Raw genomic sequence first — 72,089 nt, 5'->3', positions numbered from 1 at the left:
TGTCATAATCTAATTACCTTGTTTCCTACCATCCAACACGAATCTACCGGGCGGCCGGGATCCGTTATCTCTTACCCAGCATCTTGGTTTGCAACGTCGTACTGACCCCCACAGTCATGTAGACACGAACGGTCGCTGTCAACAACCGTCGGTGCCATGACTCTCGTGGGACGCTGCTTCGGACTAAGGTTATGCTCTGATTTCGGTCGTGGGCTGCAGTGACCATCCGTCGTCGCTGTCATGGAGGTGGCAACCCTCTGTGAGCCCTAGCTCCCAGCTCCCGATCACGTGATGTCGGTCGACTAGGTCCTGTTGATACGTAGGCAGACTGTGCGGCACCATCCGGTCCCTATCGTACATAGGCCCCTCAAGCCCTAGGTAATGTAATTGTCGTGGGGTTTAGGGGCGGTCCGGTTGCTAGGGTGAGGTAGGGATACTGATCTGCGCGGAGGTTGGACTTACTCTAAGGTATTTGGGCGGGAAAAGACACGTGTCGCATTTTTGTGGGCCGTTACGTTTGGAAAACTGTAACGGCGCTCAATCTGGAGCGTTGGTCGTGTAAATTTGAACTATGGGCCGTTTCCGGATTCTGCCTCTCAGCAAGAAGTTTATTCCGCCACATGAGTTTCGCTTTCCATTTGTTGTTTTATAAAATCATTACTTGTAATTTAGGTATGTTTTTTAGGGAAAGAACGTTGATTGGATCCAATGATTTAGGCGTTGTTGGTGTTGTTTTGTCAATTGAATTCTCTCCTACTTGTTGCACTCTCACGGTCAAAATTAGAGCTTCTTAGCAGAATAGTTTGAGAAATATAAATATCTTGACAGGTTAAAATGAATTTGTATTATAACATATTTTGAAAGTTCTCACCTATTAGTTTAAACTAATTTGAATTTATAGAGAAACTTGTTTTACTTTATTTTTTGTAAGTAGGGAAATTATAACAAGTTTCCATTTCTCCATTACTTTATCATTCTCATATTGTCCCTTCAGTTTCTTTGTTTTTTCCTTTGCCTTGCCATCCTTACTATTGGGAGCACAGGGTTTTTCACGTTCAAGCATTACAACAGTCTTCTCAATAATAGGATTGTCATCTTCACCGTCAATAGGTGAGATTTAAAACTCATTTTTCTTCAGCAAGGTGTCTCCTAAATTCAAAGAGTTGTTAATGTTCAGCTTCTGTGTCCTCTCTTTAACTGACAATCCAGTTTGGACAATGTCACTTGTTTTAGATGTTCCGATTCTTAGTTCAGGGAGAGTTGTAGTCTTGCTTTTATCATGATTCACAATAGCAGAAATCTTTCTGATATCAGTCTCCAATGGAAGTTCAAGACATTGAAGACATTATAACTAAGTGGGCTTCTTTTATTTTAAGTGTTAGTAAATTGTAGAAACTTGACTACAATGTAGTGTAGATTGATGTTATATTTGGATTTAGTAAATGGTTTTATTTACAAATTATGTATTAAATATTATTACACAATTTTATGTTTGAAATGAATTTCATTATGTTAGTTTAATTGAATATGTTCATTTGATGTTATATTGATTATAAATTGATTGATGAGATTAATACAGAAAATTAATTGTAAATCGAATGGATATGCCAAATGTAATAATGAATATTTTTTTATATAAAACAAGTTTTTATGATAGGTGAACAATGTATGTAATAAAAAATTATTTCTAAAAAGTATATTATGATAGGTGAACAATTACTTATCATAATATTATGATAGGTGAAAGAATCATCGTCATAAAACGCTACATATTATGATGGGTAAATTCGCTATATTATGACTGATAAGTGAAAATTTGTCATAATAGGTGACAAAAAGTTCGTCATAATACACTGGACCTATTATGATGGACTTTTCTGTCCGTCATAAAATGCACATGACCTATTATGATGCCAAGAACTATGATGTCAAATTATTCGTCATAACAGGTCCTTTTTACCCGTCATAAAAAGCGTTTTTTCCACTAGTGAACCAGACATCTATATTATTTTTAAAGAAAAAGAAGGGAAGAATTGAAGTAGAAAAGCCTTTTTGAAGGATCAATTTTGAAAGCAATTTTTTACTTCAAACTTATCCTTCTTGATTGAGAATATTGATAGCATATGGCATGCTAAGCACATATTTTTTTAGACTTAATATGAGAGATCTAATGCAGGTTTAATAAGTTATTTTTAAAATGATTTTGGAATTTATTAATAGCAATTTGTATTTGAGAGGTTCAAATATAACTTTTGGAAAAAAAAAAGTTCTCATGAACAACCATAACATGTAATGATGAACTAACATAATCAAGTCATATAAATATACATAATTATTAAACAACAATTTAGAATAAAATTTTCGAATAGTATATATCATCATACACCTACACACATCTTCACATGACATCACAACAAATCATTAATACCTGCACTATCATAATTCAAATTCACCAGCATATAATCATACAATTATTTCGTCAAAGTAACCAACTCACACCCAAACTCACTTGGTCATTCACCAACTCCTTCCCTAATTTGCTTGAAAACATTCACTATATATTGACTCATCGTCAATCATATACAACATAAGGTCAAGTGTCACCTCCCATCACTCTTTTAAAGAGCTTCACCAGGCCGGTACACTTTACCAAACTATTACACCACGACATTTTCCACCACTCTCTAGAAGGCTTCGTAGGTAAGTACACTACTTCCCATAACTCTCTTAGAGCTTCATCGGACAAGTATACACTGTTCACCACCCTCTTGGTGCTTCATTGTACAAGTATACACCCCCACCACTTTACCCTCAAAGAGCTTCATCGGGCAAGTACCAGTGCTACTCCCACCACTATTCCAAGAGCTTCACCAAGCACTACAACATAAACCCAATTCTGCAAGAAATAAATAGTATCATACTCACACAATCAAACGACAAACTAGTATATACTAAACATTCACAAAACCATAATAAAGCAATTATCAAAATAATGACAAGTTAACCAGACCACCCAAAATAGTCAATCATGTACTAAAGTCAGCACCCTTTTTCTATAAGGAAAACCAAACCTATAAAATACTATATACCTACCTAAGTTAACTAAAATAAGAAATATGAAAATATATACTATATACACCCCTTTTTCTAATAACTAACTCCAAATCCATTAAAATGAAATAAATTCAATATATTCCTAGAGGGTGGTTGTTGCATGAGGAAGATAGTGAAAATATGTGATGGAACGTGAAATCGCGAGGCAGTAGAGGTTGTTCCGATGGTCATGGCAGTTGCTGCGATGAGAAGACAAAGTGGCGAGATGGTGGAGATGAAGGTTTGGTTAGGGTGGTGGTTCTGTTGTGGATGGATGGTGGCAGTGCAAGACTGATGTTTCTGTGGCGACCTTGTGGTAGTCCGGCGAGGATGGTGGTGGCTTTGGGTAGTAGTCACGGCAGCGTTGCTAGGGTTTGGTGGCGGCAGAGTGGTTGATAGCTAGGGTTTCTGTCTAGAGAGAAATTAGAGTTTCTGGAGGTAGGAGGCAAAGATGATGTGGCAGGGGATGTGACAAATCTAAGTGAGGTGGCAACATGTGTTTGAGTGATACATAGAGTTTAGGATTGTCACATGGCATGATCTGGTAGAGTCTATTTTAGGAGGGGTGTGTATAGGAAAATTTAGAAGGTGTATTCAAAATAAGGTTATTATTGGGCTTAGTGTTGGGCCTGGTTTAGAAAAAAGTGGTGAATCTTTGTAAAAACAGGGGTCCATTCAGCCCATTTTCTTGAATAAACTAATTTTAATTTTGGGTCTCATTTTTGCATTTACTGACCAATAAAGCTTCAATTTCAGCTGCACAAATAAATATAAAAATACTCAAGAATAATTTATGTAACTAAAAATCACTTTTTAAATTCCTTTTATTCTCAAACCCAATAAATCCATTTGTCACAAATTCTCTTCAAATCAACCTTTTTAAACATAAATGTTTTATCAAAATTTTGAATTTTAAAGCATAAATATGCACTCATCACTTGTTCTTTAATCATCTTTTATTGTTTCTTCTTTCTCTTTCATTCTTGAATTGCTAAATCTTTTTCCTTGAAATCTAATATAACTACGTTAAATTCTTGTATATTTTGATTATATATTTATATATATATATATATATATATATATATATATATATATATATATATATATATATATATATATATAATAAATCATGTTTGAATGTATTAAGAACTACCTTGTGTTTCTAATTTGTGCTTAACCTTACTTCTTTAAAATCAAGTAGACTTACAATTTATGAACTAGGTACTAAACACATTTCAAGTATAAAAAATTGTGTAAGCCAATATTCAAATTAAAAAAATTTAAATCCAAACAAAAACTATATTAAACCTCAAATTACACAACAAAATCCAAAATAACATCAATTATCTTCATCAATAATATTTCGCCTCATTTATAATGTATTTTGTTCTTCAAATTCTTTTATTCTAAAGTTTCGTCCTCATTTACATTTTAAAAGTAGATTAACATGTTATTAAGTTTGTAAATATTTGTTGGAAATGGTGAACTTGCATCCAGTAGTCTAAGTCAACGATTAATTAATTTACCACAAAATTTTGTATAGCTTCTAGAATGATAAAATTCCTATAAAATAGTTTACAATATAATGTGTTCCTTTTGAGGGTGCATCTATAAGTGAAGATGCAACTTGCACTTTATTTATTACTTTATTACTACAATGTTAGACTTTTTGGACCCACAAAAATAAATGCTACGTTGTATTATGCTAAGAACATAGCAATTAGGTTGCTTGATGAAGAAGAGAAAAATATTTCGAAGCATTTTTAATCTCTACTTTTCCATTATCTTGATGTAAAAGTAATTGATTGTGTGGTTAGGTATTAATGTCACATGATTGGTGTACCAATTTGTCTTTCTCAGGATTTAGAATCTAAACTTCCCTTTTTTCCATCTCATGAAAGCAACTTCATTAACAATCTGGTTTCCTTCTTCTGTGTTACTTTTTTCACTTCAACCATCATATACAACGTTGTCTTTTCTTTCTTTTCTTTTCTGTGTCTCAAATTATGATTCATGAATGCATGAACATGTTATTAGGGTAATAAGTTAATTACTTATTCAATTTCCACTTTCTATACATTGTGTTGCTCCTTCCTTTTTTTGTCTTCATCGTTTCTGTCATTTCATAGCAAAATTTCACCCATTTGTTAGGTTAAACTCAACTTCTATCGGCTTATATTTAATTAATTTAATGAAAACGACATAAATCGATCCAACTAAAAAAGTTATTCAATAACCAAAATAATTAGTTACTATTGTTTTTTAAATTAAAAATTATTAGTATTTAAAATAATTTTTATATGATAAATTAAAAAATATAGTTGATTTATAAATTAGAGTCCAATTTCTAACATTATATAAAAAAAATTATTATTTATTATTGATTTTTAATTTTAAATTAAAACTAATTTAGATGTAAAATTTATTGTACCTTAACACTACGGTAGGATTCTTATAAAAATAAATAGATAAATAAATTCTTAGGTCACAATTTTGACGAGAAGTCAACTTTTTTCAAATTCAAGGAAATTAAACTTAAATAATATCAGTTATGAAAATTGAAATAAACTATATTTTTTTATTTTATTTTCTGTGACATCAGTTGTTTCACACATGAAAATTTATGAAATGATAAAATATGTCATTAAATGATCTCATTGATATGGGAAGTTTTGTACTAATATATGACACAAAGTTTTCATCACTATTAATTAATGATTATTTAATATATTAATTAAGTAAAATATAAATGCTTTTAATTATTAGCTTCTCAATCAATGTCATGATTAACATTTTCAATAACGTATTAAATATAAATGGATGGTTTCTCTTTAAACTAATCTCGTCGTACCAGTAACATAGTCAAAATAGAAAATAAAAACAGAGCACGAAAAAATGGAACAGTGTAAAATTTACTGAGTTGTGTGTTTATATGTACCGACAACGAAACTTGTGATCTGATAAACAAATCCAAGACAACCTCATCTAATCTAAGCCCCGAAACTACATTGCAATTTCACATATTTTGTTCGTTAGTTTCTCTCTCTCTCTCTCTCTTCTGTCTGTGACATCAGTCACCCCATTCTGAACTCTGAAACTCAACCTTATTGTTTCTTCTCTTGCATCTTAGCTGTTTCAGGGCATCAAAGTTTCTCTCTTTTAGCCAATATGGTAACTGCAGATGAGAGGGTCGTCGCTGTGATCATGGTTGGAGGACCCACTAAAGGTATTCCCTTCTATTCCATTCATTCATTCACACAATTTTTATTCATTCAATGCCACTTCACCATTTCACTATTCACTGATTTCAATTTCTCGTCTTAGTTTCTTAAGTTCAGACCACACACATTGGTTTTTCAAGTTGTATTAAATGTTTGCTTGGCCAAGCTATTACAAATTGATTTTGAAGTTAAGTGATTTGTGTTGGCTCTTTTCGCTATAAAACCAAGTTGGTAGTTCAGTTAAAAGTTTTAATCCAACCCAAAACTTTCTGGACCTTGAATCAATTCCTTGATGTGAAACTGAACTTCTTGAGATTTACTTAAAATCATTATAACTGGTATTATAATGTGGTTTTGGAGAACGATTCATTTATTTGTCCTTGATTATGATTCCATAGTTTTCGTTATGTTTGCATGTACAGGTACTAGATTTCGGCCACTGTCATTCAACGTACCCAAGCCACTGTTTCCATTAGCAGGACAACCAATGGTTCATCATCCTATTTCTGCTTGTAAAAGGGTACATACTATACACAATTGTAAATATTTTAAACTAATAATAATCATAAATGATGTTTATCTTTTAGTTATGTATAATCTGCCAAGTACCTAACTGTTATTTGTGTCCCAGATTCCTAATTTGGCTCAGATTTATCTGATTGGTTTCTACGAGGAACGTGAATTTGCCTTATATGTATCTTCTATCTCAAATGAGCTTAAAATCCCTGTTAGGTTTGTTGTCTTTTTCTTTCTATGCATCTCTTGTAACCTTTAATTTTTTTTAAAGACAAGATTGGTCTCTTATGTCATTTTCTTTTCTGTAATATTAGATACTTGAAGGAAGACAGACCACATGGTTCGGCTGGTGGCCTTTATCACTTTAGAGATCTGATCATGGAAGATGATCCGGTTTTTATCTTTATCTATGACTTTGTCCATTCTTGATTTTATCTTACATGTGTGTGTGTTCAGAAAGTGTCTATTTCACTTATTTTAATGTCTTATGACTAGTGCTTGTGTTACACGTTTTAATAGTCTTGACCATGTTGTATGGCAGTCACATATCTTCTTGCTGAACTGTGATGTATGCTGCAGTTTTCCACTGCCAGAAATGCTTGGTAATTTCTGTGTTGATGTACACTATTTTCTTCTACTTGCAACTGTTTGATGCTTTAGTTTCTTTGCAGAAGAATGACTTTTAGCTTACTTGATATATTTTAACTGTTATAATATGGCTGTGGCAACAATTAATTGTTTCTTTTTCGTTCACCTATGTCTACAGATGCTCACAAAAGATATGGTGGGATGGGAACAATACTAGTTGTGAAGGTTGGAGAATAAACACACAAAAGAGTATCATACACTGTACTTTTATCATTGTTTTTGTTGATTAGCCTCTTATATTTTTTATTTCTTCCTCCTTTTGAAGGTTTCTGCAGAATCAGCTAGCGAATTTGGGGAATTAGTTGCTGATCCAACAACTAATGAACTATTGCATTATACAGAGAAACCTGAAACCTTTGTATGTTGATCATGTTCTTATGCCTTGGACTGCTGAAATAAAATTTGAAAATTTTCCTCTCCTCCACACTTTTTTTTACTTTCTTACACTACCACCTTACTTGAATGCAGGTAAGTGATCGTATAAACTGTGGTGTGTACATATTTACACCAGATATCTTTACAGCCATAGAGGGGGTTTCTACTCAGCGCAAAGACAGAGGTCAGCTAAATATTTTAAGATGAACCATATGGATTATTTTACATAAAAAGGAAAAACTTCACCTTTAATTTCAAAATGTAAAATTCTTCATTTCATTTTATTTGTTCTGGCCATACAGAATTGGAAATACTGCAGTTTGTCCTCGTGTGTATTAACTGGCTTTACTTGCAGCTAACCTAAGACGTGTTTCCAGCTTTGAAGCAATGCAGCCAGACCCAAGGTTTGTACGTATGAAAAGTCCAAAGATTTAGCATCAGCTAGAAAATTTCATGCAATGAGCTCAAACAGGATCCATGCAGTTTGCTTATTTAAGTAGTTACATTAGCAATCAGATGTCATTCTTTTCCAATTTGCTTATTTTATACAATGTATGATACTCTTAACCTTTACATACAATTAAGTACTAACATTTATTGAAGCTGACAAATAGTTGTTGAATCGCTGATTAATAGTAATCAGTTCACTATGAGGCTTTTATAATTCTTGTTTGCATACCTAGGATACATGCTGCTTTTCCTGCATCTGAAGTTCTTATTTCAAAGCCAGAGTTATATTATGCACACTATGCACAGTTTACAATCACTGTAACATCTGATTCTGAATAGTTCTTCTTCAGGATTCTTCCAGCAAATTATGTCAGATTGGATCAAGATATCCTCTCACCTCTTGCGGGGAAGAAACAGTTATATATTTATGAAACCAATGACTTTTGGGAACAAATCAAAACTCCAGGGTAAGCCTGCATATTATGTTACACATTCTCATAATTTCTTCCATGGTGATTACCATAAATGTTGACTTAATTCTTGCAGGATGTCCATAAAATGTTCTAGCTTGTATCTTGCCCAATTTCGCCACACATCTCCCCATCTACTAGCAAATGGAGATGGTACTAAGAAAGCCGGCATCACTGGTGATGTTTATATTCACCCGTCAGCAAAAGTGCATCCATCTGCTAAGGTGAAGAATATTCAACTGTTTTCCCTTGATAAGTAATCAGAGGCTTTCACTATCTTCTCAGTTTCTCTGTTTCAGCCATGATAGACATGATGGTTTTTAAATTTTTAACAGTTTAAGGATATTACTTTTCCTTCTGATGCATGATAGACTTAATTTTCCCATCGGTTTGTGTTCATATTATAATTTATTTACAAATTGTATAACTTTGCCCTTTGGATTGGAGTCATGAACATACACTTTTTTTTTGAATTCACATCATGTAGTCCCCACCCAAATGAAAAAAAGAACATGAGAAGAAGATCTAGATGACATGAAGAAACATACTGATATGAAAAATAACTAGTGTAAATTTTATTGAACAGATTGGTCCAAGTGTATCAATATCTGCAAATGCTCGTATTGGAGCCGGTGCAAGGCTAAAAAATTGTATCATCCTTGATGATGTAGAGATCAAGGCAGGTGTACAGTTAATTGGTTTGAATTGCATAAGTGTTTTTGGAACTCAAAATTTTCATATTTCATCTTACAGGAAAATGCTGTTGTTAGTCATGCAATTGTTGGATGGAAATCCTCTATTGGATTATGGGCACGTGTCCAGGCAAGTTAGAAAATTCTTTCTACATATCTATAGCTCTCAAAATGGCTCAGAAACACTTATAATGATGCCTTCTCATCTAGTTAACAAGGAAGAAGATATTCCCATTATATAATGTTATCTTGTGCTTACATTTTCATTTTCTAACTTTACACTGAATTTCCCTTTTTTGGGTCACAATTTGTTTGCTAAATTGGATATACTGAATCAGGCTAGTGGAGATTACAATGCAAAGCTTGGGGTAACTATACTTGGTACCTCTCTTAACTTTGTCTCTTTTTCTTAGGCTCTATTTGTTGTTTATTTATGGCTATGTAAAGGTAAAGTTAAATTACCAACTGTGGAATTCATGTTCCATTGCTTTGAGCAGGTGAATCTGTAACAGTTGAGGATGAGGTGGTGGTTTTTAATAGCATTGTTCTGCCACATAAGACCCTAAATGTGGGTGTTCAAGATGAAATTCTTTTATAGAACTTCTATGGCTTCCATTGCTGGCTTCTTTTTTCCCTTGTGATTGTATTTGCAGTTACTTTTGCTTAATTTAATATCTAGTTCGGAAACTGATCAAAGGATATCATCCATTTTGTTACAAAATTGTAATATATTCATTGTTGTATACGCACACTTTAATGTTGCTATTTTAATAAGGACAATGACATTTTCTGAAAGATCATTTTATTCTTAGAGTAGGTTGTCAGATAGTTGTTTTTGGTGGCAAAAGTGTGTAGTGTGGTATAAATATATACTCTATTGTGCAAAAGTTTCAAGGGTCATATATGACACCATCATTATCGCCAATATTAACTTAAGAAGCAGAAAACAGCATTCCATGCCAGAAGTGAATCAAACTGTTAACTGAAAAGTGAAAAAATAAGAAATGTTTTAATGTACTTTAATTTTCAATTTTGTTTTTGTTTAAAACTAAACTAAAATGCAAGCATACTTACGTAAGAAAAATCTTTGAAATTTTTAAATTTTAAAAAGTTATTAATTATTTAAGTGGCAAACTAATAGTTTTGGACCAGAACCCATATGAATTAGACAGACATAAGACTTGAACATGTAAATATATAGGGGGCCTCTTCCTACACTGCAAGTTTTCTTCTTGCGTCCCCAAATTTTACTGTCATCTCCATTTTAACCCTACATATTATATATTATATATTATATATTATATATTAAATAATTAGGTAAACATTATTTACTGTTGTTACCGCCCCTCGTAACATTATTTACTACCATTGTAAATGTGTAACATTATTTACTCCCCCATTGCACACCCCTAAGTAATTTCTTCTTTCTTTACCAAACGGACTTTCCTTATTCACCACACAAAGTTCGTGGTTGCTTGAAGTTAGAGTTTCTACCCTAACCACTTGAAGCTTGTTAGAGGTGATCTAGGTGGGTAGGAAAAGAGGGTTGGACCTACAAATTGTTTGAAATTCAAGTATGGTTTTCATCTGAAGTAGTTTCGATTGTATGGAGTTTTTCAACTTGGATGAGTTACGACCACATAACAGGATTTCGTAATTTAATTTGTCTATGGGTTTCAAAATCCAATTTTTGAAATTGTTTATCGAATTTCAAAATCCAATTTTATTTCCTACGACAAAATGGATTATGAAACCCGTTAACAATCAAACAATTATATAATGCATGATATACTCACAACCAATCACTAAAAGAGGTTCTAAATCTAAATTGCAACAGTTAATAATGTTGCTAAAATATGATAAATACATTCATTGTAGTAATGCATTGTTGATTTGTTAGGGATGGATGAAAAGTTTTGCCCCCTTATCCGACATGATTTGTTTAAAGAATTTGGTCAGTGACGTGATGCATATGGATGATTATTAGTAAGTTATAGTCAAGTAGAGGAACTGAGGAAGTCTTCACTAGTAGATTCACAATCAAGGGTACTTTCTCTTATACCAAACACTTTACTTAGTATGTCATACATTTTTTTCCATAACGATTTGTTTCATTAACTACAGGCTACCATGGACAAGTAGATGACTATACCAGACATGAGTTATGTTATTTCTAATCGATATAATGTCATCAGTTTGTTTGTCATTGGTTCAAATTATTATGATCTTGCCACTACCTTCTGCACCACCTTCCGATTTTAAACAACATCGGTTGATTAGTATATGACATGTTCATGGTTCTCATTTTATGCAGATAAAGTGATTAGTTTTTTTACATTATATAGCATTTTCATTTACTAATATTATCTTTACAGTATCACCTACAAGAAGGTTGTCCTATACCGTTGATGATACCATATCATCTAACAATTGTTACCCCGAGGCTCGAGTGTGCTCATCCTTTTATGTTAGTAGGATGCAAACATTTGTAGAGATGATAGGGTCAATAGTAGATATATAGACCTGCAGTGTGAATGATATTTGGATTATGTAACTTAATTTTACAAAGGAAAATATATTTCTGTCAAACATCAATTACAAATATTAATACGAAGTTCAAAACACCATAAAACATGATAAACACATTTCTAATACATGCAAACATCTATCCAAATGTAAACGGACGTCGGCCTCATACATTATGATCTTATCTATTGTAGAGGGCATGTTCTTCATATGCCTCACAAGCTATCTGTAACGCCTCGTGAGTCGGTGATGGCATACCTTCTAACCATGGCCAAGCATATTCAATAGAGTTGGAGTCATTTGTGGAAGATAAGCCTAAACTCTCTTTGGCAATCATGGAGCTTTTTGTAGAGTAGAATAAATTAGGCCTTGTATTTTGGGCCAAGTAGCTTAGGATTTATTTTAGGTCCTATATTTTGAGCCAAATAGTCTAGGATTTATTTTAGACCTTGTATTTTTGTAGAAAGTAGTTTAGGATTTAGTTTGGGCCAAATAGTGTAAGATTTTTGGACCACTTGGATCAACAAAGCTCAAGGCCCATTGTTAACCCAAAGTGGATGTCCATAAGCTTAGGTTGACCATGTGATCAAAGTTTTTAACCTAGCTTGGCGAACAAATGTGTGAGACATCCTACCAATGTGAGTGTAACGATGTGTCATGCTATCATTTGGTGAATGGTAGAGGAGAAGAAGAATGATACTATAAGAAGTCAGTGTGGACTTTTGGGTTATAGAACACCTTTCATATCCAAATTTGGATGACTCTGTAAGACCCAGAGAAAATAGGGTTTTTGGAATAAAGTTTTGTTAAGACTTGAGTATGTTTCTTTTAAGAGTTTATATGTCTACTAAGGTGTTGTGTGTGATTATCTTTGTTAGAACATAAATATGATATTTCTTTAATGTTATTAATAAAGTGCAACACATGATTAGTAGGTTAGTACTTGAGTTATTTGTGTGTGTGTGTGTGTGTGTGATATTATTAATGTGATGTGTTGGCTTGTTAAAGGAAGGATGCTTTAGGATTAAATAGGTGTGAGTTCAATTTTAGGAAAAAAAAGGAGTTAAGGGAAACCTTAGTTATATTTATTATTTTGCATAGGGGAAAAATGGTCATTTACCCTTTCTTAATTAGGTTTAGAAATTAAAATATGGGGTGTAGAAAGAAAAGGATTACAAATTAAATAATCTGAAAATTTAATAATCTGAAAATTTAATAAAAAGATATTATGTAAATCTTTTACAAGATTTAGTTATTATTTTTAAAAATTAGTTGAAAGAAAATATAAGATATAATTTTGGTGGGTTTAGATATTTAAAAGATATACTATTATTATTAGATAATGTAGATATTTAAAATAATATATAGAGATACTATTATATATAATTAGATATTATGGCTAGATAATAATAATATATATTATTGATAGACTCATTATAATAAATTAGAATAAAATGTATTATTATAAGTGAGAAAATATTAGAGATAGAGTTGGGTTGATTTATAAATATAAAATATAGAGAAAGGAGTGGTTTTGTGTTTAGAAACCCTAGAAACTCTATATCAAAGAGAGAAAACAGAGGAAGAAAGGAGATTGGCGTTTTGGGATTGTTAGATATATTATCTTTATTTTATATTTATCTTTTATCTTTATCTTTTATCTTTTAGTTAGTTTGTTATTATTTCTTATTTGTATTTTGGGCTTAGCCCATATTTCTTCTATTATAAATAGAGAACCCTATGTGTATATTTAACACAAGGGAAATTAATCCCAAATATAGTTTTCATCATATTTAACATGGTATTAGAGCCTAAGGTTCTTTTGAGGAAAAAGTTTTTGGTGCATCTACCACTACATCTGCCACTGCTGGCGTCGACGTCATATATCGCTGCCGGCGGCGCCGTTGCCTACCATTGTTGTCTATCGTTGCCACTATCAGAGATTAAGTTTCGACTGACTATCACACAGTTTTTATCATCTTGGCCATGTGACTATCATGCCATTAACGACGCCTTCATCGGAGTTCCTTTAAAAGTTATGGATTTGCTCCCTTTTTCGTCGTGCATTGTGGCATGTTTGGTAGCTATTCAAAGCATCGAGGTTGCTCATTTTCCTTTTTCAGGTGCCTTGATTGGAGAATCTTTGATTTTTATAGTTTCTCTCTCCTGTTCATCCATGGCTTCTTCGGCTATTGTCTCTTCTGAGCTCTCTTTTCACCATTGCATTTGACCCGTCCATATATGTTTTTTTCATGGAAAAGATGGTTTGTTGTTAGTTTATTTATAGTCGTGGTGGCACTCTAACAATTACCTCTTTATCCACTGGTGGCATTCTTCAAGGGCGATTTGCAAGAAGAGATTTACATGGAACAACCTCCCAAATTTGTTGCTCATGGAGAGTCTTTTGGGTTGGTATTCCGTCTCCTATGTCGTCTTGCAAATCATTAGCAATTTGGTGTCTCTCGAGTGCAGAAGTAGATATTTTTACTAAGTCTTTATGGATTACTTTAGTAACAAGCTTGGTACATACGATTTGTATGCACCAGCTTCAGGGGAGTGTTAGATATATTATCTTTATTTTATATTTATCTTTTATCTTTATCTTTTATCTTTTAGTTAGTTTGTTATTATTTCTTATTTGTATTTTAGACTTAGCCCATATTTCTTCTATTATAAATAGAGAACCCTGTGTGTGTATTTAACACAAAAGAAATTAATCCCAAATATAGTTTTCATCATATTTAATCGGGATAATAAGAGAGAGAGCGACAAGAAACTCTTACTGCAAAGGAAGATTGGTGATGGGTGTTTTAGGATTGTGGATAAAACCTTAGGATTGGCCAAGGGGTGGGGAAGCTTACCTTGTTTGTTTGTTGTTGTATGTTATATGTTCTTGATTATCTTGATTGATAATCCTTGTTTTGATGTATGCGTACATGATTATGATTATGATTATTTATGGTTTTTGTTGGGTAAGGATTTGTGTATGCATGGGTATAGGGTTTATGTAATATTTGTGATGGGTTTTCCCTATGAATGTATGTATGGTTTGTTGGGATATCCCAATAGAGGGTTTTAATGCTAAGGAGGAACAAAGTTATGAAGCTTAGAGGTTTTCCATGCAAATATATGTTGTAAGGGTGTTATGATAATCATATAAAATGTATTTGGGTTTATTGGGGTATAATATGTCGATGATTGGATTTGGATGATTCAAGTGATGTATTATATGTGTTTGACTATGTTTAATGGGTATGTGATATTTGAATGCATGTATGATGTATTAAATATGTTTCCATGTGATCTAGGGTTGATGTATGTATGTTTAAATGCTTGAATCATGTCTAGGATGTGTTTCAATTCGGCAATAATCGATTATCATTAGTTATAATAGATTATTTGTTCATCAATGTTGAGTATGGTTGCGGGAATAATCGATTATACCTTCCTACGTGATGTTTCTAGGTAAATTTCATTGAGATAATCGATTATCTTAGGTGATAATCGATTATCCCAATACATTTTTTGTGAAAAAATGGCAAACTTGATGAAGAATGGACATGAACCAAGTTTGTGAAGCTGTGGAACGTAATGATAATCAGATATTGATGTTAATGGTTATGTTTAGGGTGGAAGATGGAATGCACAAGAGTGTGTGTGGTTAATGAGCATGAAGCATGGGAGATTAGTCTATTTGTTGTACCTAGTAAATCCTAGTTCTATCTGCAAATAAGTGCTCCTTTTGGCATTGGTTGTTGAAAAGGGAGGGATATCCCATTTGGCATTAGTTGTTGAGAAAAGGGTGACTCTCTTTGGCATTGGTTGTTGAAAAAAGTATTGTTTTCTTTGGAAAATAGTTGTAGAAAAGAGAATGGTGTTCGAGTGTTGGATCTTCTTTCGTGAGGGGGATAGATGTTCTGCCTTATGTGATAAAGGAACAGGTTCGAAGTCAAAAGAATGATGACTCGAGTGTATTTGTATGGGGAAGCTACAGATTAGGTTGTATGAGCAACTACAGTTGGTAAGGTATGGTACAAGAGTGTGATTGAGTCTTGTCAAGATGGAGTTCATGGTTTGATGATGCTCATGGTGTGGTTCATGATTGGGATAATCATGTTGATGGTGTACCTATGATGATGATCATGGTATTGAGGATACTATGCTATGTTGATAGTGGTGTTACTATACCAGTTATAGTAAGTAGTTAGCATAGGTGCTAATGAGTGAATAGACCAAAGGTTTGTGTGTGAGATATTGGTGATGACATCAAGGGTTGAGATCAAGGATCAAGGATAAATGATCGAGTAATTCATTATGATTAAATTGTTTATCTTAGAGGATTAGGAATTATATTTTTATTACTTCTATGTATGGGGTGTTTGATTATTATTGATATAATTAGAAGGTATGTTTCTTGTTGTGTGTTTGATCATGGTTGATATAATCAAAAGGTATATATCTTGTTGAGTGTTTGATTATGGTTTATGTAATTAGTATTTATCTATCTTGTTGTTGTGATTGTTTTATTTGTAGCTTAACCCATACATGTTCGTGTTTGTGAATGAAATTATCAGCGATGATCGTATAATTTGTTATATGTGAACCGATGATATTGCAGATGTTCCAAAAGCATTATAGATTCGTGACATGACAGAAACGATTTGAGTGTCTTTAAAAACTTCTTTTGACATTGACTTTTGAAACAAAGTAATAATAGTTGTTTTATTTCTTTAGTCATTGTATTTACTTTTGGAATAATATAATTGAATAAGACTTTTCAAACTATTATATTTTGAATAAATTATACATATTAAAAGATTGAGATTTTTAAAAAATATGTTTTCACATTATGATAAAATATGTTACATACTCAATTAAAACAAAAATATCAGGGTTCTATTATATTTCCAGTGACACAATTTTAAAATTACAGGTTGTATGGAGGTGCAAGAAAAAAAAAAAGATTTTGCAGGAAGAAACCCCCCTGGTTCAATGTATTCAGTTTATGTTGATCTATAACGTTTGGCTTGAGCTGCTACATCTATTTGTATTTCAGCATGGATATTTAATTTAAGTAAATAAGTGAAAATATAAAGAAACAAGCAAAATTTAACAAATACTAAAAAAGAAAAGAGAATAGTAATTTACATATGGACATTTTAGTTTTAAGTAAATGTGTAAAAAAAGTGCAATTATTAAATTTAATAATTGAAAATATAAATTGATAGTTTATGGAATGATATTCACTTTGTATATTATAATTAATTAATAAACAACAAATGAAATAAAAAAAAAAACAATTGATCATAAACAAGGAAATCAACACGCTAACAGATGAAAAACTAAATTCTTTAATGGACATTTCTTTTTCAGAAAGCTGCAATAAATTTAATAACTTTAAAAATTATTTAATACACGGAAAGCATGGATTCCATTTTGAGAAAACTACGACAATTTGACTAACTTTAGTCATTTAATACATGGAGAACATGGATTCTTGAGAAAGCTACAATCTTTTACTACCTTCGGACACGTCAATTATAAGGTTTTGGTTGGCTTTTTCTCAGCAACTTCAGAGTACCATGATTTCCACGCATCCATGTAATGAGAGAATAGATCTCTCAAAGCTGCATCACAAGAAACACATACATCAAATAAATTTTATTTTCAAAAGAAGGTTCATTGAAATGGAAAGTAGAAATCTACCAATTGTTGTAACCCAATTCCATAATACTATAGAAAATCAAAGACATTTATACTTTTACATCAAAACTTTAACTTATTTGATTGAATTGTCTCCTGAACATCTTTTGACTAGCTTCAATCACAACATAATGTAAAAATCTCAACCGGACCGACCATATTTCAACTCAGCCTGAACCTGAACATATTTAAATTTGATTATGGCTTGATGAGTATGTTAAACTTTACCTCGAACAAAGCATCTCAATTTAAACTTGGTCAAGTCATATTCAACCCGCTTGTGATGAAAGGCATAATCAATAAGAACCGAAGCATCACATTTTCAATTCAGTCTACACCAAGACATATTTGGTTCAATCTCAGTCAATAATTTAAAATCAAACCGATTAAAAAATCATATTTGATCTTATATTCAATCATTAATTGAATTGCATGGGATATGGATATGGACTCAATTTTTATCCATGTACACATCTATTTATATTTAATGCGTACTACACATCTCCAAACTGAACATTAAGCAATCAATGGGCTTTCCATATAACATTAAAAAAGGCAAATCATTAGGAATGATCATAAAGTTGATAGATTCATTAAGAATGTTAGTGGTAGGGCGTTAGAATCTTATTACAAGTTATAAGACTTCCTAAATTAAGAGTACGAGATTTTAATGTAGAGTTTAAAAGGTCTCAGACTCTTCAACTACACCCACCTTTTGTAGTGTAATTTGTAGGCTTTATCAATTTAATTGTTAGAAAGAAATGAACTAAACCAAATCAGTTGCATGCTAATTTTTCTTCCCTATAAAATACTAATCAGTAGGTATATATCATTCAAGGCGAGAACATGGAATACAGGGTGAATTCTTGTGGAATTATGCTGTCAGTTAAGATGCAAGAAATTATGCTGTTCCTACTAATTTACCATCAAAACTGTGAAGAAAACTGAAGAGATAATAAAAAGAACAAGACTGGCATTTCTTTATTGATAATACTTGAATACAATGCAAACCCTGCATAACAAACCTATTTAAGAGATTATACTTTAGTTCTATCCTACATATATCTGATTGAATCATTGGGCACCCTGCCTAATATATCCATCCCCTTCCAAAATGATTCTCACTGTAACTAACTCATCCTCCCCAACCTATCAATGCCCCTCTAAGTTGATGTTGACCATCGAACAACCAACCATAGTAATCGAACTCCTATCATTACAGAGAACATGCCCTGCTCTTCACTTTCAGTCTATTGGAACTCAGGCACCTACCTACTTGCAAGTTGCAAACATCTACCCACTGCATACCACACATGTTGACCCTCTAAAAAGAATTATAAATAGGGTTGCCTATAAGGTAAACGTGCAAACTAAAACAAATATTTAATTTTTTCATTCTTTTCCACAAAAAGGCTTTTAATTAACAAAGCCAATAAATGAACTTGTTAAATATAAATCATTCTAAATTTCCATCTACCAACTTGAATTTTGACATCAAAGGGACAGAAAATATTTTAGATTTTTTTTCTTATAAACATAGTACATATATAAAAATTAGTTTCCATTTCAGAAGGTTAAGCAGGGTACTGGTGCAATTATGATTTGTAATTCAGCAATATGCAAGTAGATTTACTCAACATTCGGAGAAACAAGAGAACATGATTTCAGAAGAAACTAAATAATGTAGTCAAGTTGCAGTCTTTGTTTCGCATTAGCTAATAAAATTGTAACTTTACACTTAGTAAGTAACATTTACAGTCATAATTCAAACAGAAGACAGTAGAGTCTACTATTTTTTTGCCGTAACAAATGAAGGATAAATTTACATCTAGTACAACTGTTCTTATGCAGATATATACCAAAGAAAATTCCATATCTATTAAGCAGGGGAGGATTACCTAGATACCTTGGTTTTGATACTGAGGACGATGAACCTGTGCGAGGCTGTCCCAGTCATGCACCTGATTCCCGCTACTATTTTCAGAGGTTCCGACTTTGGGCACATAAGCTGGAGCGAAAGGACCAAACTGATAGCTCTTTGATGTTTGTTTTGCATCTTTTTCAAAGTTGCTTCTGTCGGGCTGTACTCTGTAACTGATATTTTCTTGTTGATTTTGCATTTTACAGGTGTGGCCATCCAAGAGAAAATCAGTTTTGCTCCTTTTAAAACTTGTGTTTGTGATGTCAGTTCCAAATTTTCTTTTCCCTGGCTCATTGAAATTTGAATTGTGAGCTAAGTCAACTGATTCACTCCATGCTTTACCTCTCCAACCCAACCACCTAAATGCTGGTTTTCTTGTATTTGTTGTATGGGTCTGCATCCATAGCAAACTCATCTTAAGACTACCGTAATTCATTTGAATACAGAAAGCTGCAGAGCCAACTCCTTTTGTAAGATTCTAAGAGGAAATTTAAAGTGAACCAAGGAGAATATCACCTTCTCGATTAGGTTCATGGAGGATAACACATTTGCAATATCATATAGGCGCCTGACTTTAGCTGAAAGGACAGTATCATACAAGTAAAAACTGAGAAAGTTAAATTCTTCCTTTGTCAATCCATGATGAACAAGCATAAGGATGTAAATGGAAGAGTTTACATCTTAGGACATACAATTAGGTAAGTGTTTGAGAAATAGGTAATCAAATCGGGATTCAAATAACAAGTCGCCAAGCTATTTTTTAAAAGACTGAAATATTACTTTAATATATCATACAGATCACATATAGTTTTCAATGTAAACAATTTCAATTAAAAATAAATACAGCAATTTAAGCAGAAAACTATAATTTTCATTTATAGTTTATTATATCCATAATACAATAGAAACGAAAATAAACATTTATGAATAAAAGTAAACAAATGGATTAAATTAGATAAGACCCTCTAGAATCTTTTTATCTGAACTTATCTAGTTTCAAAATCTGTTTCTTCTAAAATAAAAAAAAAATAAAAAAAAAAAAAAAAATCATGCTTCTATAACATACCTTAATTGAATTGCATATAATGATAAAAAAATTTATTCTTATTATATCCATTTATATTCATTTATAGACAATTTAGATATACATATATATGTAGATACGCATATAAAATACTATAAACAATTTTTTCTACAGAAACTTTTTAACTGGAATGTCATATAAAATAACACTATTAGATATATCTGAGTTTATGATAACCTTAGTTTAGAAGAATGGAAACAAAACGACTAAATAACTGTATGGATTACTTGCATTGAATGAGTGAGTGGCAAATAAAGTAGTGAAATAACAAAATAAGATAAGTTTACAAGTGTTTTTTCAATTCCTTTTCATTTAAAAATTTAAACTGGCGTAACTTTTAAATATTTTTCACGAAACTAGGAGAAAAAATATAAATTGTTGAATTGTATCAACGATAATAACTTAAGAGATTCATTTATGATACAATTAAATTGTATCAATTATTAATCTTAGATTCTCATAACTATAGAAAACTTAAAAGATTAACTTATGATCTGTCCATGAACAGTCTTTGACTTATTTTGATAAATTTTTCAAAATAACTCATGAAAATGACTTGCTATCTATATAAAAGAAAAATACTAGCACCATTCTCTAAGACGCACATCTAAACACACTCGTTTCTAATAACTGAAACTTACTAAACATCACTAAATTTTGTCTCACTTTTTTCTATTAAGTCTTATACATGCTTTGTAGTTCGAATAAATTTTAACCAGTAATAGAATGTGTTAGAAAGTGTATTGACAGCCCTCCTACACATAAAAATAGTTTACACATTAATACTATAAGCACTTTGTTCTAGAAGTACTTAATTAAGATATTTACCAAGGCATACCAGAGTTTAGTATCACTTACTCCTCATTATTGATGTATTAGCATTTCCAAGCAACAGCTTTGCAGCTTCGTCAAGGGAGATCATTTCGATCTGAAAAGTATGTTGTTAAAAATGTCAACATATATCAACATGTTATAAATTTAGAATATTCGAGAAACATTACATAAATTAGCGACACTTACACTAGAGCAGATAAAAAGCTTAACAAAATTCTGAGTAAGCAATGCCAGAGACTTTTCCCTTCTGTTTTCTGCAATGGCAAATACCACAACAGCCTTTAGGTTTCATATTTCAAAGAAAATAAATACCAATAACATACTACCTGAATTGCTTAACCAAACCACACCCGTTTAAAGTCCACACGATTATGATAAAGATTGAAGGTATATTATAAGTGGTAAAGCATCCTTGCCATCAACAAATAAAACAGCTACGCCAAAATAACGTAGTCTCCTATTTAGGGATTGAGTTACGTGTTTATTTGAAAGAATGTTGGCAAAATTAATTTGATCGAAACTATTTTGGTTAAAATTAATATTAAAGTGATATGATTTATGCTTGGATTTTTGCATCCAAAAAACTGGTAATAAAATTCAATATAACTTTTTTATCAAACACAAAAACTACGTAAATTTGATACAACTCAGAATTAATTTTAAGGTCAATTAAATACTTACTGTGAAACTAAACATCTAAACATGTACCTAAAATCACATTAACTGATTAACGTGATTCTGAAGAAATCAACATGAAACCAAAAACGCACGATTCGACCTTGGAATCCATTTCTGTTCATAAAAATGAGGCAGTACATTAAAAACTTTTGGCAACTCTTTTTATTTGTTAGAGAAAAACCTTATTAATAACCAACAATAATGTTAAGAAATCTCCTCAGCTCCCATGTCGAACGTCACAAAATAATCACCTATTTTCTCTGTTCAATACCTCTTCTGTTATTTTTCTTCAAAAAAACTCAAATTGAGTATTTCTACTCTGACAGTCATATGATTGGTCACTTATCAGCTTGATGATCCACTATAGCTTTGGAAAAAGTGGATCGATCTCAGTCATTCTTCTGATTCAATGTTCAACAGTTTTAATATATAAATCGAGGGGGAAAGATTGAATGAAAACCAGAAAGGTGGGATTACTAAGTGAACAGGGTGCAGTTCCTTATTAAACCTTGGAGCATCCACTTCCTGAGACAACATGCCACAGACTTGTAGTATTTTTCACAATAACATTCCCAATGGCAAATAAATATTTATAACATATTTATTGAAGTGAAATTTAAAAACCAACGCAGCCAATGATTTTTAAATCAGCAAAATATTCGGAAACAAAAAGAAAAAAAAAATAAAAATACCGTTCTTAGAGGATAGACCAAGAGCGGTGGAATCAGGAATTTCCTTGTCATTCTGACTTTCAGTATTGACAATGGGAGAAGTTTCCTCCTCATCCTCATCATCAGACACCTAAACCAACAACAACAATTAAACACTAAATTAACAATTAACGCGCAAAACTACGAAATAAAATCCTAAAATGAAAACACCAAAGGCAATTCTCTCACTTTCGCGCTGTCATTGGAGTCATCAAAAGACCCAGGATTCTCTTTCAAACCATCTTCCTACAAAAACCTAAAATAAACATCAAATCTTAAACGCCAATAGTCCAACACATTCATTTAATTTCGGAAGAAAAACAACCTTGAGTTCTTGCAAAGCCTCGGGAATCGCAGAAAAGCCTTTCCAGGTATACTGATTCTTAGCTTTTCTGGCCAGCACCTGAAATATAAAAACCAATAATTTAAAAAAAGAAAACATAAAGCAAGCAGAAAACCTTGTAAGCGATCGAATACAAACCCCGACGCTCTCTAGGACGTTGACGATGTCGTAGATCCGGCGTCTCTCAACACCTAATCGCGATGCGGCGTCATCGAGACCAATTAAGCGGACGCCATCTCTGTTGTATAGCCTGAGAAAACTGCAAGATGAAGAAGCGCGTGAGAAGTAAAGGATGAAATTGAATTGGAAAGAAGCGATTGAGAGAGATAGTGAGAAAGAGACTTGGTGCACAATAAGCCGAGTGATTTCTGCTTTCGGCTATAGGTGTGGTGGGTTGAGGAGGTAGACATGGAATTGTAGGAGCATCGACCAGGATGGATGGGTTAGGGTAGACTGTGGAGAGAGAAGAAGAACAAGTGTTGGGACGGCGGGATAATAGTGTTTAAAAAGCGGGAATCAACCACAAGACCCCACATTGTTTTTTTCCTCCTTATATATCAACCAGAACTACATCCTATTATATTTAACTAAGTTTTAAATTTTAAAAACTTATGTTACTTTTTGCGTGATTAGGTTTCTGTACAACACAAGCGTGTTGCGGTGTCATCAATCATGTCTAGCGCCCGAATCATTTTTATCTATACAAAAATATGTGCTTTTTTTACTCAAATATTTATATATCATATTTTAATTTATTTATATTTATTACTTATTACGACACATAAATTTAAATTATATATTCTCAATTAACATTATTATTTATATAGTTCTCAGATATTAATTATAATTTTAAGATTTTATATAGTTATTAGATAAATAAAATATAAGTTATATTATTCAATTAACATGTCTTTTTTTATAATTTTCATAATTTGCAAAAAGAATAACTTACAAATCAATTTTTTGAAAATTATAAGTAATTTTAATGAAAAATTGTCACTCAAACACAACTTTTCCTTTATCTTATTCATTATTTTCTATATAGAGTCAAGAACATAAAAAAATATATATATTACTTGAACTTGATTCTTTATTATTCTATTATTACTATTAATATTTGACTTCTATTATAATTATCTTCTTAGTAATAATTATTAATTATATCATAATTATTATGTCAATTAATATTGTGTAGTAAAAACTGTTATAACTATTTTATTGTCATTATTTTAATATTTTGATTGGTTACAAGTCTTATTATTTATTTATTATTATTATTTGAAAAAATAATATCTATGACATGATTAAAATGAAAAATTTAGCTATAAAAATAATTATCAATATTACTTATGTTGAAAAGAGAGAAAAATATTTTAACCGTTTTGAAAAAAAAATATTAACCAGCTAAAAACCGTCACAAAATTTGTTTCTTTTATAATCTTTTATTATATCTTAACAATTAAAATACTCACAAATTATTTAAAATGTTTTTTAAAATTTTAATTTTTAATTATTATTCATTAATTTTGTAATATCTTATTTAATAATATAAAGCATTCTAAATTCTTATAGTGCACAAAGAGATAAAATGTACAAAAGATTAATACAATTATTCATTGTAATAATATATCAATATAAAGTATATACAAAACAACCTAAACTAACAGAGTCATTCAAAACTAAAGAGTTCTTATATTTAACATCTAAGATAAAAATAAAATGTTTATATTTCAATCTTCACCTTCCATCAAAGGCATTTCAGATTCTACTTCATCATTTACTAATATCATCACGAGGTGATCATTGTAAAAAATAAACAACATAAAAAAAATAATTTAGGACAAGCTAGTGTTCAAGAGGAATTTCATAAAATAATATCATCATATGCAATATTAGTCCAACATGTATAATTTACTACAATCATGAAAACATACGTACAGTTGATTTTAGACTCAATTATTCGGATACATGTTTTGACATACGTATTCAATGCAAGTATACACTCGTAGTAGTATCTATAATTTGCGAACAATAGAAACATTATCAGGACACACCCTTAGAACCATTGATCAATAAAGAGTCTTACAGAAGACTCAAAAGTCACATGCAAGCTTAGATAGCTCACATGCATGGGAAAATGCATAAACTGAGGAGAAGAATAGAAATCAACTTACTTTTTTGCAAAAACTGATCGATTGAAGTAGAAAACAACACCTCAAGGATCACTCAAACAATATCTAATCTTCAAACATATGAACAGTGAGCCATAATTCTTAGAGAGAGAGTATAGAGCTCTTTGAGAAAGAGTTTTAGAGATATGGTATATTTTTATGTTATGAAACTCGTTAATAGAATTTGTATTTTTACGTTGAAGTTTTAATATTAAAATAATCGAATCTCATTATTAAAACACGTTAACACCTCTAAGACACTATCTTCTAAGCTCTTACGAATTTTATAATAAATAATTAAATTATTTATATTATTTAGAATTAGTTTTTGATTTGATAAAAACAATATTAATAATTAATTTTTCATTTAGCCTAAACATAATAATCTTTATCAGATTTGAAGATACAACATGCGCCTAAACCCAACCAAGTACACGTTTGGCGACAAAACATGGAAGTTTCTCGAATTCATACTAACCGCCCAGGGCATAGAATCCAATCGAAACAAGTATGCGATAATCCTCAACATGAGAAGCTCCCATAATCTCAAGGAAGTATGGAGGCTAATCGATTGGCCTAGCTCACTTTCTATATCTTTACCTAGGTTGGCTGAAAAAATAAAGTCGATTTTGAATGTCGTGAAGAAGAGAAAAAAACAAAATGTATGTATACGTGTGCGTATATACAAACTTCTACCATGTTCTCACGTATATATAAGTATCAGCATGTACTGTTTGAACGAAAGGAACACGAACTTATGTGTATTTTCAACCATTCAAACATAACACAATGGTTTTGTAGTTGTTTTCTTACTAATATTTTAGTTTGTCCATTATAAGTATGAATATAATTCTATATTATTTAAATATATAATAAATAAAAATATTTTCAATTGCATAAATTGTATTATAATTAAAACGTACAATAAGTACTTGAATTTTCTTAGTCCATAATGAAAAGTCGTAGAGTCCAACAAAAGAGAAAGCAAGAAAACAAATATGCAGCCATAGGAAGGAGAAAAAGAAGATTCATAGAGAAAAGAACTGAAAACTTCTTTATTTATTAAAGGAAAGAAACTAATTCAATTGATTAACACTATAAGAGTATTTGCTATACAAGAACATATATAAATAAACAAAAACAAAAACAAAAGAGCACGTAGGACAGAACACTAAAAACAACACAAAATCAAAAGAACACGTAGCTTCCAGTCTCCTCAAGTTGAGAATAAATGTTTTTCATTCCTAGCTCGGAGAGATAAACTTTTTACAAATAAGGAGGTAAAAGCTTGACAAATATATCAACAATATGTAGCAAGGATGAGATGGGGATAAGCTTACGGAAGCCATGTGCAACTTTTTCTAAACAATGTGAATGTGAATCTCAATGTATTTGGTATGTTCATGAAGACTTTATTAAAAATAATTTAACTGACAAGACTAATTGTCACAATGTAACAATGTTGGTTGTCAAAAGACATTTTAAATTGATAAATCCTTGACATGAGTTTTCAGTTATAAATCTTTATGACAAACATAAAGATGAATTGTTTTGTTTAAGATTATTAAGATATGTTGAGATCAATGTTAACGGTTTTCTATATACAAGAATAATATATAATAAAAGTGAAAGCTCTTAAGCTTCACTAGATTCAAGAGACTTAGTTTAGGTAAGACAAATTAATTTAAATTCTTATAAGTTTCATGTACTAATTAATATGGTAGTAAAAATGTTGTGAATAAGTTGTTTAAGAAATTTTGGTATCTAATTAATTATTAAATATTGAGTCGAGTTGTTGAAGAGGATTGCCATGTTGATTATCAAATATGAAGAGTGATTTGATACCTATGAAACATACTTTAATTGTGTAATTAGTGAATTGAATTGAGATAACCATTGAGTCAAACTAGTTGGGTGATAAGTCTTAAAACCACTATTTTCTTTTTGATCCGAGAAACCATTTAAAAAATTAAGTTGGAACTAATGAAACTCTGATATATTTATGAGATTTATGAAATTATGCAAACTCATTCCACGAGCCATCCACTCATTGAAAAAAAAATTCATGTTTTCAAAATCCAAAACTTACTAGCTAGAATTCATTGGGCAAGTCGAAACCTAATGAACAAAGCAAAACTTTGTGAGCCTTTTCAATAATACATCGCCCAGTGAACAAAATTCATTTTATTAAAAACAATAAAGCTCATGATGGTCTGGTAGTTGAGTGATTTTGATTTAATGAGCAAATTTATTTTGTTGTCTGTACTAGGTCCTTGGGTGAGTAAATCTCTCATTAAGCAAAATTTGATAAAAATCGAAAGAACTCAAAAGAGATTGGTTATTTGGCAAGTTAGGATTTATTGGATAAGTATACCTTCAAAGGTAACTCATTGACCAAATTAGGATGCTCGCTAAGTGAATCTTTATTTTTAAAAACCTATAGCTTTGTCTCGCTAGACAGGTGTGGATATTGTTAAAAACTCAAACTGCAAGAATATTTCCTGAGGCGTGTAGTGTCAAAAACTCAAACCGCAAAAATTTCCTGAGGCGTGTAGTGACAGTGTCCTTAAGAACTTATCCGCGGTGTATTGCGCAAGTTCTCAGGATACAATAGGAACTTTCCAGAATATTTCTAAGGATTTCAAGGATCTCAGAAAAGAGTATAAATTAAACCCAGAATAATTTTAGAAGAGGAAAAGAAGAAAGGAGAATGAGAAAAGACCGCTTTTAGTGTGTTTTGGAATAAGGAAATAGCTCTCTAGTTATAGAGATAGGAAAGAATAAAATAAATTAAAACCAATCAATGATTTTAACGCTACAAAATTAATTAACATTGAAAATTTTGAATGTTGACATACTATCGCTTAACAACGTATCTTTTGTAATAATCTAACATTATTACAACATATTCTTGCTAAGCAAGAGGAGAAGATTTTGAGTAAAAAAATAGTGTTTTTTTTAAGATCTTAGCAATGTATGTATGATTTATGATGTGTGAGGCAAAGTATAGTTAACCATAATCGTGGTTTTTGTGAGGATGTATGTGTAACTGATAGAGTTATAATTTATTGTTTGTCTGTGTGTTTATGACTAGGTAAAACTAGATGATTAACCATAATATGTATAAGTGTGTATATGATTGAATAAAGTTAGAGTCTTGGCCATAATTTATTTTTGGTGTATATGTGGTTGAGTAGAGCCAACGAGTAATATCCATAATTTATTAGTGTGTATTGATGTGGTTTTGAATTATGTGAATGCAGTTATTTCTAAAGAAAAAAAAATATCTTAAAAGGTTGTGCATGAAATGGTTATTTAACAAGATATTATCTTGATTATATTAATGTTGCTTTCACGTATAAGAAAACATTAGAGTGAGAATTGATGAATTTTCCTAAACCTAATGTAAAAAACAATTATATCTAATATATTGTAAGAGATTTCTCTTCTCATATAAAAAAGGATTTAGGTTCTAGAAGTAACTCAATAAGAATGATTGGTATAATAATATGACAAGTACAAAAATTTCCAAGTCTGTTTAATATAAGTTATTAAATACACGAATTTCAGAAAGTATAATAAAATATCTATGGGCATGTGAATTTAAATAGTTATGATGTGACTTTAAATAGTTATCATGAGATGCAAGTACATCTATTAGTGTGTATAGTCACTTGTTTTTTAATGAACTTATAAGAATATGTGTTTGCATAAATTATGTTAATTACAATTCTTTTATCTTGTTCAAAATTCCAACGTATCCTATTATATGGCTTGTGTTTGTCTAAATTTGTTACACGAATGCAGAAGATACTTTAAAAAGATGTTCTTAGCAGTGATAGACGGTTAAGTGTCAGAGAAAGCCTTTTCTTTCGTTTTTGGGTTGTGATAGACATATATTTTTATTTGTATATGTATATATGTATATTTGATTTCTCTTAAAAAGATGTTAACTTCTATTTTGACAATTTTAATCTATGAGGAACGTAAATGTTGAGAAGATTATTTAAGGACACAATTACCGTATTGATTTTAAAACCAGAATCTCAAAACTTATTCCAATCAAAAACATTGCTAGAAACTAATATTCTTCAACAGCACATACTCCCTAAACACTGTCCAAAGATTTATTAATTTTACTACGCATTTCCTTGACATATAATAGATTCACATGCTGATTCAACAAGAAAAACAATCAGGATTATGAAGATACAATGCAAAACATAATAAACTCAACGAGTAGAGCAACAATTAAAAACACAAGGCCTAATTTTAAAGGACTGATTAAGGTGTTAATAGATAGAAACCCACGAGCCTGGGGTGTGTTTGCAAACCCGTTCAACAAGAGCAATTTGTGGCTCCCACGTTATGTGCCTAGGAAAGGGAATACTATGCCCTATTTTATTTTCAAAACCAGTTTCACCCCATACTTCAGCAGCAAAAGTTAGACACCATTATGGCAATAAAAGGACAGCAAACATTAATGCATCGAAACCAATATCATTATTCTCAAGCACAGCAAACTCACTGTACGGCCAGAGAAAGCAATCACATTTTTTTGTCTAATGCATGATATAGAACTGTCTTTAACATAATAGAATTCACATCTCACGTTAAACTTTGTTTATTCAAAGCAACTTAGTTGCGACTTGGGTCAGCAAAGAAGCTGTTGAGGGAGGGCATAATCTCTGGAGATCTGTTGCGCACATACTTCCTCAGGGAATGCTCGGTATACTTCTCTCCCTCGGCAAAGTTCTCCAACACTCCGGCCTTCCTTCCCTCCTTGTTCACCCTAAATAAATTACAAGAACAAAACAACCATCCATTATTAATAAGTGAAACACTGATACCGATTGATTAAATTAACTAACAGAAACAACTCTTATGGTGATGAATGATTCAGTGCATGATAAAAATTAATTGACTTTTCTAACAGAGGCTGTTCATTCAAGCTTTCCATTGGGATTGATTCCACTTATTTCAAAAATAATTAATACACAGTTTGATCTTTGAAAACGATAGCGTATTTATTCTGTCCCCAAAAGTGTCCATGTGTTACAACATGTGCAAAATTAAGTCCTAAAATCACATTTAGTCCTTTGAATCCTTTAATCACAAATATATAACCACCACGTGAATAAAGTGTAAGCAAAATTAACACATTAACAGAGCAACATGCACAGCATATTTACACTTTCGAGAGCTAATTAGTCTATGAGAATGCTAAACAAGACTGAGTAATCCGGGACTAAATTGTATATACCACCACTTACAAAGACAAAATATATATAGTGACACTTTCAAGGACCAAATTGCATATTAACTATTTAAAACATAATTAAAAAAAGTACTTATTTCCCAAAACATTCTAAACTGATTGAATCGAGTCAAGAATCATCCTGATTCTTCAGCTTATATTTGACAAGACTAGTCAAAGGAAGAAAATTTATCTATAATCATCACCTTCCCTCCTGTCCTGTTTTTCATCTTTCCCTCACCCTTTTATCTTTATGGAAAGTGATATTTTGAAAACCCTTTAAAATATAAGCACATAAAATATTTTAAAAACTAAACAGTTCACAAACTATCCCAAATCACAAATAATTCAGACGATCCCATCCAAACTAGAAAAAACCCTAACTACATAAGATTAAATTCAATAATTTTAAGGCCAATATGTAATCCCAGTCCATGATTTTGGTCTTCGCAATGTTTTCTCCGATTTAAGTCTACGTATCCTAACAAGACCACAATTTTATGTCAGGTCCAGGATTTAATCAGACCAAAACAAAACAAATAAAACATCTGCAAAATTGAGCATTGAACCAAAATTAAAAACCTGAAACTAAAACCGCAAAAAAAAATGACACTAAAAATAGAAGGACCAAATCGCATAACAGGAAAAAAATATATATATAATTTATCCTAAATTGAAAGACCAAAACCTATAACTGAAAGAAAAGAAATCAATTTAAAAACAGAAAGAAATTGAGATAGACCTGACTTCAGGGTTGATCAAGATATTACGAGCCAGTTGAAACCCACAGATCCCAATAGCAGCACCAACAGCGGCGAACAGCGGATACACCTGAAAAGAAACATCAAATCGGTGAAACCCTAAAACTAAAATAGTGGAATAAAATCGCCCCATGATGGATCAGAACGCACCTCGGGTCTGAGCCAGCGATTGGCCATGGATAGTTTCGGAGTTGAATCCTGAAAAGGGGAAGATAGAGAAGGAGAGAGAGAGAGAGAGAGAGAGAGGGCGCTGAGATAGACAGAAAGAGAAGAGTGAAAAGTGTGATAGAGAGACTTTATTATCAGGATTGGCGTGCTTAAAATATAGAGTAATTCCAAGGAGTGAAGATGCAACCCTAGTGGTGGTTTTATAAGTTACAACTTGCAAGGGTAGAAAAGGAATTCCAGTTATGCGTGTGCACGCAACTCGATACTCTGCCATCTAACAGCCAGTCATGAGACGCCAGCTCAACATTGAGTTTCTTTTGAATATAAAAGTGAAATTTATAACATAGAATGATATGGTCGTGAAGAATATTAGGTGGTTGGATTTGCACTCCTTGTGCTAGATCGTTTTAACATATTTGAAGAGATTTTTGCGACAGAAAAAAATAATATAGGATGGGTAGAATTCAACGCTTAAATAGAAATTCAGGTTGATTTTCTTTACATGTAACAAAAATTATTAAATTATCAATGATATTTGTGAAATGAGAATCGAATTTATGATAACAAAATCGATTACATTATTATTATTATTATTATTATTATTATTATTATTATTATTGTTATTATTATTATTATTATTATATTTATTATTATTATTATTATTATTATTATTATTATTAATAAAGTGGATGAGAGTGATGAAGAAAGAATGACAAATGATGATGATGGGTTCAGGATGGAGAATGAAACGGTGGTACATGATTGTAGAAATATTAATCTTGTATTGGATAAGTGGAGTAGAATAAAAAAAACGATGAGGAGAATAAGAAATGTTGATGAAGGGTCATTTATATTAATGAAGAAGTTGGAGACCATGACATAAATGAATAATACAAAACTAATTAATTGTCTTCTGATGTAGATAGTGATGACGATGTGAGTTTGAATAAGGAGAAGTTTCCAAAGTATAGAGTAGATGATATGATAAGACCTTTAAATTTAAATTGAGGATGGAGTTTCATTCATTGAAAGATTTTAAGACCGTGCTAATGGAGCATGGCGTTTAAATGGAAAAGAAGTTCAATTTGTCAAGAATGATCATAAGAGAGTTGGGGATGTGTGTAAAAAAAATGTGGTTTTTTAAGTATGGCTAGCAAGGTAGTAAACAACCATACATTTAGGGTGAAGACTCTGGTTGGGCGTAAAAAATGTGGAATGGTTTTTGGAAACAAAAGTGCAAGCAGTGTATTGCACAAGTATTGGTAGGCATATTTATAAATGTGGGTAACATGACAATGAACCAAATCATTGATGAAATTAAGAAGTCATGTAGTGTTGGAATAACTCTCTAGAAAGCTGGGAAAACAAAGCAACTTGAAATGGATTCTTTAATATGGAGATGGAGAATGACAATATGGTCGTCTATATGATTATGTGACTAAATTATTAAGAGTTAAGGCTGGAACCAACCTTCCAGATTAAGGTCAATCAACCCCAACCCACTTTGCCACAAAGGTTTGAGTCATTTTACATGTGTTTAAAGGGCTGTAAAGAGGGTTTCTTAGGTAGTTGTAGACCCTTCATTGGAGTATATGGTTGTCATCTAAAGACAAGATATGGTGGTCAATTGTTAGTGGCAGTGGGCAGAGACCCTAATGACCTTTCCACTAGCTTTTGTTGTGGTCGAAAATGAATGTAAAGACACATGGAGCTGGTTTTTAACATTATTGATGGCTGATATTTGGGACATAGATTATCAACGCTGGGTATTTATTTCGAATGAACAAAATATTAATTTTCAAGTTTTATTACCTAATTTAATTCCATATAATTTTGATTATTTAACAAAAGGTTAATCTTCTTTGTAGGGATTAATGATAATGTTCGACGAGATTTTGAATAGGGAGGAGCACAAATTTTGTTTAAGGCATTTGTACAACAATTACAAGAAGAAATTTGGTGGAGGAGTTATCATTAGAGACCTTATAATGATGGCTAAGAAGGAAACATTTTATCAGAAATGAAAAAAAAATGGGTGAGTTGAAGAATATTAATATTGATGCTTATAATTGGTTACTTTCAATTCCAACAAAATCTTGGTGTAAACATGCATTCAGTAGTTATCTTGTAACATCCCATTTTTTTTATTACGTCACAAGTTAATAACAGGTCATTTTGCTCTAAGCAAAAAAACTTACAGGAACATCCCTATAAATTTTATATTGGGAAATAAATCTTAGTCCATAACATCCAAATAAAAAAAAACATTTATTACAAACTTGTAACATCAAACTCAATAAATCAAATAAGTTGAAAATGTTTGAAAGAAAAACAAAATAAATCTTTCCCAGTTTCTCCCCAATTAATTGCCGCTCTAGTCATCAACCAGAACATCTGTAATAACGTTTGCTCCCGTGTAACAACACGAGTTATACAATCATCGCATTCACATACACAAACAATAAGGGTGAGCTACCATATTCATCATGTAATAAAATATCAACATAAGTTGGTAGTCATCAAAGTAATATTATAACATAGCACATTCAATCAAGTATCCACCACAACACAACCAATCCAATAAGGCACACGTTGTTCCCTAGTATTCTATCGTACGAAACCTGTTCACCAAAACAGGACACCTGCTCACCAAAACAGGACAGTCGAACCTTGTCTCTTCTACCGTTTCTTATAGACGAAGAGCAAAGAACATACAAAGTACTCAACAGGATACAATGTACATGTTATTGCAATATAAAAAAAAAATTCATCACATGAACTCGTACTAGATAATAAAGCTCGGAATCACAGTTAACAGCATAACCAACCTTCATTGTCAATCTGTTCTAAAAATTTCCTACCGCAACAACCAATAGAAATTCATGAACAAGTTTCCCAATTTTCGAAACCACAATTCTAAAACAACCAAGACATAACAGCTCCAAAACGGATAAAAATAAACCATTTATATATCCAATATCAAAACTCACGTCATGCCCAATGCGTAGTATTCAATGCACAATACGAAGATGATAACATATATACATTATGCAAAATGTACCTAATATACCAAAAAACTTTACGCTTCACGGATTCATAAAAAAAATCTCCGTACATTTGAAACTTATATATATATATATATATATATATATATATATATATATATATATATATATTTATATATCACTTTTCCTATCATCAACCAATCATAACCCATAAAAATATTATATATTTTCTCTCCAATTTATCCAACTTACACCTTTATTTCAATTCATAAGATTCTATTTACCTCAGGAAGATTCTTAAAAAAATCTACAATAAAACTACAATAGTAAACTTTATCTACTATATATTTAGTGCCACAAAATCTTTATCAGATTTAGCTTGTGTTCGTTTGGGCTGATTTACTGTATGCGAGAATCAGCGAGGATGGATTTGCGTTGATTTGTTGTGTTCGCATGCGCTGATTTGCGAAGAAAGAAAAGAGGGGAAAAGGAGGGATTTGTGAGATTGTCCACTTTTTAGCATCTCGCAGTTTTGCAAAGATTTGCGATGATTTATAATGAAAAGTCCTGTATGCCCCTCTAGCAGTTGTGGAGAGTAGCAACTGTGGAGATCTTCGTGAGGTAATGTTTCTCGCACACATTTATCTCGTTGTTGCAGGTTGAAGACGTGCGGTTCTAGTGAAGACGAAGAGAGGGCATGAGGAAGAAGGCGATTGATGATGACGACGCAAGCGGATGAAGAAGACGAAGGTTGAAGCAGATGTATTCAGATCGAGTTAAAAGCGTATCCGGATAAGGTTTTCATGAATTTGCGAAGCAAGCGTATACGGATATAGGTTTCGCGTATCTGGATCCACGTTTTCCATGATTTTTCAAAGGAAGGGTATCCAAATACAGGTTTTGCGTATCCGGATCTAGGAGACGTTTTTCTTCGTATCCAGTTCTTTGGATGACAGCTCTGTCTTCTTTCCAATTGTAGTCAATCGTTCGCCATAACTTCTTTCCTTGCTCCATCGCAACAAGTGGGTTAGCAGAAGTGTGTCAAGCTTCGTGCATGGGTGATGTGATTATCATCTTCCTTCGTCGCTGTCAAATGTGTAGATCCCCCATGGTGGCTTCGGGTTGAGGAGAATGCCAGCATAGAGACCCAGACAGAAAGTGCAGTGGAGAAAGGGAGGAGGGAAAGGAGGGAGATGTCTGCCATGGAGAAGAAGACGAAGGTTTGTTCGGTGCTGTATTCGGTTGCAGCCATCGTATTCGATTCCAAGCTTCTTCATTTCCCAAGCACAGTATTCGGTTCCAGCGTTGGAGCATTTCCAAGCTTCGAAGCTTCATGGTGAAAATACAACTTGCTTGCTGACATGAAGCTCTTCAATGACAGAAAATCAACATGATAATAGCTCTTCAATGCTATTATTAATTAATATTTCATTTATTAGAATTAAGTGAATAATTAATTAAAGAAATAAAATATATAATAACTAAATACATGATTTTATTTTTACTTAATTAAATATCCTATTAATAACAATAATTAAATATCACATAATTATTTATTTTACTTAAATACAATATTATTTTATTTTCAAAATTATTTTTTATATTTTTTCTCTCTTATAAAGAAAATTATTTCAATTTACTAAATAGCTAAACTTATTAAAAAATATTTCAATTTATTAAATTTTTTAAATTTTAAAAATTATTTTTTATTTTTTTTTTCTTTATAAACATTTTTACATTTAAATATAACATTAACAATTACCATTTTATATTACTTTAATAACTAGGGACATTTTGGTAATCTTCAATGTCTACCAATTAAACAAATTTTTTAAATCTGTCACATCAATCAAATCCTACACTAAACTTTATTTCCAAATCCACTCCCAATTACCCACAAATCCACTAAAAAAACAACAAAAAATTACACTTAAATCCATTCAAATCATCTCTTGCAAATCATCTCCCTCAAATCCCTACAAACGAACACAACCTTAAGGTTATAATCACGAAAAAGGTAAGCACTAACTTTATTTCTATAAAAACTCAAATTATACAACAAGATTATCATCATATCCTCCTGACACAATTTATTCTCCCTTACATGTCATTTATTTATTTATTTTATGTAAGAGCCTACAATTTATGTACTGCTTCTACACTATCCCACAGTCAAATTGGATTATTTAATACCCACAACCTCTTGCCCACACTCTCCAAGGTTTAGAAACTATAAAGTAGTATGTAAATTACCTAATATACCTAATATATGTTTACACCACCTTAAACACCCATATTATTCTTCCAATTGTTTGTTCTTGTTCCCTACGGATAACATAGCTCTTGACCCTCCTACAATAGCTTTCTACTGCTTCTATCCTAATTTAAAAGACCAGCTAAACAATGTTTTACCCTACGTCGTTCTCAGTTTTCATCAAACCACATCTACCCATTAGTTGTTATCCTTTCAAAACCACACTAACTGATTTAAATCGTCTAGAAACCTCTAGGTATAAACTAAGCCTCTAGAAATCCCAACACCCTCATTCCTGCTCCAACCAAAAACATAAACCCATCTTTTACTTTAGTCATAATTAATATATAAAACTCCAATTCCTTTACCCTTGTCCTGCATAATACCACGTCTTCCCGCAAAAACTTTCGTTCATGCACCCAGAGAACCAGATAATCCTCACACTGCATTGCTTATAGTAATGTATTTAACACATACCAATTATTCCTACCATCTAAAACTCCAACCTCTATAATCATCATACAACCCAACGCCACAATATCAACTTTAAGTATATCTTAACTCGTGACCGTGGAACCATAGTATAGAGATAGCTTATGAAACATAAAAAAAAAAATATATTATGAAAGTACCACCTCATTGGTGAAACCACATACAACCCAAGAATCTCACAATATAATCACATGCATCATGATCAATCAATACATCAAGGAGTTAGCTTCCCTTACCTTAGATAAATCCTAGCTTTCTTTCTTTGCCCAAGGTTCTCAACCCGAGTTAACTTCTTGCCTCCAAGCAAAACTCCAAAACACTCTTTTGATTTTTCCAGTCAGTATCTCACAGTGCGTACACCACTTTTTCTATCTCCTTTCCAAGTTTGTATCCCATCTTTGCAATTTCCCAGAGCCCCCTCTACCTTAAAAACCCACAAATCCAATAACTCCTATTTAATCGCACCTTGTTGCCTTTCTTTTCGGGAAAGTTATTCAAAACTGACCTTTGATATTTTATTTATGTTGTTACCCAAATTTTAAAATGAGTTACGTGGTCCCACGATGAATATTTAAAATATAACAGCCAAACAAACAATTTTTAACTTAAGCTCCATAGTAAAGTTTCGATTTTTCCATTGAAATAAAGACACAAAATCTTAACCATTATACTACAAATTTTCATTTAATTAGTACACACAAAAACATATATGAAATACAAACCACACTATATACATTAAACAGTAAATTAATAAAAAAAAATATTAATTTATTTATTCAGCAAAATTAGAGCACAAAATCATTAACTCCATAAGGAGCTATCATTAATGGGGCTACAAACATGACTTTCCCTTGATCTTAAAGATAGACCAAAATACAATATTATATTTATGCTCTAAAAGTTTTAGGGTCTTACATATCCTAGATGTGATGTTTTGATCAATAATTTGTTTCAGTCATTTAATAGTACAATACTGGCAAGAGACAAACCCATCATTATTATGATGGAAAGGATTAGGTCAAACATTATGAGTACGTTTGCAACACTAAGAGAAAAAGTAAAGACATATCCGGGAAGTGTTATGCTTAAACCAAGAAAAAGGCTTGATAGGAAAGTTGAAAAAAGTGGGAATTGGATAATTGTGTGGGCATGAAATGCAAGGTTTAAGGTCATTCATAGGTTTACAATGGACAAGTTTGTAGTTGACCTAAGTAACCATACATGTAGTTGTTACTTTTGGGATTTAGTGGGAATACCTTGCAGACATGTTGTGGTTGCCATTCATTATAAATTAGAGAACCCTGAAGATTATGTTCATCCACATTACAAGAAACATGCTTATGAAAGTTGTTATGGGTCTTAAATTATCCAATCAATGGACAATAAATGTGATCTAGAAGTAATTATGCAGCACTACATCCACCCACTTATAAAAGACACCCAGGAGGCCTAAAAAGCTAAGAAGAAGGAAAGTCGATCAATATGTTAGTCATACAAAGTTGTCAAAGAAAAATATTGTTATGAATTGTAGCAACTGTAATCAATATGGACATAATGTTAGAAACTGTAGAAAGGGAAAGAAAACCAGAAAGGTACAACTTAGTATTGTGTTATTTTCAACTTTTGTTAATTGCACAATGTTGAATTTAATTACTTACTCCATTGACAAACCACAAATGCAAGTGCGAGTGGAGGGAGATTTGCATCAACAACAAAAGCAGGAAGAAGATCCACTGTTGCACCAAGTAACGAAGGGGGTAGAACAACAACAAGAACATCTACAAAAGGCATGATTGCACAAGTTTTAGGGTCTCTAATACCAACACACCTTTTGGCCAAGCCATGCGATATATTTAATGTTTTTTTGTAGTTAATGTGACCCATTTAGGGAACAACTTAGCAGTGGGTACAATTATTGTGGACCTCTTTTGTCATGTAGTACCACATGTATAGTTTAGTAAAGTTTATTTAATTTAATTTCATAGGGACCACTTGAATGATGTATCTATATTTATTGTTTTTAATAGTAAGGGACCACTTTTTTTATTTCTCAGCGCTTAACTTATGTCTCATGCTTTGATCTTTGTTTATTTCTCACCTTACTTATGAATGATTGTTGCATAGTTTATTGTTTGATAATGAAGTTTTAGTTTCAAATATGTCTTTTGTTTTCTTGCATTATTTTGAGCCAAACAAGTTCATTTGTGATAACTAAGGTGTTGAATTGGTCATAAGTGGTTAAGTATAGCTAAAACAAGATTTCACTTTCAAAATCACCAATATGTGCTTTATTTTGTGTAAGTTGTACCACTTTTTGGGAGGTTTTGGTGGTCAAAATTTGTTCTAGCACTTAGGTATCACTCCTGACCATTGCAACAAGTTTAAAACTACTAATTTAATATACATTTTCATGTTGTAAAAATCAATTTAGTTATTAGTTCACAAGACACATTTGGTAAATTGAATGGCTAATGTTTAGTCAATCCAATTTACATTACGAAAACATAATATATTTTATATGGGTTTAAACCCTCGAATGATCCTCAATTTATTTAGGAATCTCAATTCGACCCTCTTGTTTAAAATGGTCTCAATTGGGTCTTAAATTTTGTAAATTAGTAACAATTAAGCCTTTTCCGTTAAGTGGTAACAGACAACGTCAAGACTTGCTGATGTGGTGTATATTAGACATGCTTATTTGGATTATTTTATTATATGGAAATAGAATTTAAATTATGACGTGCAATTAATAACACCCTAAGCACTCATTTTCTTCATTGTGCACTGCAAAAATGGTGTTGTTGTCATCTCCATCGGGCCACCGCAACTCCACCATGTTTGTTCCAATCACTACTGTGAGCAACATCTTTCACGGGTCGCGCACCCATCAACTTCATCACACACAACAGGCCACCGTGACCAAACTCTAATTGAAGAAATCGCGAGTTCCACCTCTGCACCATGATCGCGCCTCCATGAAGATTTGAAAAGTAGAAAACTCAAATTGCGAAAAGCCTCAAATCACAACCAAGACGCGAACTAGCGAAGCGCTACCACGGTCTTGTGTCTTCATTTCTCTTCCACCGTGAATCATCTTCTTTACAAAACTGTAGAAACCAAATCACGAGAATCGTGCCACCCAAATTGCGCAACTGCAACGACCATGGAGCATCCAGTTCCATGATCACACACCTGCAATCATAACCCATATAGAAAAACCCAAAGAGTCGCAAATTGAAACCCTAACTTGCAAGTTCGCAAGCTCCTCACCGCAAAACCATCAACCTCGCCGTTAATCACCAACAAAACCCAAATCGCGCTCTAACCTACAGAAAAAACGGAACTCTAGTATGAAATTCTCACGCTCTGTCTCTATTAGCTTCTTCAACCTGCAAAAAGGAAATGACCACAAAACCCAGTTATGTAATGTGCCATTGTGATAACCAACAACCACCAGAAAACCTTCTTCATGTCCACGCGACGCAAGAATTTCCTTTGCATCAGAACCCTTTTTGAGAAGTTGCAGATCATAATTTACTCAACATGTAAATTATCATCATAAAACACATAAGCCAATTTGATGGAGACTTGCTATGGGTAGAAGACCTTGAGATCTGGTTCCAATCAGCAAGCAATCCATGATGCAGAGAAGTGCAGCGGAATTGAATGTAAGTGAATGGAATTTGGTGTTTGGTGATGGAATGAGTGTGTAATTGATCCTCTCAGCTCAGAAGACCCTCCTATGATGGAAGGAAGCTAGAGGAAAGGGTAAAGAAAGTGAAGAGAACAAGTGACTTAAGAGCAATAGGGCTGGAAAATAATTTCTGCAGCATTTCACTAAGCTCAAAAGTGGTTTCTACAAGATGTTGGCCCTCCTATTTATAGATGATGAGGAGCATTTAATCTGACCCATTTCCCCCCAAAACCAAATACATTTCGGTTAGAAGCAGCTTGCACATGGAGGAGCAGATCCCACGCTTGGAAGAGGCAATTCTCATGCTGCAATCCACGTCATTTCTCCAATCCGTGAGTCAACCATGTGCATTCTTCTTGGGGCAACTCCATATTTGATAAATTCACCCCCTCCCTTTGTGGGAATGTATCTTTTACCCTTCTCCTTAGGTTGGGTTGTTGGACTTTAGTTATTGGTCTTGGACCCAAGTCCATGGTGTCCTAGTCTTTATTGGACCCTACAAAATAACAACATAATTTGTTTTAATAAAAAATACTTCTAAGACTTTAAAGAAAAATTTAAGAAAGTCTTTAAAAGTCCTTCTTTAACTTCCCTTTTTTTGCCTTAACTTGAGTTGGTACTCATTTGAATGGAATGTCCTAAATGGATTTCCATCGCAATTAATAAAAAATGACACGTCTTCCAAAAAGTATTATAGCTCAGTAGATCTTAACATTGTTTCTTACCCCTTAACAGAAAATGTTTAATTATTACTAATTTACAAAATTTAACTCTCAGTTGAAATTGTTTTAAACGAGATGATCTATTTTATGAGTATCATCCAGGATTTAATGTATAAAATAAATCTAATTACATTAAAATATTTTATATAATAAAATAGTAACATGTAATAAAATAATAAATAAAATTCAAAGAAGGTGATTTCGTAGTTAAAATTTTAAATCATTGTCCTTATAATAGAATTAATATTTACAATAAAATTCTTAAAAATACCAAATTAAATAGCATAATTTTTAACATTAAAATAAATTAGAAAAATAAAAAATTTTAAAATTCAATCCAATGAGTTTTCTATTAATACGACTGCATGAATTTGGGTTTGATTATGAACTTCCTATTATTGAAATTTTACAGCTTTCATATTATTAATGTTTAATATTATTAGATAAATTAATTAATATTTAACAGTAATGATTAAGTTAAATAAAAACAGGTGTCCTCCTAACTGGTAGGTCATCAAACCTTAAGATTCTCCTTTTTCAGGCGATCTTCCTTGTGTGAGTAGGAAGTGCGGATCCTTCATAGTTCCTCACACTTCACAGAAAACCCAAATCCCAAAATGCAATCTCTGTCGTTCAGACTCACCAAGAGGCTCTACAATTCCAAGCCTCTCTTCAGAATCTCTTCCAATTTCGTTGCTCACGCATCCTCCGCCACCTCCACTCCCCCCCCTCCGCCGCCACCGTCTCCACCGATCCCCGCCCCTTCCACTCTACGTAACCTCCTCACCGCTCCGTGGTTCGCAACTCAGTCCCGCGGAATCTCTTTATCCGGATCTGACGTAAGTTCCTCCGTTTTCTCACACCGTTGCTTATTATACACAACGTTGCGATCCTTTCTCACATATTATTATCCGCGTCGTTTCGTCGCGATGTACACTTCGGTGATGGTTTTAGGCTCCTCGTAACTTTCTTACTTGTGTTGCAGGTTAGAGTCGGGAATCTCGACGGAAACCGAGGTTATATAATTTTTCGCGTTTTGCTTTGGTGAGTCTATTTGATGTGTGGTTTTAGTTTCTAACGAATTCTCCTTTTGCATTTTCACTGCGTTGGACGTGGATATTTTGCATCCAGGATGCGCTCACGAGGTAACTAAGAAATGCTTTGGGAATTGGTATTGAAGTGATTCATTGATGTTTGTTGTCTAAAATAGCGTTTGATTATGTGAATAATTTTAGGTTCTCAAACACCATCGCCCCGGTGAAGGAAGTGTTAAGTTTTTTTGTTCTCTCTAGCATTCTTATATAGCTTATTGAATACTGACCTTGAGTGACATTTTATTCAATTTTGTTAATACTGCTTTGGAATTTTCTGTCTGATTAATTGTTGATGTGCCCTGTGGTGTACTCGTGTTGTTTGCACATATGTACATATTCCACTAACTTAAATAAGGGAAAGGCAATTTAGAATATTGTCAATTGAATGAACTTATAGAGGCTTTCTTGTGAAGGAGAGGCCTTTTTTGGCCATTATGTGTGGAGAAAACATTCTCGGGACTTTTTCACACCTTTAAGATACAACTTGACTTATTAATGCCAACTACTTGTCTCCAGTATTCACAATAGGGTGCGCTTGATATTGTACTACACCTTTTCCTTCTCTTGTAGGGAAAAAAAATTTAATAAATTTTTTCGATTGGTTCACCTATCATTTCTAAGAAAGATGGTATAGGAAATGAACTAAAAGAAGTTCTAATGCTTTGTAATATTTTGAAGATAATATCAGTTTTCTTTTATATTCTGAAATTTTCTCATGTATTTGTTGTTATGTATACTTGGAGACTAACAAGTTATTTGTCATGATAAAACATATTATACTCAACCAGAGGGGCATTCTTATTTATTTATTTACGTATATACTAGCTCAAGTAAATTATCAAATCTAGATTCAAGTCATGAATTGCCGAGTTATTGTTTGAGTCATGAATCATACTTTTGAATCATGTTGTAAGATTCAGTTATGGTGAAAATTTTCTTCAAAATTTCAAATAGATGATGTATAGTGTTTGATATAAGCAATATAAAACTAGAAATAAGTAAAACAACTTAAGCAGAAGTCATACAAAACCCAGTTATTAGTTATATCAATGTTTGAGAAGTTTTCATTGAAGAAGAATGGAGGCAAAACAATTAATAGCTAAATATAGTACACGCATTAAGTGGTTGAGTGACAAACAAAGGTGAGATTATCAAACATTAGTTCAAGAGTATTCTTTCAAATTCCTTTCTCGTTTTAGAATTTAAGAGATCACGGCTTCTTGAATTTTTTTCTTCATGGGAATTGGTGAAAAAGTAAAAACATATATCATTGTAGAATGTTGGTAATATGAATTACACGTATTCATTCATGTGTGTAATATACAAAATTTTTTACTGAGTCAAATAGGAAGTGACGAATTTTCATGACACTTACTATGTTCAGTTTCTCAAAGGGTCATATGGTATGATTTGATCAAGTAAAATTTCATCACTAGTATTAAAAGCTGAATGGAATGAATTCTATTTAATGCTGCTAATGCTAAATGCTAAAGTCTAGTTCATTTATTTGACCAATGACTCCCAGGTTCAGCCTCGCTCTGTAGCTGGTTATGCTACAGTTGCTACTACGGCGGATGATATCAAAAGGTTAGTTGGTGCATTTGATGGTACAATTGATCATACTTTCAATCTCATAAGCATCAGCCACTATTACATTGATGAGCTTGAACATTATATTAAGCCATGTATATCTAGAAATTTTTAAGTTCAATTTTACATCTAGTAGATTTTGTCATTTATTTTACATAGAAAGTATTCAATGGGAAGGGGAAAATACAAAAGTGGATAAGGAATTCCAAAGAAAACCTAAAAGCTCTAGAAAAACAAATGGTAACAGTTCCTAGGAAACCACAATTCAAATATGGCCCTGGGAGGAAACACAAAATTAAACCAGTGTAAATGCTGCAGTATTCTCCCAGGAAACTCCCTTTACAGAACACCTGCAACAAAAGGGATAAACTAATTCTAAAGTAGCTCATTACAATACTCCCTTTTCTTTGATCGAAGAAGATAACTTCAAAGCTTGAGACAGTAATTAAGCCTGCCATTTCCATTGCATTTATGCTCTCCTCTATTTTCTTTTGCCAATCTTGTTTGCTGGTAAAATTGATTATGATTACAATCCTGTTAATCATAATCATTGTATTGATTCTTTTGATATTTTTATAGCTATAATTATTGATTTTTGATTGTATGTTGAACCATTCATTACATTTATTATATTACCAAGAAATATTGTTAGACGGGAAGGGGAAAAATGAAAAAAGAGCATTAGATATCCTCTGTTGAAGTATAATGTCTTTATTTTATTATTAATATATTTGTTGGGGTTTTTTTAGGGGCTTCCCACCCTTTACCTTTCAGAACTACTGTCTTCTATATATACAGTAGTAAGTTGTATCAGAATTAAGTTAATCCAAATATAAGAGTTTTCATTTTCTCTCAATTTCAAGTTGGTATCAAGAGTCAGACTCTTTGTCTTCTTCCTCTATTGTTGGTGGCATCGTCTCCTTGTCATTTCTGCCGTTCGCTCCACTGTCCACCGCCGTCCGCCGTCCCTTTCTTCGGTGAAGTCAACGGTTAGGTGCGCCTTGAGAAGCGCAACCCAACCCTAGTGGTCCCGTCCTCTGAAACCTCCGCACCAGCCGTCACGTGCCGCTTCTTTCCGGCCAGTCTCGGCCGCATGTTCTGCACGCGCTGCCTTTCCATGGTCTGAGCTTCACCGCGTCGCCACAGAACGTCTTGTCGGAGCTTCTGGAGTGTGTTTTGGTTCTTGTTTCTCTGTTTTGTTGGCTTGGGCTCATACCTAGGGTTTTCTCCTTACATTTTTTTTGGAACCCTAACTCCTATTTCTTCTCTATGTTTTAAAATGGCTTCTTCTACTGGAAGTAATTCCTCTTTATCTGCTACCCCTATCATTACATCTGCAAAACTAAATTGGAAAAATTATTTATCATGGTCCTCTGTTGTGGAGTTATGGTTTCTTGGTCAAGGACACCATAATCACCTTGAACAAGATATTTCTATGGTCCCAGAAGAAGAAAAATCTCAGTGGCAGAAATTAGACTTTCAATTATGTGCTGTTTTGTGGCAATCAGTTGAGCAAGAGGTTCTAGATACCTTGAGACCTTATAAGACATGCTCCTCTTTTTAGAAAAGGGCCCAAGATATTTTTGCTACTGATGTACAACGTCTTTTTGATGCAACCCAAAGAGCAACTTCTCTCAAACAAGTCAACCATGACATGGTTTCTCATGTTGCAAAAGCTCGGGCTGCGGTAGAAGAGTTAAAGAACTTCTTTGTAGCTGACTCATTAGAAAATTCAACAAAAAGCTTGACAAGTTTTACATGGTCCTAATATTGAAAAGTTTACACTCTGATTTTGCTCATGTACGTGATCAAGTTTTAGCTGGTGATCAAATCCCTTCAATGAATGGCTTAGTTACTCAACTCCTTTGGGTACCTACGTTGGTAAAGGAAGAGAATTTAAGTGATGTTATTGAAAGATCAGCTATGGTGACACCGCGAGGAAGAGGAGGTAGGAGCAATCGAGGAGGACGTGGTGGTCGAAGTGGACGTCCTCAATGCTCATATTGTAAGAGAATGGGTCATACCCAAGATAAATGTTATTCCTTGCATGACTTTCCAAACAAAGCTGCTCATGTATCTAAATCTGATAATTCAGAATCTAAAATTTCTGATGAAGAGTACCAAGAGTTTTTGAGGTACAAGTCTGAAAAATCTTCTAATCTTGGTCAATCCTCCTTAATGCCAAATGTGTCAACTGCCTGCATCTCTCAATCTGTGGAAGGTCATAGTCCATGGATTCTTGACTCAGGTGTCTCAGATCATATTTCTGGTAACATCCCTTCATTTTCTTCCATGTCCTCTCCGAAAACTCCTCATTGAATTCTGTTTCCCTATCTCTGTTGCCAATAGATCCAAAGTTGCATCTCAGGGGATTGGCACAGTTTCCCTATCTCTTTCACTAAAATTGAATTCTGTTTTGTATATTCCTCATTGTCCTTACAATTTAATCTCTTTGAGTCGATTGACTCGTTCCTTAAATTGTTCTGTAACCTTTTCTACTAATTTCTTTGTTATAGAGGAACATGGTACAGGTCGTCTGATTGGAGAAGGACATGAGTCACGAGAACTTTATTTCTTGAAACCTAACTCCTCAGTTTCCTGTTTTGCAACTTCATCCCCAAAACTTTTGCATGATCGGTTGGGCCACCCAAGCTTATCCAAGTTGAAGATGATGGTTTCAAGTCTCAAACACATTCAAGTCTTAGATTGTGAGCCTTGTCAGTTAGGAAAACATGTTAGATCTTCCTATCCTAAAAAGCCTGAGACGCGTTGTAATTTTGCCTTTTCAACTATCCACTCTGATATTTGGGGACCAAGTCGTGTTACTTCTTTTGGTTTTAATTATTTTGTAACCTTCATTGACGAATTTTCTTGATGTACTTGGGTTTATTTAATGAAAGAGAGATCTTAACTTTTGGCAATATTTGTGTCTTTTTTTAATGAAATTAAGAACCAATTTGGGAAGACAATTAAAATCCTCAGAAGTGATAATGCTAAGGAATACTTTTCTGCAGCATTTTCTTCATTTTTATCTTCCCAAGGAATTTTACACCAATCAACATGTCCCCACACTCCACAACAAAATAGCATTAAGAGAGAAAGAATAGACATCTCATTGAAACTGCACGCTCCCTAATGTTGAATACTAATGTTCCTGTTCATCATTGGGGTGATGCAGTCCTTACTGCCTGTTTTCTAATCAATATGATGCCTTCTTCCTCTCTTGAAAATAAAGTCCCTCACTCTATCATTTTTCCAAATGACCCTCTTTACCATGTCTCTCCTCGTATATTTGGGTGTACTTGTTTTGTTCATAATGTTTCTCCAGGTCTTGATAAACTCTCCGCAAAAGCTATTAAGTGTGTCTTTTTAGGATACTCTCGCCTTTAGAAAGGGTATAAATGTTATTCTCCCTCAACCAAGAGGTATTATATGTCTGCTGATGTCACATTCTTTGAAGATATACCTTTTTTCTTTTCCTCCATGGAGGATCGTTCATTTGTTCAACAAATGCTTCCTCTACCATCATGTGATCCCTTGGTTACTCCTGCATCTTTACCTCAAACTCAAACTGCAAATGACATTGTTCCTCCTCTTCTTCTCACATATCAGTGTCAGATACAATCTCAAACTCCAAACACTGAAGATCCTCAAGACTCAGATCCTCCTCCATTAGATTCCCAAACCATGGATCCTTCATCCTCTTTACCCTCTCTTGACTCAAATAATAATTGGCCTATTGCCCTCCGGAAAGGTATTTGCTCTACTCGTAATCCTTATCCTGTTTATAATTTTTTGAGTTATCATCGTTTGTCTCCTCCATATTTCTCCTCTGTTCTTATCTTCCATTAAGGTTCCTAATAATGTTCATGAGGCACTTGGTCATCCTGGATGGTGACAAGCCATGATTGATGAAATGCAGGCACTTGAACACAATGGCACTTGGGACCTTGTTCCTCTTCCTCTTGGTAAGAAGCCTGTTGGTTATAGATGGGTCTATGCTATTAAGGTTGGTCCTACTGATGCAGTTGATCGTCTCAAAGCTCGTCTGGTAGCTAAGGGATACACTCAAGTCTATGGCCTTGACTATTGTGATACCTTTTCTCCTATGGCTAAAACCAGTACTGTTCGTATTTTGCTTTCTATGGTTGTCATTCGTCATTGGCCCCTTTACCAGTTGGACATTAAAAATGCCTTTATTAGGGTTTGTTGCTCAGGGAGGGTCTGGGTTAGTTTGTAAATTACATCGTTCCTTCTATGGTTTGAAGCAATCACCTCGAGCTTGGTTTGGTAAATTTAGTCGGGTTGTGCAGAATTTTGGATTGAAACGATGTTAGGCGGATCATTCAGTATTTTATAGTCACTCTTCTCCTGATAAATGTGTTTATCTTATGGTCTATGTTGATGATATTGTCATCACAGGAAATGACATCATTGGAATTGCTCAATTAAAGAATCATTTGTTCAACCACTTTCAAACCAAAGATTTGGGTCGGCTAAAATATTTTCTTGGTATTGAAGTGGCACAATCAAAGGAAGGTGTCATCATTTCACAAAGAAAATATGCTCTTGATATTTTGGAGGAAACATGCCAGACAAATTGCAAACCCATTGATTGTCCTATGGACTCAAATCAAAAGTTAATGAAAGACCAAGGTGAACTTTTCTCAGACCCAGAGAGATATAGAAGGCTTGTTGGAAAACTCATCTATCTTACCATAACAAGACCTGATCTTTCTTATCTGGTGGGAGTTGAGTCAATTTATGCAAAATCCACATGTTGATCATTGGAATGGAGTGATTCACATTCTCAGATATGTAAAAAGGGAACCCAGGACAAGGATTGTTGTATGAGGACAAGGGAAGCACTCGTGTTGAGGGATATCGTGATGCAGATTGGGCTGGTTGTCCAATTGATAGAAGATCTACCTCGGGATATTGTGTTTTACTTGGAGGGAACCTTGTATCTTGGAAAAGTAAGAAACAAAGTGTTGTTGCTTGATCTAGTACTGAAGCTGAGTATCGATCTATGGCTCTAACTACATGTGAACTTGTTTGGATTAGACAACTCCTTCAAGAGTTGAAATTTTGTGAAAATAAGCAGATGAAGTTGTACTGTGACAATCAAGTTGGCCTTCACATTGCCTCCAATCAGTGTTTCATGAAAGAACAAAACACATAGAGATTGATTGTCATTTTATCAGAGAGAAGTTATTGTCAAAGGATCTAGTTATTGAGTTTATTAACTCTAATGAACAACTCGCAGACATTCTGACGAAATCTCTAAGAGGGCCTAGAATTCAATTTATATGTTCCAAGCTTGGTGCATATGATCTCCAGCTTGAGGGGGAGTGTTGAAGTATAATGTCTTTATTTTATTATTAATATATTTGTTAGGGTTTTTTTAGGGGCTTCCCNCCCTTTACCTTTCAGAACTACTGTCTTCTATATATACAGTAGTAAGTTGTATCAGAATTAAGTTAATCCAAATATAAGAGTTTTCATTTTCTCTCAACTTCAAGTTCCTCCAAACAAACAAAAAGGTCTTGGGAAACAAAAGACCCAAATTCCTAAGAAATTACTAGACAAACGCAACCCTAGTAGAAAAGACAAATGTCCCAAAGGCCATAACTCTACTAGGAAACTCCCTCCACAAAATATCCGCAACAAAATGGATAATTTATTACTTATTGGGAAGTGAGTTTAAGCTTAACTCATTCTTATACAACAGATCGATATGGAATCTGGAATGAACATTTCAAGCATGGGATTAGACATTTATGGATAGTCTAATAGGAGTCTGATAATGGTGGCATAAGAGTCTCAAAGAACATGAGTAGGATAGACTTTGAATGTCTGATATTATATTAGGAAGTGAGCTTAAGTCTAATTCATTTTCACAAAATTGGTTTGTAAGGTAAGTTTTACATTTCGGTTATATATTATAAATTGGTCTTAATCCTAGACAATGTGGTATCTCCAACAATACTAAAACTCAAAACAAAAGCCACTATGCTCTAAACAAATACAACGACTTTATCCTACATATTAATTAAGTTTTCCCTGTTGGATCAAAAAGTGATTGTAGATACGCCATTCACTTGCAATGCATACCATTAGCAATTGCTTACCATCCGATTTGATGCTCTTTTCTTTCGCCAAAAGGTTTTCTTTGTTGAACGTATAGTCTAAGCAGAATTCCCTTTTTAGTGCCAACATTATAGAATGACCTTTTAGAAGATAAGCATTGTTGTCTATGGGATATTGACTGCCTAAACTTCAAAATTTTTCCAATTTCAACAATTTGTTATTTAAATGGCTTCTTACTGAGAGTCTAACTTGAATTAACTTGATTTAAGATGCGGAACTTAAATTCGTTTATGTTTTTATGAATTTTAGAACAACAAACCCAAGGATGCTCACCACTGAACATGAATGTAATCCATAAAGATTATTTAAGTGTGGAAACATGCATTTAAGAGTGGAACAAGAACATCAACACAATAATAAGAACAAGTAAACAGTAAAGAGAAGATATAAATAGAATCCTTAGGAGTTTGTCACTGACTACGAGATTAACCCATAGGATTATTCAAGTTTGAAAGCTTCCTTTTAAGAAGAGAAGATGAGCACACACATAGAGTTAGGAGGAGAGCGAAATATGAAGAAAGAAAAGAGAAAGTGGAAGAAAGAAACCTATGAATTCATGGAAGTTGTCACGCCACTTGAAACAACTTCAAGATAAGTGTTGAATGAAGTCGTAACTTGAACCTATAAATTCATGATAAGACCCGAATCTTTCAAAGAGCTCCTAAAATTCTCTAGAAAATCTCTTTCAAATTCAATTATATTAAAAGTTGCGTGTAAAGAGAATGTAGGGCTATTTATAGCCAAAAGTGTCACAAATGCACTCCTAAATGCAGCCTAAATTCTATGCAAATAAAATGAACATCTAAACATGTGGCCTTATAGTATTGGCTTACAAATTTTTTTGGAGGGGAAAATTTAAATTAAAACAAAACAAAGAAATTCTCCTAGTGGCCAAAACCTAGCATATGGTTTCCATGCTTGGTAATGCTTCTCTTGGTTCTTTGAAGCATGCACTCCTTGCCACCTTTGCTCCTTGACTTCTGTGCTTTGACTTTTGATATATTTTGGCCGAGATTTATGATGCTTGATTGGGCTTGATGGGCTTCAACTTGTTGGTTACTTTTTTTACTTTTTAATGCTTACACTCTCCTAACTTGTTGGATTTAATAGGTTCAATTACAAAATTACTATTTGCACCTATTTTACACATGAATTGAAACTAAATTATAATTTCTAAAATTTTTCAATAAAAAGTACAACTATAATCTTAAAACATGCATTTATTTATTTAAGACTATTTAAGATCCTCCTCATCCATGCACTCATCACTTCTTCACTTCTACTAAGTTACCATCAAAATCAATAAAATCTTCCTCTACCTTTTCTTGATAAAAAGTTCAGGAAGTTTTCAGAATTATCCACGGAACTAGGCAATTTTAGAATTACCAATGTTAATCATTTCTCTTTTCTCTGACGCACATCTCCATCTTTAAGTGTACCTGGCTGTTGAATCTTTGAGCTCCATCATACATGGTTGATTCTTCCATTTTATCGTGTATGTAGACTTGAAATGAAATTATTACTAGTCTAATGCAAATTGGTTCTTGTTCTATTGGGATAGTGTAAAGATACTGTAGGAGTGTACTTTCCATATAATGCAGAGTATAAATGAAAGGACGCGTATACTTTGTTTACCTAAATATTATCAAAGAAGTTTAACATCTAAAACTTCATTAAATTTCATACTCTTTATTATAAAGTGTTAATTTTTTTTTTTGTGTTGGGGATTGGCAAGAAACTGATTACAGTGGCCACTGCTACACTAGATTCTGGTGATCATATTGTTGATTATTGGAAAGTATTCTGATTTTTTGTTACTTTGAACAATATTAGATAGCTTGATGTTGTTACCAAAAGTTGTATCACCTTCTCATTTCAGAGCATAGGCATAGTATGTGTTAAACAGGAATTTGAGATGATAACTGTGATACAAACATCCAATATATAAAATAATTTTGGATCATATGTTTGTTTGCTACTCCCATTCCTTGAGAAGGTTTATTTTATTTTATTTTAAATTCATGGTTTTCAAGATTGGGGATAGGTATATAATAAATATAGGAGGACTGCTCTATAATAGTTGCGCTTATCTATTCCTTATTGTTGGTTTAGCCTATTCATGGTTTAAAGGGTACATTGGCATGGATGTTTGAGTCATCCTTTTGATAATGAGTGATACTTGAAAACACTTGTAACTTGCATGAATTTCCCGTTTTTATCTAAGGTGGTATTTTGTATAGATGGTTTAGTTGATTCCCATTTCCCTCTCTATTGGTTGGCATGTATAGCAAGGAACGAAAGAGTGGATTAGGGAAAGAAGCGAAGACAAAGAGGGAGCAGCTCCTTAAAGCTACTGCAGTTGCCTCTCTTGTTTTATTATACCCAAACACCTATTCATTGCTCTTGGCAAATTTCTTTGTGTTCTGGCACTTAAAAGCTGGGATAGAAGAGATTTTGGCAGATTATGTTCACCATGCAATGACCAGAGAATTTATCACGATTTCTCTCAGGTTGTTCTTGATAATCGCAATGAAGGATGTTTTATTAAAATTTGTATTTGTATAATCAGATAGTGGATGGGTTGTGTTGACATTAATTTCCAATAAGAGCTCATTGAGGGGCAAACTTGTCCAAACCATAATTTGTAGTTTTTAGATGTTTTTCAAACTTAAAGAGGCGAGGCAACACGATGACTTCTTGATTTATCATGTTAATGGATGAATTTTCGCTTGTCTTGCATATAGATTCTGCTATCAATCATCTTTATCCTAACAAGTATTATACAACAATTATAGTGTTGGATAATAAATGTGTTTTGTTCTTGTTACATGCTTTTGGAAAGGCAAAAAATGGTATTCATATTATAACGTTTTCTAATATTTAGACAAGCTAGTATACATTTTGCTATAGATTTATAAGATTCGATGAATTTCAACAATGCATGTTTGATATTTTTTGAATCATATTCTTCCTTACATAATTTTCCCTGTTGGTTTTATTAAATAATTTTGGTCAATATTTAGTTTTTACCATTTTATTGTCTTAATATTTCGTTTCTTTTAGAATTTTCAGTATCTAATATACATAATTTTCAACTGCACCCTTGCAATTAATGAATTAATTAAGATTGTTCCATTGTCGAGCAAGATAATCAATAATATTGATTTAGAAGTTGTTCCATGTTATAGTAGAACATTGCTACTACTTTGAATGGAATTTTTCATCGAAAATGATAACTCTCATCCAAGGATTAAGGAAGTCTAGTTCAGTCGGTTGAATAGAAGGCGTAAGTTTTATAAACTTTTGTATGTTCAATTTTTATGAATAAAAAAGGACTACTAACAAAGATAATTCTTGGAAATTTGTATATATACATATGAGCATTTTAGTCTAAATTTATATAAATTAAATATATCTTAGTCTATATATAGATAAATTTGTTATATAATCTGAGATTGTAAATTATGTTTCTCTTCGTATTTTTATATTCTCTTAATATTTCTTACGAGATACCCTTGTATAAATGTTAGTTTATAACACGGTGGCAACTAATTTGGATAATGCTAGTTTCTCACCTGAGGACTAGATAAGAGCATTAGCATTTGAAAGTAATTTGTTAAATAATAAATGGTAAAAATTCTTCAGTTTTAGTTAGTTAAAAATTAAATATCACTGGTGTTTGACTATAATCTATTTACAATATGATTTATTTTTTCATTTTAAATTTTAGCGACAAACTTCAATGGTAGCTTATATTATTACTTAAAATGACTTAAGAAAAAATCACGAGTGAAAATTGAAATTGATGTTTTCTGTATATCCAGAAACTAGAACATGAGACTTTTTCTTTCCAATCAGTTATGTAGTTTTGTCAGGAACATTATTTTGTAATGGATTTAAAACACAAAAAATTTGACGTTGTATTTTTAGTTATATCATTTAGAATTACATTTTAATAATCTAAATCGTACAATTCAAAATGTATCATATAATTTTTATTGAATTACATAATTTAGAAACACATTTTCGATTCTATAATTTAAAAAATTACTTCTTACTTCTTCAGTGAGTAATTAAAAAATAATTATAAAAGTTTGTTCTGTTTGTCCCCTACTAAATATCGATTTAAGCGAAGGACTGCTGAAAACGATGTATTACTATCGTCTCTTATTTTTTTAATGCCCTTGCCAACAAGTTCTTAGGATATACAATACATATTAAAATATTTGCCAACAGGTTCCTAGGTTATAAAATAAATATTATAATATTTTCATAATTGTTGTTGCTTCCTAATTTTTAATTGGTCTGAACCTCAAAGGGTACTACAGCATGAAATAAATTAATTTGGATCGGAGAGTGTATTTTTAGAATATGCAATTCATAAATATAATTTAAACTTTCAACAACAATGAAAGCAAGAATTCTCTGACTGTGAAATCTTGAAACAGAACACATATATTTATTTCTATCTTTCGGTATTATGTTATGTATAGAGTGTGAAGGTCACTAAATTCGAAATCTTTCCAATCAAACCAAATTGAAAGATATTCTTAATGTTGTGATGTTATCTATTGATTTATTATTAACGCATATACGTAAGCGATATACGTAAGCGAGTAGCATTCGGATTTGATTTTAGCGATTTCAAAATAAGAAAAAGTCTTTTTAACAATTCTTTTTTGACAGATGACAGTTTGTGATTGGTTTGTTTCAAATATTTTTTTAAAATAAATTCAAACAGATCAATAAAATGATGACATCCTGTTATCAAAAAATTATTAAAAAAACGTTATTAAAATATCATTAATACAAGTGTAGATTTGTTGGATGGAAAAATATGAGATTTTCACATATAAAAGGAGATATAAGACCATACTTTTATATTTTTTTTTATATTTTATTTTATTATGAAAATAGATATAAAAAGTCTCACATAAAAATTTTTATACCTTAAAGCTATAACCGGTATAAATGTGATATTTTCTATTTTTGTTTTGATAATAATAGATATAAAAAGTGAGACTTTTTATACATTTTTAAGTAATAATCTGTATAAAAATTAAAACTTTTATATCAGTTTTGAAATTGGTAGGAAAAGTCAAATACTTTTTATATTTTTGTTTTTATACTGATTCAAAAATTAGTATAAAAAATCTTTCTTAATGAGTATAAGAAGTTGTTTCTAGTACAGGGATGGATTCGCATTTTAGTAGCTAGCTAAGTTTATCTTTCAAAATACATTCAAAAATAAAGTTAAAAGTATTTTAAAATATAACTATGGACTTAATGCAATGTTTAACTCCAAAACTATTATCTCCATCAGCTCTTATCTCAACTCTCTTATATACAAAATATTCAGTCATAGCATAAGAAAATAAATAAGAGATACACAATTGTAAAGATAAATTAATTTTCAAAAGAATAAACTCAAATAGAAAGATATTATATCTTATCACAAAGTTGTCCAACTAAAACTTTGAAATAGAATAATTTTTTTTTTTAAAAATGATAAGTTAATGCATTAAAAAATGACGAGAAATAATATAAAAGAAATAGTAAAATAACAATATATTCATGAAGAATATCAAAGTATATTTGACAGAAAAATAAGTTCTTAAGCTATTTAATCTCATTTTTTCATATATCACTATTCAATTACCTACTATGTAAAAGTTATCTTTACAGGCCAATATAAAAACTCACCTAATGGATTTGAAGAATAAGCTTAATATAAAAACAATAATAACTTACCATAAAGAGTATGAAAGCAAAAACTTTGATGGAAATCAATAGTCTTTCTCCTTTTCCCATTTAAATCAATTCATTACTTTAGTCGAAAAACTCATTCAATAATAAAACTTAATTATATGAACCAACCCAAAAATATATATAGTTCACATTGACTGAATCAAATACTTAAAGTAACACCCAACGATAGAGGTTGTTGTCCAACTATAATGTAGCATATAAATGTGTTTTAATAAACTTGAACTCAACCTAAATTAACATTTCCGCTTAGAAGTATCTAATCTAACAACCCCAACACTAAAATCTTCATATATGCATATACTGGTAGCAACTTCCTTAGCTAGATTAGGGCAAAGCCAGAAGGAAACAATGAAGATGGTCTCTTGGAGTTTAATGGTGTGGAAAATGGTGGGAATAAGGGTTCAAGGTGGCACAAAAATGAAGGGAAATAAGGTAGGCTCACGACCTGGGTGAAAAGGTGGTGGTGTTGTGATGTTTGGTGGCTCATAGAGAGATTAGGCCAACTCAATGAGGAAGCTGACTAGAAGGGCCTCTAGGGTTGCTCTAGTCTTAATCAAGGAGAGTATTATGGCCAAATTTGGGCAGCATAACATTAACTAACATCTAAGATGAATACAAGGGGTGGAGACACCTCTTTAAATAAGCAAGGGTGTCTCCTTAAAAACCTGAAAGCAAAGATAGTGCTAAAAACAAAGCTTGGTCGAGAATTCAAAGGCCCTCTAGGGTGGAGACAAGTGTCCAAATCCTCTCCAATGGTGGAAGGACATGTGGCCACTCATAAAGCAAAACCTCTCTAATCCTAGAGTGTCATGTGGCCACTACTAAAGGCAAATCCTCTCCAATTTAGCATGAAACATGACACACACTTTCCACATGGATTGGATGTCTAACTTAAGGAAAACCATACACTAATTAGGCCTTAATACAATCTTAAGGAAAACCTACACTAAATGTCCAAATACATGGCTTAAAATCCTACATTACTTCTTCTTCCATGATGGTCCAAGTGAAGCAATATCTTATAAAGATGGTTCTTCTTGTAAGAGCTTGACCATACTTATAGTGATAGGACCTTTGGCTAACAATTTTCCATCACATACATTATCAAACATATAGTAATACAATTACAATTATGATAGAGGAAAACAAGGAAACCATTTAGCAAAATATAAACCACTTCTAGTAGGGAGAGATTTCAGAGCTACCGCTTAACGCAAGGCAACTACTTACAACGCCACAAGGGTTAGGGGCTCACCGTCTCACTAGCGTTCAATGATACCAAGAGTCGCTTGATGATAGATAAAAAATAACCACTAGAACAAATTACGTTAGACACGATCCAACGATGAGACCCCTGAAACCTTTTTGTTTGCCAAAACTTAAAGTGGCGTCCAACGGTAGAGGTTGTTGCCCAACTATAATGTGACATACAGATGTGTTTTTATGAATTTCTCGTCATCTTAAGGCTTCCACTTCCAATTCATATGTTATAACAATCACAAAGGTGTACTACATTCTTAAAATTGCAAACACCATGCCACATTCAATACTACCTCACTGTAATACAAATATCTAGTCAAACATATTTATAACTTTTGCAACAATATTTCAAATTCACATGTTTTTAATCTCTTTAGACTAATATATTCAAGTACTTTAAGGCTTGTAAGGAAAATCTTTATACAACATAAAAAACATTAAATCCAACAAATCCAAACAATAACTTTACCATAATAATATCAAAGTCACACCTATTCATTTTTCATCTTATAGGAAAACTTTTCCTTACATACTTTTGCAATTTCATATTAATATATTATCAATGACAATTAAACTTTTCTAGTATAGCAATTCCACTATACCATCATCAAACCACAATCATTTGTAAATTTTCTCATAAGTCAATTTCTCATAAATGTTGTATAAAAGCTGACAAAATCACAAACAATATTTCCTAAGGCGTGTAGTTTCGTTGCCCTTAAGGACTTATCCGTGGTGTATTGTGCAAGCCTCTCAATAATACAATCTCCAGCACTTTCACACACACACACCATATGAAATGACATAATTGATTAAAATCAATTTTATGCTATCATAATTAACAAGTGACTTGTTTTTACCCATATGAACCTTATTCATGGGATCTCCAATTACAAAGTTTAGGTTACCATCACTTGTTTGTTTGCAAGTGGCCTAAGTCTCATTTCCCTTGATGTTTCTAATATCATTTTCCCAAGGGTTTTGTCTGAGGATCTGCTAGATTACGTTCTGACTTCACATAATCAATGGAAATAGTTCAACTTTTTAGCAGTTGCTTCACCAAATTGTGTCTCAATTGTATATGCATATTTTTTCCATTGTAATTCTTATTTTTAACTATACCTATTGCCAATTGACAATCACAATGTATTAACACCAATGGGGTTGGTTTCATTCCTAGTGGAATATTCACTAATAAGTTTTTCAATCACTCAGCCTCATTACCAGTCATCTCAAGAGCAACAAACTCAAATTTCATTGTTGATCTTGCAATAATTTTTTGCCTGACTGATCTTCATGTAATCACATCACCCCCAAGTGTGAATACATAACCACTAGTCGATTTTGTCTCATCTGAATCAGAGATCCAATTAGCATCACTGTACCGTTTTAGTACAAAGGGAAATCCATTATATTCAATGGCACAATTTGTCAAACCTCTTAAGTATCTCATAAGCCAAGCAAGTGCATCCCAATGTTCTTGATTTGGCCATTGAGTGTACCAACTACATAAGCAATATCAGGTCTACAACAACTTACCAAGTGTAGTAAGCTCTCAATTATCTGGACATACTGAGACTAGGATATATATTCTCCTTTATTTTTGATTAATTTATAATTAGAATCATAAAGGATACTCACTGGTTTTAGGTCATAAAACCCAAACTTCTTAAAAAGTTTTTCAATGTATTGTTCTTGGGATAGTAATATACTGTCTCTATTCCTTATGATTCTAATACCTAAAATCACATTGGTTTCACCCATGTCTTTCATTTCAAAATTTGATCCTAGAAACAATTTAGTTCTAGCAACAATCTCCTTGCATGTACGAAAGATTAAAATGTCATCAACATACAAGCATATAATGACACAATCACCATTTACATATTTAGAGTACACACATTTATCAATATCATTAGGTGAAAAACGATCACAAAGCAACATATTATCAAGTTTTTCATGTCATTATTTTGGTGCTTGTTTTAACCCATACAAGGATTTTAAGAGTTTGCATAGTTTATCCTCTTGACTAGGTACAACACACCCTTCAGGTTGAGTCATATAAATTTCCTCCTCTAAATCACCATTTAGAAAGGTTGTTTTAACATCCATTTGGTGCATTACTTTCTTGGATAACTTCTAGAGATACAACACTCAAATGGAGGAAATCTTAGTCACAAGAGCAAAAGTATCAAAGTAATCTATGTTAGGTTTTTGAGTAAAACCTTTTGCTACTAATCTTGCTTTATACTTCTCTATGGATCCATCGGGGTGATACTTTTTCTTAAAGATCCACTTACAACCAATGGTTTTACTCCTTTAGGTAAAACTACTAAAGTCCAAGTATTGTTTTTCTGAATTGATTCAATTTCAATCCTAATGGCCTTATCCCACTGTTTTGCATCAGGAGCACTAATAGTTTCTACAAAGCTTGTTGGATCATTATCAACAAGATAAGTATAAAAAGTCATCTCCCAAGGAAATTTCCTTTCTTTGTCTTTTACTTCTTCTCAAATCCTCATTCATGGTATCACTATTATTATTATCATCAATAGGTTGAGAGATTTCACTAACCTTTAAGGAAAACACATGTTAAAAAAAACTCAGCATTTTTCAACTCCGTTATAAAATTTCTCTCAAGTATGTTACTTTTAAGAACTAGAAACCTATAGGCAGCACTATGTTCAACATAGCCTAATGAACATGCAATTAGAGGTTTTAAAGCCTATTTTTTTTTCTTAGGATCGAGAAACATCACCATAGCTAGGCACCCCTAAACTCTTAGATATTTAAGGTTAGGTTGTTAGCCTTTCTACAACTCATAGGGAGCTTTACCAGTTTTAATATGGGGTATGTTATTTTGTAAGAAACATGCAATAAGCAAGGCTTCTCCCTAGAGGTTATCAGGTGCCATAACTAACAAGCATATCATTCATCATTTTCTTAAGAGTTCTATTCTTTCTCTCAACTACTCCATTTGACTCAGGTGAATATGGTGGGGTCACTTCATGGATAATTCCTTCTTTAACACAAAATCCATTAAACAGTACATACTCACAACTTCTATTTGATCTAATCCTCTTAATTTTCCTATTTAGTTGATTTTCTACTTCTCCTTTATAGGTTAAAATCACATCAAAGGCTTCATCTTTATGTTTGATTAAGTAAAATTTAGTGTATCTAGAATAATCATTTATAAAGCTCACAAAATAATTTTTACCTCCTCTAGATATGGTTTGTTTCAAATCAACTAGATCAGTATAAAGTAACCCTAACAGTTCAGTTTGGCGTTCTACAGAATAACATGTTTTCTTTGTTATTTTAGATTCTACACATATATCACATTTACTACTCTGTTTATCATGCATATTAATTAATCATAGTCGTTGTAATTTCAAAACATACGAGGAACTCACATGTCCTAATCTAGCATGTCATATATCATACGAGTCAACAATATAAGTAGAAGAACTTGGTTTATTAATATTTTCAGAAACATTCACTATGAAGAGTCCTTGATCATAATATTTCTTCCCCACAAAACATTATTTTTTGTCTTAATGATCTTGTCAAACTCAAATGATACTTTAACCCCCACTTTTTCCAATCGTGCTACAGAGATTACTCTGATTGATGGCATATGTAGCACATCACTCAACGCTAGAGTCTTTTCAGATGTGAGCTTTAGAAGAACTTTCCCTTTTCCCAGAATAGGAGTGGTCCTGAAACCTCCGAGGTAGATATGTTTTTCTCCATCCCTTACACTAGTGTAAGAGGTAAAGACACTTCTGTTTGCACATATATGTCTGATAGCACCAGAGTCTACTATCCATTTGCTCACATTGTTCATTAGATTTACTTGAGAAACGACTATAACAAAAATGTCATCTCCTTTGACTATATTTGCCCTAGGAGGATTGTCATTTCTTACTCTACGCCTGCACTATGGTGCATGATGGCCTGACTTTCCGCATACGAAACAATTTCATTTCTTCTTAAAGATGAGTTTAGATTCATTGGGACACGATTTAAGAAAATCATTTTTCTTTTTGTGATCAGGTTTGTATTCGTACCTTTTGGGAGCATGTTTTACTTCTACCAGATTTGCTTTTGCAGATAAACCTTTGACCCTTGCAGTAGCAAACTCCTTCCCTTATCTTTAATAATTATGTGTGTAATGAGTTCTGGTAGAGACATGTGTTTGTGTATGTGCTTCAACTGTTGTTTGTAATTTATCCAGGATGGTGACAATTTCTCGATCAGAAGTTCTGAAACGAATTCATTCGGGGAGAAGAATATTCTCTACTTTGATATCTTTGAGCAGCTTGTGGTATTCATTGATTTAAGTTTTTATGTCCTCGTCTTCAATCATTTTCCAACAGTAGTAGTTTCCTATGACGAATCTTTGTATGACGACATATTCGATAGTGTAGTCCCAAATGTATTTTGCTTCCTTATAGGAACAATACACATCAAACAAATCATTAGAAAGTGCACTAAGCAAAGTGTGTCGACATACCTTGTTCGCGTAAGTCCACTCTTCAACTAGTTTTGAGTTTGAACGAAAACTAGAATCAGGCTTCGAAGATAAAAGAGCAACAACAACTCCATATATGTCTAAAAGAGTGGACATGCGCTCTTGTCAGCCGAAAGTTCTTTCTAGATAAAACCTTGACTTTCGACATGTCCGAAAATGATTTCTCGAAGAGTATCTAAGTTCCAAAAACAAAGGTTTAGCTCTCCGAAGTCATGTTGTCGATGTCAGCCATAAGTGTTTATGATTGTTGTATAAAAGTTGAAAAAATCATGAACAATATTTCCTAAAGCGTGTAGTTTTACTATTCTTAAGTACTTATCTGCGATGTATTGTACAAGTCCCCCGAGATACAACATGAATTCCCCATAAATTTTTAAGCATCTCAGAACTAGCAAGGATTTTAAAAAATATATATAAAATAAATCCAGAATATTTTTAGAGAAGGAAAAGAAAAAAAATGATGAAAGTAAGAAGAAAAGAGAAATATAGAAGATGATTTTGATATATTCTGGGATGAAATGGGTTGTTGTATTTATAATACATGTAAAGCACCGTTGCAAAAAAAGAAATTAACGTTAGCGTAAGAAGATTGGCCAACGTTTTAGAACCAACGTTCTTTTGCATTAATGTAATATTATTACAACAATATTATCACATTCATATCCACTTCATTTTTAATAACAATATCAACTAAATTTATTATATCCAAATGAGCGATTTCTCATCACATTTATAACAATTTCACAGTTAAGATCAAATCACCCTTCCACAAGATTTTTTAACCACTTTAGTATCCAAATTATTATCACAAGTAACAACATTCACCAAAATCACTATTCTCATAAAATTATTTCCAAATTACAATAAACATATAACTACAATATTCATACTCTAAATTTTAAATCCAACGCAATGAAATCTTAATTTTTCAATTAAGTTAGCTTCTCATACTTTACAAACTTTGTCTGATACTTATTTTTTTCTTCTAAACAGTTTCACAAACAGAAATCACTCTATCTATACTATAAAAGTACCAAAACAATTATCACAACACAACTTGATCATTTCTGCTAAAGAAAGTTTAAAAAAAAAAAAAAAAACAAAAAGAAATAACATGCAACCCAAAAGGAGTATGCAAATTAAAAAAAAACATATTAGATCTTAAAACTCACCCTTAAGAGGAATAAAAAAAATTAATCGTGTAGTATTAGATCTTAAAGAAAAAAGAAGAGATGAATTATAAATTTTTTAAAAAAATAAGAGTTTTGAGAAAAAAAAAAAACTAAATTTTAGAGAAAAAAAGTTTTTTCTTTTCTAAAGAGGAAAATTGAAATTATCACAATCCACACCTTTAATATATTAATTAGTGTGAATGAAATATGTTAAATGGTATGTTAGGATTTATATTTATTTTTTCTTAAAAATAGACAAAAATATCTTATAATAAACTTTACACATAGTTTTTTAGTTTTATCATCAAATAGAACAAACCAAAAAGAAAAGCAATAAAAAAGAACAACATTATTTCCACATTAATTATTTTTTCTTTTTTAAAATAGAACTTGTTATCTTACTCAAAAACTTATATATCACTTATAGGATCTCATTTCATGAGGAAACCAAAAAAGAAAAATTCACAAAAACATTTTTTTTTTCAATAAGAACTACAAATTTACCAAAGATCAAAATGTTATTTAAACTTAAAAAATGTAACCTACTGAAATTACATTAAAAAATTAGTACGTTGTATATAATAAGTCCATACACAATATTAAAGTAAATAATTTACTGTAGAGCTGTCTTTTTTTTTTTTTTGTGTATTTTGTGAAGAATAGAAAATATAAAGGATTAATTATAAGAATGGTGTAAGAGATGTATGGAGGTAAGCAAAGTAAATGGATGATGTGATGGTGACAGAAGAACAGTGATAGATATAGCTATAGATACTGCAATGGAGGCCCCACTGTGTTACTCTGTAACTCTGTCCTCTGTAAAAAGAAAACCCACTTCTATTTATGTCATTTTTGTTATAATATATGAGAAGAACAGAAGAAGATGAATTGAAGAATATGAATGTTTGATTTGAAAAGAAGAGTGTTTTTACAGTTCAGGTGACTGATTTCAATGTGCGATCTGAAAAGTGCAATTTCTGAATTAATTTTACAAATTCGCCTTGGTACTTGTGTACAAACTACTGACGGCACCATACATATTAATAAAAGATTTAAGTTAAGTTATGTTTTTCATTTCCTTTCTATTTTATTTTAGTTCTACTGAAGTCTAGACAATTTATAATTGTGATTCAATTTTATATTTTCATATTTCTTTTACTTCAATTTAGTTCTAGATTGAGTTAATAAAAAAAATATTCATTTAATAGGTTTTTTAATTCTTAAATTTTTAACGTAAAGTTAAAATTCTTTTTTTTTATATATTTTGATTTTTAAACTTAAAAAATAGATATAATTTTTTTAATTTAATTATATTAAATTTTTTAAATATGACAAATGTATTTTAAAATGAGGTCTGAATTATTTGAATTTTGATATATTTTAAATTAAATTTCATTCTGAATTTCAGTTTAACAAGTTCAATATTTTTTTTTTGAAATTATTAAGTTAAAAAAATTATACTTATTTAATTTAAAATTTTAAGAAAAATAAAACAAATTTCAATTTGGCGTGTAAATAAAGTATGACTTGAAAGATCGCTTCCATTCTCATTTTATATATAAAAAAATGTGATACAAAATATACTATAATAGAATAAATTTAAACACAATATAATTATAATAAATAAAATAATTATAAATATAATATAATCATGATAAATAGATAACTTTTTACATAATATGATGATGATAAATAAAATAAATAATATGAAAATATAAATTTAATATTTTCTAAACAAAAATAAAGTAGAAGAGGTACACATTTAATGCATCAATACAAGAAAAATATATATACATGTTTGTATTTTTAATTAAAATGGTTTTGAAAGTTATTTTATATTTGATTGTATTTTACTTATAGTATATTTAATTTTATTATAATAATATTAAATTTATATTATAAGTTTTAAATATAAAGTTATGTAGTTTAGTTATAAATGAAAAAAAAAAGTTGAAATTATAAATAAATTGCAAAAATTAATTACAAATAAAATTGTATTAAATTTGTCATCTTATGTTAATATTTTAAAAGTTTATTAATTTATTTGTATGAGAATCTAGAAAATATAATATTAAAGTTGAGGAGTGTTTTAAAATTATGTGATCCAGTATTATAAAGTTAAAATAATTTGATAACATAAATAAAATTTTTTAAACTCTGTTTTATTATCTAAAACACTCTCTAGTTTCCTAAAATTCTTTCTCTTGAGTTCTATGCCTTTTCTTTAACTTTTCTAACTCATGAGTCATTTCTTTGACGATCAGGAAGTACCTAATCAACCACGATAGCGAGGTCTACGTTTCTATCCAATTAATTTCTAGTTTTGAGCAAACATTTTTAAAGTTCCGTGAGTAAGCAAGGTTAGTTGTGATAGCTCTTTTAGATGTAAGGAAAGTTAATGTATTTTTGTTATAATTCCGTTATTAGGTATGGAAGGATAATTGATACTTTATGAAATTGCGAATGTTGTTGATTGTATTATAATGGTGGTTATTAAATTTGGAGTGTTTTTGAGTGGTTCTTGGATGAATGATGTTGGTATGTTTTTGTTGTTTTTGTTTGGAATTGATTTCATGTGTAAAGTTTGTTGAGTTGTTAGTAGTAGTATTGATTCAGTTGTGATGATGCAAATCAATGGTTTAGTCTAAGTTGTGAGTCTTTATCTTTAGTAAAAGGGAATGTTTGATAGGTGAATTTTAGAATTAGAAGTTTAAGGAAAGAAATATCAGTTTAGATTGTTTTTTAATGTCATTCATGACTTGTTGGCACATTTAGATGATTAAGATATGCTGTAAAACTATTTTTAACAGTTTGAGTTGAGTTTCGCATGGGTTAAATGTTAATTTTAGGAGTTTTGACTGGTGAGAAATTAAATTAAGAAGTCTCTACAAATGAGGAGTGTTTGAGGCTTGTTGTTGAGTCATTTATGACTTGTTAGGACCCTTTGTTGGTAGAGGTTTTAGTTGGAAGAGGTTGTGTTGAGTTTAGTCACTTTTAGTTTGTTAAGTCTAGTTTGATATCACCATTCTCGAGTCTAATGATAAAAAAGGTACTTAATTTCATTTCTAAATGTGTTTTCACATGAAATATTATAATGCATAGAGAATCAATTTGATAAATGGAACAAGTCTTAGGTGCATCAAAAGTGAATTTCGAAGTGTATTGTCAGTTAATATAACGCCTAAGTGCCCTCTTCTTGGACGCGAAGCACCCTATTCCAGTACCTTCATCGTTGAGCACCCCTTTCTGAGCGCCTGAGCACCACTTTCCAGTGGTGCCAACGCCGAGGGCCATGCTCACTTAGGTGATTTTGAGCCTTTTCTTTCTTGGTTCTGTGAGTAATTTTCTTCATTCATGATGTACTATGTGATGAGTAAAATGTATGAAATATTTGAATGGTTTATGAATGAGTTTATGATTGAAGTAAACAAAAGTTTGACAAGAATTTCTAAAGTGAAATTCTTAGTGGTGGTTTCAAGTAAATGATGTATTTATGTAGAGACTTAGTCTTGAAAGTTATTTTGATGCTCCAATAATCACACCATCTCAGATATAGAAAGGGACTATATGGTGAGGAGTAGTAGGAGACTTTAGTCTATGGTCTGGTGTTCGTTGTCAATAAGTGGTAGACGGATTAACCTTGTGTGGTAGCTTGGGATGAGCTAGCTGTTTCACCACTATAGGTGCAAAACTTGTCATAGTTTGACATTAATACATTTATCTAAATGGTTCAAGTATAGGTCAATTGCATGATTAAGATGTTTGAATTATTATAAAGTTTACCATGTCACATGTATGAAATATTGTAGAGATATGTTTGATTTTATATCATTAGCTTACCCTTTGTTTTCTTTTAGTGTTTATATTGTATTGTTTGTTGTGCATTGACTATCATCTAGTGAGTGTGAGCAGAAGGTGATTGTTGGAAATCCCACATCGACTAGAGATAAGGTTAATTCATAGTATATAAGTGGGTGAAAACCTCACCTTACAAGACGATTTTGTGGGGTTGAGTTAGGCTTAAAGTCCACTTCTAACATGGTATCAAAGTTATCCTTAAAGTCTATCCTAGTGATATTTGTTGTTTGTTGGGCAAATTGTTCCACCCGCTATCGGACCACCCATTAATGTCTATTCCTACGCTCGAGATGTATATACCTCGGCGTGAGGGGTGTGCGTTGGATGTCCACATCGACTAAAGATAAGGCCACTTCATAGTATATAAGTGGATGCAAACCTCACCTTACAAGTCGATTTTGTGGGGTTGAGTTAGACTTAAAGTCCACGCGTTGGAAGTCCACATCGACTAAAGATAAAGCCAATTCATAGTATATAAGTGGATGCAAATCTCACCTTACAAGTCGATTTTGTGGGATTGAATTAGACTTAAAGTCCACTTCTAACCGTGATGATGTTTCCGTTGAACAAACTTTCAAGGGAGGATATGTAAATATACCGTGTCTTTAAAACTAGATGTAATGTTTATAGTTTTGTTTAAATGACTTGTATATAAAGTTTTAATTTATGATTAGAATAGATTACGGTAACGAAACTTTTAAATTTTCTCATCTTATTGACAGTTCTATCTTATTAAAATTATGATAACTCCTTTATAATATTTATATTATGTGATTGTGATGTTAGAATTTGCATCACAAAAAATTATTAAATTAATAAATAAGATAATACAAATTATAAGTTACGCCAAATTGATGAGAAAAAGTTATACTACATATAAATTATACCCGTTATAAAAAAATTTAAATAAATATATAAAAATAAAAACATTAAGCTATTTATAATATTAATTTCTAAAAATAAAACTAAATTAACTAATTTATCATTATAATAATATTTTTCAATAAAAACTTAAGAAATTTTAAAGTGTATATACATAAAAAAAATGCGAATACGAAAGTACTGAAAAAACATTTATTAATCAAAAATCAATATATACAACAATTCACAACCTCTTTCTGTAAAATACTTTCTACAAATTAAAAAAGAAAAATTGTTTACAATACTTTTAGAAGATGGTTAGTAATTCTATAATCAAAAGTGGCATCAACTTATCTAAATTAAAAACATTTTATTCAGATTTTATATTAAATTTCAATCAAATAAATTTGAATCACATTTTAATTTTCAAATATAAATAAGTGATTATAAAACTATGCATTCTTCTGATAAGATATAATAATATTATAATTTAAATTATGTATTTATAAATCAAATTTTAATTATTGAATATAAAAATATTAAAATTTCAATTTACATATAATTATGACGGACTACTTTAGTTTCTAAAGGAACGTTAGTGTCCATTATGTCATCTTAATTTTTGGGGATAAAAAATAAGTCAACTTAATAATTTTATTTTTAAGTATCTAGAATTTTAATTTGATTAACCCACCAGACTTATAATGGATTGGAAATTTAATTTCACCGAAAAGGGTAGATTGACCTCTCAATTTTTCTTTTAAAAAAATTATATTTATTTAACGACATATTTATTAGGTTAATATTTTATATATTAATTACTTATTACAATTGTTATTTAAATCTTAATCTACATGCAGTGCTCATGAGTTAAAATTTCATATTTATATCCTTTAAATAACAGCATAAATTTATATTTTTTTATTTTAATTTTAATAAATCAATTTTCATATATATAAAAGTTAAAAAAATACAAATAAGTTGACGTGAGTCAAGATAAACTACTAGATAGGAACTATAAGATTAAATTAGTGATAAAAGTGGAAAGAAAATATTAGAGAAATTGAGTTGAATTCCCTCACTAACATTTAAAAAATATAAGATTGATTTAAAAAAATTAAAAAAAATAGTAAAAAAAAATTATAAATTCAACTATACTACTAATAAAACATACAAATAATATTTATTATAAAAAAATAAGCTATTAAGTGATATCACCCAATTAACATGTGAAGTCCATCGCAATTTATCATTCTAACAAGTTATTATCTCTAAATTTAATTATAATAATAATTAACTTTGACACTAAAAATCATGTTGAAAATATATTAAAATGAGATAAGAACATAAGGCACTATACCCAAACCCATGAGTCAAAATTAAGAAAATCTATACTTAGGCATTTCATTGTTTCTAGAAAATTTATGTCTTATATTGTATAAGCTAGTAATGCATTCAACCATATATATTTTATTAATCTATTAATTAATCTTGCATTTTGGCAAACCATCAACGTACATATTACTCTTTGTATAAACGTGAGAGACAACAAAAATCAAGCAAGCAACAAAAAGCATGCACTAACAAATGAACAGCAATTTAATACAACATAGTACTCTTATGATAGCTAAAAAAAATGCGATGTAGATTGAACATCCACAAAGGCTAAAAAAACATGTGTCCACTTCCAAATGATGAAGACCTTTTCAAAATGGTTTTCAAAATGGAATTATAACCATATTTTATGTAAACTTTTAGTATACTAATTTAGATTGCTTACAATATTTTTATTGCTTTTAAATAGTTTTGGTAGGTGAGTCTTAAAAAATAAATTTGTCTCTTAAGTCGTCTTAACAAAGGCTATTAAACGACTTATATTTGTTTATTTTTGCTCTCATTTGGTAACTAGTGTTAGGTTATGTTATTATTATTTAAAAGTTTTTTTTTTCTATATTAAAAGACTATAATTGTCAAATGTGTGATATGTAAGAAAAAAGAGAGAGACTAGAATAGTTGGGCATGTGTAATATAAGAGAAAAGACTTTTAAAATAATTAAAGCATTGAAATAATTCTTGAAAAAGTTCTTTAAATAATTGTTTTTTTTATTAGAACATAATTTGTTTTAACTATCATTTTAAAAGTGTTGTTCTAATCTTATTTCTCTAACCATAATCTATTTTTAGAAATCAAGTAATACAAACGATTAATTAGATAATGTTTAACATGTTTCATTTTCTATAAAAAAAAAAACTAATATTATTTACCATAGTGAAAAAGGAAAAAATTATTAAAATATTATAATCTTGTTTAAGACACCCGTACTTTTCACAAAATAAATAATATCATGATTTAATATGTTTAACATTTTACAAATATGAAATAAGTATAAAAGTCTTTAAGACTATGAGCACAATTATAAGATACTAATAGCAACAAATAAAGTTTAAGTGAATATAATGCAAATTACGCATAACATATGACAAGACACTATTTGCAAGACAACATGTTATATATAAATCAAAAACCCATTAAAAGAGTAAATGTCACCTAAATTAGGCATAACATATGACAAGACCATATGTTATATATAAGTCAAAAACACATTAAAAGAGTAAATGTCACCTACAAGAAAACTTAAAAAAAAAAAAAAAAATACACACTTTGAAAACATAAAGACAAAGCCTTACACATAGAGATCATCAAGAAATTTTTGTCATAAGCAAACTAGAATTATTTTAAACGAAGCAAACAATCCTTTAAATTTGTATATGCTCAATATGACACATTATCAAAATAATGAAGAAAAGCAAGTCTTTTTCACAACACCGAGTGCAATAACAAAATGTTACTATAAAGTAAAACATGTTTGAAAACTTTACTAGTACAAGGACAAATGAAAAAAAAAATGAAAAATATAATAATCTAACTTAATATATTTATGAATGAAGTTTCTCCATTTCAAAACTATTAATGAAGGAGTGAGCATGTACACTTTTCATAAACATTATGTGGCAACAGACCGTGGCGGGCGACGAACTATAACATCAGACAGATGCTACGAGATAAAAACCATAACAGGATCGACCCGCTCTGAAACCAACTTGAGAATTAAACTGTAAAATAATTCTAATAATAAATTAATACAAGAGTACATGATAATTATTAGAGTAACCTAGACACAATATAATCATGATAATTAGAGTAACCTAGACACAATATAATCATGATAATTAGAGTAACTTAAGACACAATATAATCATGATAAATAGGATAAATATCCTAACATCCTTGCAAGCTTATAAGTGCTTAAAAAAAATCCCACTTCATAGATAAATATAATGTACTTTGTTTTTATGTCCTTTACTATAGTGAAACTTGAGATAAATATGGGTATCCATCCTCAAATCACTTTCTTTTCTTTAATTTCTTTATCTCTTAACTCTTTTGGTTGAATTTCTTTTTCTTCATTAATTTTTTTTTAAGTTTTTTTTTCTTCTCCATCTTTCTCTTATCATAGTTTGAGCATTTTTTTTCTATATATATTAAACATTTTCTCTTTCTTTTCTTTCCTTTTATTTCTCCTTAAAATTATTTTTAAATTTTCTTTCCAATGAAACAAACTTATCAATAAGCAATATTTGATAAATATTAATAGACATTTTTATCACCAACACTTGTATAAGTCTAAAAATATAAATAAAAAGTGAAATTATATATATATATATATATATATATATATATATATAATATATATATATATATATATATATATATATATATATATTTAACTGAAACTATAATAGTATTAACTTTAGAGAAAAATATTGACAAATTATTCTTATAACTCAATTCTAAACTGTTATTGCAAAGAGAAATATATTTTTTTATCAAATATATATTTTATTATATTAAAACGTGTATTATTTCATAAGATGAATTAGGTAAAATCATTTAAGTTTGTATTAATTCTGGATAAATATTCTTTTATACACTAATATTTAAAATTATA

At 31.5% G+C, this 72,089-nt stretch overlaps 4 protein-coding genes across 8 annotated transcripts; 2 read left to right on the top strand and 2 right to left on the bottom strand.

Annotated features, from left to right (window-relative positions):
* The first annotated feature begins 6,020 nt into the window (after positions 1-6,020).
* LOC106758575 (mannose-1-phosphate guanyltransferase alpha-B) lies at positions 6,021-10,260 on the top strand. 4 transcript variants are annotated; one of them, XM_014641497.2, is made up of 16 exons: positions 6,021-6,124; positions 6,224-6,319; positions 6,737-6,834; positions 6,946-7,046; positions 7,145-7,223; positions 7,372-7,432; positions 7,597-7,643; positions 7,744-7,836; positions 7,947-8,037; positions 8,209-8,257; positions 8,654-8,770; positions 8,850-8,997; positions 9,360-9,452; positions 9,527-9,595; positions 9,804-9,846; positions 9,963-10,260. In XM_014641497.2, exons 2-16 carry the CDS (start codon positions 6,262-6,264, stop codon positions 10,061-10,063), a joined length of 1,248 nt encoding a protein of 415 aa, XP_014496983.1. In that variant the 5' UTR covers positions 6,021-6,124; positions 6,224-6,261; the 3' UTR covers positions 10,064-10,260. The 4 variants fall into 4 exon arrangements, with proteins under 4 accessions (XP_014496983.1, XP_014496982.1, XP_014496984.1 ...); XM_014641496.2 differs by having other exon boundaries at positions 6,068-6,120; XM_014641498.2 differs by having other exon boundaries at positions 6,073-6,124; positions 6,233-6,319.
* A 7,066-nt stretch (positions 10,261-17,326) lies between these two features.
* Positions 17,327-23,804, bottom strand: LOC106758091 (E2F transcription factor-like E2FE). Of its 2 annotated transcripts, none has more exons than XM_014641004.2 (10): positions 23,607-23,804; positions 23,403-23,523; positions 23,247-23,324; positions 23,111-23,167; positions 22,904-23,012; positions 21,720-21,787; positions 21,558-21,627; positions 20,132-20,193; positions 19,601-20,009; positions 17,327-17,618 (listed from the first exon to the last, which is right to left on the bottom strand). In XM_014641004.2, the coding sequence occupies exons 1-10, from the start codon at positions 23,672-23,674 to the stop codon at positions 17,530-17,532; spliced, it is 1,131 nt and encodes a 376-aa protein (XP_014496490.1). In that variant the 5' UTR covers positions 23,675-23,804; the 3' UTR covers positions 17,327-17,529. The 2 variants fall into 2 exon arrangements, with proteins under 2 accessions (XP_014496490.1, XP_014496491.1); XM_014641005.2 differs by having other exon boundaries at positions 19,593-20,009; positions 23,607-23,803.
* A 6,088-nt stretch (positions 23,805-29,892) lies between these two features.
* On the bottom strand, positions 29,893-31,793 carry LOC106758125. Its single transcript, XM_014641055.2, has 3 exons — positions 31,604-31,793; positions 31,435-31,523; positions 29,893-30,227 (listed from the first exon to the last, which is right to left on the bottom strand). The coding sequence occupies exons 1-3, from the start codon at positions 31,628-31,630 to the stop codon at positions 30,074-30,076; spliced, it is 270 nt and encodes an 89-aa protein (XP_014496541.1). The 5' UTR covers positions 31,631-31,793; the 3' UTR covers positions 29,893-30,073.
* A 10,502-nt stretch (positions 31,794-42,295) lies between these two features.
* Positions 42,296-53,361, top strand: LOC106759311 (succinate dehydrogenase subunit 4, mitochondrial). The gene is made up of 5 exons (XM_014642428.2): positions 42,296-42,627; positions 42,774-42,804; positions 42,920-42,933; positions 44,408-44,469; positions 52,911-53,361. Exons 1-5 carry the CDS (start codon positions 42,406-42,408, stop codon positions 53,185-53,187), a joined length of 606 nt encoding a protein of 201 aa, XP_014497914.1. The 5' UTR covers positions 42,296-42,405; the 3' UTR covers positions 53,188-53,361.
* The last annotated feature ends 18,728 nt before the right edge of the window (positions 53,362-72,089 follow it).

Source organism: Vigna radiata, chromosome 4 (assembly GCF_000741045.1).
Source record: "Vigna radiata var. radiata cultivar VC1973A chromosome 4, Vradiata_ver6, whole genome shotgun sequence".
Lineage (NCBI taxonomy): Eukaryota > Viridiplantae > Streptophyta > Magnoliopsida > Fabales > Fabaceae > Vigna > Vigna radiata.
Note: the sequence above shows the minus strand (reverse complement) of the source record. Positions and strands in the feature narration are given on the sequence as shown.

Excerpts from the sequence above, each read along its gene's own strand:
- LOC106758575 (XM_014641497.2), top strand. The coding sequence starts at position 6,262 with ATGGTAACTGCAGATGAGAGGGTCGTCGCTGTGATCATGGTTGGAGGA. Across the intron at positions 8,038-8,208 it reads TACTCAGCGCAAAGACAGAG|CTAACCTAAGACGTGTTTCC; the intron begins GTCAGCTAAATA and ends CTTTACTTGCAG. Across the intron at positions 9,847-9,962 it reads GCTTGGGGTAACTATACTTG|GTGAATCTGTAACAGTTGAG; the intron begins GTACCTCTCTTA and ends TGCTTTGAGCAG.
- LOC106758091 (XM_014641004.2), bottom strand. The coding sequence starts at position 23,674 with ATGTCTACCTCCTCAACCCACCACACCTATAGCCGAAAGCAGAAATCA. Across the intron at positions 21,788-22,903 it reads TGGTCTATCCTCTAAGAACG|AAAACAGAAGGGAAAAGTCT; the intron begins GTATTTTTATTT and ends TTGCCATTGCAG. Across the intron at positions 21,628-21,719 it reads AGCTTTTTATCTGCTCTAGT|ATCGAAATGATCTCCCTTGA; the intron begins GTAAGTGTCGCT and ends CATACTTTTCAG.
- LOC106758125 (XM_014641055.2), bottom strand. The coding sequence starts at position 31,630 with ATGGCCAATCGCTGGCTCAGACCCGAG. Across the intron at positions 31,524-31,603 it reads ATCGCTGGCTCAGACCCGAG|GTGTATCCGCTGTTCGCCGC; the intron begins GTGCGTTCTGAT and ends GTTTCTTTTCAG. Across the intron at positions 30,228-31,434 it reads TTGATCAACCCTGAAGTCAG|GGTGAACAAGGAGGGAAGGA; the intron begins GTCTATCTCAAT and ends TAATTTATTTAG.
- LOC106759311 (XM_014642428.2), top strand. The coding sequence starts at position 42,406 with ATGCAATCTCTGTCGTTCAGACTCACCAAGAGGCTCTACAATTCCAAG. Across the intron at positions 42,628-42,773 it reads TCTCTTTATCCGGATCTGAC|GTTAGAGTCGGGAATCTCGA; the intron begins GTAAGTTCCTCC and ends CTTGTGTTGCAG. Across the intron at positions 44,470-52,910 it reads ACGGCGGATGATATCAAAAG|CAAGGAACGAAAGAGTGGAT; the intron begins GTTAGTTGGTGC and ends TGGCATGTATAG.